The 72,089-nt window shown below is 42.8% G+C and overlaps 1 protein-coding gene across 1 annotated transcript; it reads left to right on the top strand.

The window, feature by feature from the left end:
* Positions 1–37,379: 37,379 nt before the first annotated feature.
* Positions 37,380–60,766, top strand: LOC145390345 (sulfotransferase 1C4-like; the record flags this gene model as incomplete). The annotated part of the gene is made up of 4 exons (XM_080265301.1): positions 37,380–37,448; positions 47,073–47,204; positions 60,170–60,296; positions 60,549–60,766. Coding segments are annotated over exons 1-4 (546 nt in total), but the record flags the coding sequence as incomplete, so codon positions are not given.
* Between the last annotated feature and the right edge of the window lie 11,323 nt (positions 60,767–72,089).

Raw genomic sequence — 72,089 nt, 5'->3', positions numbered from 1 at the left:
AAAGATATCAAACGATACCCTAAACTCAGAGGAATACAATATATAGAGAAGAGACAGAAATTTGGAAGAAAAGGGGGAGGAATTATAATTTTAACAAAGAAAAACCTACAAGTCAAAGAAATACACCTAGATATACCCTCAATAAGTAGAACTAATTGCAGTAGAGATTAACACATCTGAAGAGAAACTTATTGCAGCTAATTCATGCATGCCACCCAAAACAAACACTTGGGAAACAGGCGAATATGTATATATGGCAGAGACTACAATTTTGAGTTTAAGAGCATTATTACATAGAATGGAAGAGAAATATGAAAGAATTATATTGATTGGGAATTTCAGTACAAATATAAGTTGGAGTACTCTAGATGTAAGAAGCCATGAAAGCTGTTGGGAGTAAAAGCTCCTGGATCTTGTGCTGGTGTTTTTCCTAGCACAAAATGTAGAGGAAAACACCAGAAAAAGAGGACTTGATGATCCATCAGTACCAGATCTTGTATTTACTAGGCAAGAAAATGACATTGACAATGTAATCTATCACTCTCCATTCAGCAGAGTAGACTAAGAAGTATTAAACTGCAACTTCAGGATTGCATTTCACATACTTAACAGCAATGAAAGTTACAAAATGAGCCTAAACTACAAAAAAGGCAACTACCATGACCTATACAGTAGAAGTACGTCTTAGAAATTGATTGGGTAAAGGAACTTAGAGGGCAGGATTTAATGTTATATGTAGAAAATGCTGTGAATTTTATGAAATATGAGCCCAAAACCACACCTCACAGCACAAAGAAACAGAAATGAAAATGAAGAAATGGTTTAATACAAAATATAAAAAAGCAAAAGAAAAAAAGAGACTTGCTGTGGAATAGATAAAGAAGACACAAAAGTGAGAAGGCATATAACAACTATAAACAAGCAAGAAACGTGTATACAGGGATAAGGAGAGAAGCTCAAAAAGAGTTTGAGGAAGACATTATAAATAAAAGTAGTGATAACCGAAGCTATTTTACAGTTATATCCGAAGCAAAACCCAAGTCAAAGTTAAAATACAGTCCATTACGGACGAAGGGATCATCAATACACAAGAAAAAGATATTTCTAAAGCACTAAATAAAACATTCCAATCAGTAACAGAGTAAAATAATTTTGAGGGATAATATGGAGCATGCATGCCCACACATTTTACTGAATATACAAACATCAGAAAAAGAAGTACAGGAAGAGTTGAGCAAATTAGACAAAGGAAAGGCAAATTGTCCTGACGAAATTTCAATTTAAGTGCTACATGAATGTGCAAAAGAGTTAAGTAGACAAGTATATTTAATAATCACGGAATCATTAGGTCAGAGAAAACTACCTGATATTTGGAAGAAAGCAAACACTGTTCCCTTATTCCAGAAAGGGAAAGACAGAATCCACTCAACTACCGACCAGTATCACTGACCAGTGTTGTAAGATACTAGAAAAACTGATAAGAAAAGTTTGGGTAAACCATCAAGAAGAACGCAATATGATAACAGAAAGGGAGTTAGGTTTTAGGAAGGGAAAATCATTTGTTACTGATCTATTAACCCTGGATAGGCATACCCAGGTGAAATTCATCCAGTGATATTGTCATAAAATACATTGTGGTTCCTTTGTGGTTGAGTTATATATATATTAGACTTGTGGACGAGCAGTTTTTATATCTTGGAGTAGCTTGTAGTAGATAATCTTCTTTCCCATTTGTCATGTAGTGACAGGAGAGGTAAAGAATAGTATGGGACTATTTTTATTTGTCTTGGAAATATTAACAAGTCTCTCACACAGAGCGGAGTATAGAGTCCAGTCCCGCTAGCTATCTCTCTGTCTCGCTCTCTCTGTCTCTCTCTCTCAAGTTGCCAAGTCCTTCTCCCTGCGACCTGCCTCTTGTATGGCTTGTCTCCTTCTGAGCTCTCTTTCCTAAATTCTGGTGTAGCAGGGGTTGTATCACGTGTGTTCCTTGTGAGTGGAAAGTTCTAGAAGCCTGTGTGTGAGTATGTGTGTGTGTATGGTCACTAGGCACGGTCGTGTGCCTATCAAGCATTCCTTGAGTTAAGAGTGTGTAAGCATGTTTAGCATTGCTCGATTCTTGCAGACACAATACCTTCTCATCATCTGACTCCCTGCTTCTATCTGTCTCTCTATCTATCTATTTATCTATCTATCTATTATGATTTGCAATTATAATATGGAGTCCCAATATCTGCTCGGTCACGCGAAAATGGCGTACCATCGACAGTTAATAGTCCTAACATATTAATACATATTATATACACATTATAATGAACTTATAAGCTAATTAAGTGAAATACATAATATTGTAAAAGTAACATAATTGTATGAATATTGTATACATATAATATTCATGGTAAATAGTGATTATTTAGTAATATTACATTTTAAACAAGTTGTATACATATTTGAATAAATGCAATGGTTGTTGTATAACACTTTGTAAGACGTGCATGTACAACAGACGTACGCATATAATTGTGCAATGGTAATACTGCTAGGTTATACATTACATAGAGTTATCACTTTAGTAATGTCTAATATTTCACCTAACTTGTATGATGATACTGGTAATACAGAATTGTGCTATAATTGTATGACTTATAATATTGTACTAACATTGTGGTACTACATAATTGTAACATTTTATGAACTGTTACAAAATAAGCAACGTTGGGTCTGGTTAGTACTTGGATGGGTGACGGACTGGGAACACCAGATGCTGTTGGCATCCCTATGTGTAAGTGGGGTTGGTGGAGGATTAGTGCCCCTCCCTGTAAAACAATTAACTCTAAGCCGTTGGCCACCCCGTGTGGGATACATGGCGTCAGGCAATGAATGAATGAATGAAAAACAAAATATTGTGTTAATGCATAATTGTGTTGGCCTTATAATTGTAGTTACATTTTGTTAATGCAACTGTTACATAAGTATCTTGGCCTTATAATTGTAGTTAAAGTTACATAAAAGTTACAGCTTGTTAATGCAACTGTTAATTGGCAAAGTGTAACATAATGCAATCGTTTGTCGTTACATAATTGTTACATATCGTTTGTAGTTACATAATTGTAGCAAGTGTAACATAATGCAATCGTTTGTCGTTACATAATTGTTACATATTATTTGTAGTTACATAATTGTTACATATCGTTTGTAGTTACATAATTGTAGTTAAAGTTACATAAAAGTTACATCTTGTTAAAGCAACTGTTACATAATGGTACATATTGTTTGTAGTATTGTTTGTAGTTACATAATTGTAGCAAGTGTAACATAATGCAATCGTTTGTCGTTACATAATTATAATATGGAGTTACATAATTGTTACATATCGTTTGTAGTTACATAATTGTAATAAGTGTAACATAATGCAATCGTGTGTCGTTACATAATTATAATAATTGCAGTCCTAACATATGCTGCGGTCGATGATAGTGATGATGTGTCATGCCACTTGCTTGTGGAGACAACAATTTGCCTTTCTGTTTGTAGTTTATGTGGTATTTTGGCATATGTAGTAACACTTACACTTATTTTCATTTGTTTGTTATGTGATCTTACTCTATTTCTCTCTTTTTTCTTTCTTACTTTTCTTTCTTTCTTTCTTTTTTGTTTTTTTGTATGTATTGATTTTCTATAGTTTGTTTTCATTCGCTTGTGTACGCTTTTTCTATGTTGTTAATGGTTGCATAATTACTGGCTAATTTCCTTGCGATACTTTTTTAAAGTTTAGTTTATATTGCACAGAGATTTTAAAATGATATTATATAGTCCCATATTTTGTTATTTTATATAAAAAATATATATACATATATACAGTATTAACTATATACACTGACTTGTTGTTCACTTGTACCTATCGTGGGTAATATGTGTGTCAGCACTGTGTGGAAATCATTGTCTTCACGATTGTGTTGAAGATGTTCACTCTTGCTAACGTCATTTGTGTTGGCCATTTTGTTTTTTTTCTAGTTTACCTTGTAACTTAATTTATATGTTTCCAATAGGTAGCTTTAATTAATAAATGTTTAATACAGTTCTTTTAATCGCTCACTGAGTAACTGTGATGGTATATTTTCTTTATCACTTTGTAGATATAATAATGTATAGCTGTATGTATGAAACACGTATTTTATGTAGGTATAAATGGTAACACTCATTGGTAGTAAATAAATGTTATAATAAATGAATGAATATATACTGTGTAGAATATTTATTGTTGGTGATTATTTAGTGTTTGAGTTATGCAGATAACTGAAGTAAGTATGTGTATTTAAGTTGTAACTATACAGCACGTTTTATATGTTTGTGCAGAAGCATATTGTCTATCACTGTGTACTGTATAAATGAAGTAACTATGTAACTCACTAATTTTTACCGTGGTGGGAATGGTGTGACTGGTGGTGCAAGTGGTGAGTTGACTGACGTGGCGTCTTTTCAGCAAGCACGCATGATGACCTCGACTTCCCACACTGGTAGCTGTGGTGAGTGAATGAGTAGCGATGAGTAACTTGAGTGAAGATGAGTGAGTAAGATGAGTTATGAGTCGTATCTCACTCTTCGTTTGTTTGTTCCGTTTTTCTATGTCGATGTTTTCTCCGTCCTTTTCTCTAGTGATTTACTCGTTGTGGGATGAAGACTGCCGCTACTTGTAGGTGCGTGTAGAAGATTATACAGACGACGTAGAGTTGTTAATTGTAGTTGATTGTAGACGGTTGTAGTTCGCTGGTTCGTCGTAGAAATTGCAAGATCGTATCAATATTTTGTTAAACTACGTGCAAGGCGTCGTGTGATCTCTTCACCTCTGCATCAGCATGATGATCGGGGAGACGGAGGGGGCTGGTTGGAGAGAAGTGTCAGGAGCTGGTTGTAAGTTGTTGGTTGTGAGAGGTTTTCTTTTTTTGTTTTCAATCTTGATATTTTGTAGGAATTCACTGTTGATTCGTAGACGAGGTTCGTATACGTTCGCTGCTACCAAATGTCATAGAATACTTTGTGTCATAAAAGACTTTTTCCTCCCTCTCGTTCCCTTCATTTTCCTCCCTCCCCTTTCCCTCCCTCCATTCCTTCATTTTCCTCCCTCCTTCCCATTCTTTTCTTCCCTTTCCTTCCTTTCCTTTTCATCTCCTTCCTTTCCCTTTCCTCTCCTTCCTTTCCCCTTCTTCTCCCTTCTCTCTCTTTCCTCTCTTTCATTTCCTTTTCCCCTCTCCATCCCTTCCTTTCCTCCTTCCCTTTCCCCCCCTTTCCCTTTCTTCTCCTTGCATTCCCTTTCCCTCTATTCTCCTTCCTTACCTTTCCCTCCCTCCCCTTGCATTTCCTTTCCTCTCTTTCCCATCCCTTTCATTCCCTCCTTCTCCTCTATCTCTTTCCCCTCCTTCCCCCCCTTTCTCTTTTCCCTCTTTTCCTTTCACCTCCTTCCCTCGCTTTCTCTTTCCCCTCCTTCCCTCCTTTTCTGTCTTTCTGTTTCCCCGCCTTCCCTCCCTTTCTCTTTCCGCTACTTCCCACCCCTTCCCTCCTTCCTTCCCATCCCTTTCCATTCCTCTCCTCCCCTCCCTTTTCCTTTCCTCTCCTCCCCTCCCTTTTCCTTTCCTCCGTTACTCTCTCTTGCCCCTCCATCCTTCCCTTTCTCTTTCTCCTCCTTCCCTCCCTTTCCCGTCACTCCTTCCCATTCCTATCCTTTCATCACCTTCCCTCCCCTTTCCTTCCTTTCCTCCTTTCCCCCTTACCATTTCCTCTCCTTCCCCCTCCCCTTTCACTTTCTTCTCCTTCCCCCTTCCCTTCCTGTCCATTTCCTCTCCTTTCTTTCTGTCCATGCCAACACTGAAGTCAAAATTGCCAATATGAATCCCAAATACAGCATAAAGAGCTCTCACCTGCACACACACACACACACACACACACACACACACACACACACACACACACACACACACACACACTAAATTCCCTGATACTAGTTCTAAGGTGAATGACCTTGAAGAAGCTGTGTTTACATCTGGTTGTCCTAGGCCTTCCCCCTCCCTAGCTTGTCCTTCCCTCCCTCCTTCCCCCGTCTGGCCGCGCCGGGCCAGCAAAAAACTGGTTCTCTAGCATTCCCGGGTTACCCATCTGCCACGGGGGAATGCCCTCACATCTCAGCTCTTCCCTTCACCATCATCGCCGTTACTATTCAGGGTTTTCGGCTTTGCTTTGCTGTCATTTTGTATTTATAGTTTTATTGTGTATCATATCGTTAGTGGCACTGAAGGCGTAGTTACTGTGTGAGATGATCCTTAATATTCTTCGTTGCGATTATAATATCGTCAAGATAAACAAATATTCCTTGTCCTAAAATTCCGGACAATACGTAATTCATAAGACGCTGGAATGTGCCTGGGGCTGTACTCAGTCCCATTGTCATTCTTGTATATTGATAATGGCCTCTGTTTGTTGAAAAGGCAGTGTATTTACGTGACTCCTTAGATACAGGAATCTGATAGTAGCCATTTAGGAGATCGATGGTCGAGAATATATTATTCTCAGGACCAATATTCTGTAGAACATTGCTTAGCAATGGCATGGGAAATCTGTCTGGGATTGTGTGATTATTCAGTTTACGGTAATCTACTACCGCACGCATTTCTCCATTTCGTTTGGGCACGAAGAATAGGGGGGCATTCCACGGGGAGACTGAAGGCTCAATAATTCCAAGTTTTAACATTTCATCGACATACTGATTTGCAAGTGTACGTTGGGAGTGTGGTATGCGGTAAGCTGGTACGAAAATTGGTGGTGTTTCTGGGTGCACATTAATCATGTGATTAATCAAGTTAGTACACCCTAATTGTTCTCCGGGCAATGCTACGGTGTCCCTGTGTGTTTCCAGCAGGGTTAACAAATCATTTTCTTCATCAAATTCACCTGAGTGAATTAAATTCTCTTTCATTCTTTCTCTATCCGTAGATTTTATCTCACTTGTTACTCCAGCTATAACTATTTCCTTCACAGGGGCGGGACATTTTTCAATATTAACTATGCAAGTTCCCTTTTTCAACTGAACTTCCCCATTCATGTGGTTAATTATGAATATTTGAGTTTGCCCTTCGTCGTTCGTATGACATAATGCGTTTTCTACTGACAATCCCTTTACTTTACATAATTCTTCTAAGACAAGAACAGTACTATTCCGTAATTTGCTCTTTATGGTAACCTTCATGTATGAATTAGGTGGTATAACTAAATCATTAGTGAGATGAGCTGGAAAAATTGATAAATCAGTACTGTTATCTGGGTCACTAATTCTGGAGGATAGGGTTGGTGGTGAGAGTGGATCTATACACTCATCTGTTTGTGTATGTTTGTTTAAGCCTTTAATATTACCAATTCTTTTTGGCTCTCTTCTACCAATCGGTGAGGGCTCTGAAGTTATTTCCTCTATGAATTCATTATCAAAGTCTATTCCATTCATTTGTGGGAGTATAGTTATGTTCTCAGCTCTCATGGATCTTAAGCCCAGTAACATATGAGCTTTAATTGCTAAGTTTTCAACGATATAGAAAAATGCAGAGAATGGTCTTGTAGTTTCTGTGAAACTGAGATTTAATCTTATCATACCCTTCATTGTAATCTCTTATCCATCTACTGTGTATAAATCTAAATCAGCTTCATCCAGAAAAGTTACTTTCTTTTTATTTTTAAGAATTCTATTTAGTTCTTCATGTGTTATTAAGTTCACTGGAGAGCCTGTATCTAAAAATAAGGAAACGTTTTGATCCTCACATACAGCTGGTATCAAGATACACTCATTTCCCAACATGCCTCCTATGTGAAGTTTAGCCTTGTTTTTCTTTACGTTTGTTCGTTTTTTGTCATGACTTGGTCTTCCCCCGATTTGAACATAGACACAATTTTTTCTACTGTTTTGCAATCACTAGTCCAGTGCCCTTGGTATCTATGATGCCTACAGTAAGGACCAAATCCTTGTGTCTTTTGTTTGTCCTCTTTTGCCTTGATAAAGCATTCATACCTTGTGTGTCCTGGTTTTGCACAATAATGACATAGAATGGACCTATCCCTTGACTGTGACCTACGAGGTGATTTCCCATAAGAAGTGTTGTTTATGGCGCGAGACCTGCTCGGGCTGCGCGAAAACTTATGAAACTGCCTGTAGGAAGGCGTCTGGGAACGAGGTCTTGGCGCTTTTGTTTGTTTGGCCTGCCTGATTTCTGGTCGCGATCGATTTTGTTCTCTGTTTGGGGTTGGTGTAGATGTTTTCACAGCTGATACTGTCTCAGGTACCCTGATTCTACCAGAATGTGCATGTGTGTCGACCACACCTGCTTTACTGCACTGCATCTCTACCTCGTTCATTAAGTCTAGCAAGCACATTCCTGGGGTGTACGCGATCGTCTTGGCGATCTTAAGGGTCCTATCAGGTAATTTACACAAGGCAGCTACATAACCAATGATGTCCACGACGAGGTCTGGGGACATCTTTCCATCATCTGTTATCCAATTAGAATTCTCCAATGTAGCTAATAAAGTTCTCTTGATTGTGGAGACATCAGCAGTTATTTCACTGAGCACATGGTTTGTAGTGTGCTCCCTTACAAGATCTACAATTTTATGTAATTCTGGAATTATACCTGGCAAGAAGTTCATACCTCCAGAAAATTTCTTCAGAAATTCAGTTTTAAATTCATCATATGTCCTAGCATGATGGAGCTTATCTGAGCGCAATAAATTGCTTGCTGGACATCTTTCCTGGCTTATGCAAGATGAAAAAAATAGCAATTTTCTCTTGTTCATCTAGTATGTGGCGCTTGATGAACATTTGTTATCACTGACTGACTAATGAAATGACATCAATGCGATCTTTGTCTGTGCCAGAGAATTTTGGGGCAGTTTTATCCTCGTGATACACAAACACGTGAGGTGTGGTTGTTAGATCCGCGGTATTTGTTTCTTGATCCATTTTTACTGTTTGCCCTGTTAATTCAACTTGGACGTGTTTATCGTTGTGTGAGGGAATGGTGGAATATGTACGACCGGACCGGTGAACCCTGTTAAGTGTGTTGGCATACGTGTGCAAGGCAGCGGCAAAGTCCGCACTTCCTACGTCAGAGGTGGTTTCCCACTCATCATCTGAAACTGCCGTATTTGTTTCTCGATATTTAGTGTGTGGTGAGGTTTGTACAAGGGGTGGGCTGCCATGAGGCTCTCTTAATTGTGAGTCTGATGTTGTGGCAATTTGTGTGTTATCTGGTGTGTTGCCTTGGGGCTCTCTTAATTGTGAGTCTGTTGTTGTGGCAAATTGTGTGTCATCTGGTATTAACGTGGGTGGTGGCGAAAATATTCCTGTCATTAAGATATGGTGTTATGAAATACGCCTCTTGTTTATTTATGTCCTAGCAAAATAGATGAGTAAATAAGTTGAATATAGCTAATTTTAGCACTGAGAAGAAATGAGTAAGTATAATTTTACCCACTTGATACAGATCGTAGAGGTGTGTCAATACAAAAGTCGATCTCGGAAGAAAAATACAGGTCTGATTGAATATCTGTTGATAATTCTAGTGGTGTGTTGATGGACGATATTACTCAGGAAATTCCATGGCCTGGTGCTTGTGGTGGTTAACGGCTGTCCCAGGCAAACCTCAGCATAGAACGTCGAATTTCCAACTTAACTGTGAAAATAAATGAGTATGAGTAGGAGCTATGTGAATAATGAGTAATGAGTAGTGGGTGAGAAGTGCCTGGTGTCAGTCACACGTTGCTTGGCATGGCAGACTCGCGTTGTGATGTCATCTCAGCACATGGTGACGTCGGCTTCCCACACTGGTAGCTGTGGTGAGTGAATGAGTAGCGATGAGTAACTTGAGTGAAGACGGGTGAGTAAGATGAGTTGTGAATATGGACTTGGTGTTTTGCTGCGTGTCTTGACCTCTGCATCAGCGATGGCGGGAGAGAGTGGTGGGGGCTTGTGTGCTTGTTGCTTTGGTCTTTCCTCTTCTTTACTTGCTTTGTTTCATATTCTTCTTGTTGCTGCTTGAAGTTACGTGAAGATTATAGAGTTGTTTTGTAGACTTGTAGGCTATTTGCATTGTAGGCTGTATTTTGTAGGAATTCACTGTAGACTGAAGCTGATCTTGTAGAGTCTCGCCTGCTTTTGTAGAAATTTGCTTTTGATTCGGAGATGATGTCCGTAGATTCGCTGCTACCAAATGTCATAAAATACTTTGTGGTTCCTTTGTGGTTGAGTTATATATATATTAGACTTGTGGACGAGCGGTTTTTATATCTTGGAGTAGCTTGTAGTAGATAATCTTCTTTCCCATTTGTCATGTAGTGACAGGAGAGGTAAAGAATAGTATGGGACTATTTTTATTTGTCTTGGAAATATTAACAAGTCTCTCACACAGAGCGGAGTATAGAGTCCAGTCCCGCTAGCTATCTCTCTGTCTCGCTCTCTCTGTCTCTCTCTCTCAAGTTGCCAAGCCCTTCTCCCTGCGACCTGCCTCTTGTATGGCTTGTCTCCTTCTGAGCTCTCTTTCCTAAATTCTGGTGTAGCAGGGGTGTGTCACGTGTGTTCCTTGTGAGTGGAAAGTTCTAGCAGCCTGTGTGTGAGTATGTGTGTATGTGTGTGTATGGTCACTAGGCGCTTTGTTCACCGGTGGACTGCTGACAACTAACTGCATCATCTCCTTACTGGCCACTGTCGTCAGCTTTCCTCAGTGTAATTTGCAAGTTCATTTCCTATTCCCAGGCTCGCATAGAGCTGTCTATCTATCTATTTATCTATCTATCTATTATGATTTGTAATTACAATACAATATTGCAACACTGTATTATACACATGGTTCCGTTATCTTCAGAACATTGTCTCTCTCAGTAGCTGCATTGTGTGTCGAGATTCAGTGTTAGGTGGGTGGGAGACCCTCAACACCTTGGTCTTCATATAGCATTAACAGGTATCGGGTGATTATCATGCGGCTATGCCTATTGTGTGAGCAATATTTCTCATGTATTTTTCAATAGTGTTTTTTTTTTAAGTTGAACTAGCAACCTGTGTTTGGGAGGTTTTGAGGTAAGGGGTATAAAATAAGCACACAAAAAAGTTCTTACTCAGCATATTTTTCACTATCAGCTCTCGAATTCGTTGTGTTTTTTCCAAAAGTGATCTCAGGACTTTTATACTACATTGCTACCTCTCATAGAATTTTCTTTGATACTTATATCAGTTTGGACAAGAGAGGTTCTTCCACACTCATGCAAATAGAAACAACAAAAAATATTGATTAGAACATTTTATTTTTTTCCCAGGGCCAGGTGAACAATACCCAGGTATGCCTGTGGTGTTTCTAAAAAAGACCTATGCCTATCCAGGGTTAAGCTACCATGATAGAGTTGCAAAAACAGTACAGAAAAGAGAAGGATGGCTGGACAGTATCTATCTAGATTTCAGAAAGCATTTGACAGAGTACTGCACCAAAGACTTTTATGGATTGTGTACCATCAAGGAGGAATCCAAGACAACCTGTACTGTTGGATGCAAGATTTTCTTAGAAAAAGGGAAATGAGAACAGTACTAAGGGGCAATTACTCATCATGAAGGGAAGTGATTAGCGGAGCTCCACAGGGCTCAGTGCTGGCACCAGTTGTGTTTTAGTATATACAAGTGTTCGTGGGCCCTTCAGGCCCCTCGCACTTGCTTCTGTGGAGGGCTGTCGCTCTGCTCACTCGCTTTCTCTTGCTTCGCACTCGTTTCCTCCTGCTTCTCACTCGTTTCCTCGCGCTTCGCGCGCGCATTGTCATCATTTCAGGTAATCCGAGTCACGTTTATATAAAGCCATCAAAACCTCTACGGTGAAAGCAACCCTAATTTCACGCACTTACATCAGTGAGAAGGTACGGAACTTGTATATACTGCTTGCTAATATGAGAATAACATTTATACACGTAAATGAAGACATGCTGAGAAAGGTAACATCATTCATCAGACTAGCCCTGGAGTGTGCTTCAGTAGTCCGGAATCCTCATCTCGAAAAACACATAGATAAGATTGAAAAACTACAAAGGGCCACTACAAGATGGGTACCTAGCTTGAGGGATCTAAGCTACGAAGAAAGATTAGAAAAACTGAATCTACCAACACTACAGGAGAGAAGAAAAAGAGGAGCTATAGACATGCCTCTCAGGGAAAGAGAAAATAGACATAAATGAGTATATAACATATGGGGAAGCACCAGCAAGAGAACACTGCAAAAAAACTACATAAAAAGAGAGGTGATAAAGAAGGAAGGCAATTCAGTTCCTCAAATAGAGCAATTGATAAGTAGAATGCACTGCCATGTGAAACAGTGTACCAAAACAATTAATAAATTTAAGGATATTTGTGTCAAGTGATTTAATACACGGGACAGGACGAGTTTGACTCCTTCCTGTTAAGATACAATTAGGTAAGAAAAAATTAGGTAAGAACACACACGTGTAAAGAAACACACACACGTGTAACCAACACCACACATGTAAGAAACACACACACAAGTAAAGAAACACACATCTGTAACACACACACACACACACACACACACACTCACGTACGCACGCACGCACGCACGCGAGCTCGCGCTCTTAAAGAAAAACAGACCCAAGAAACACACACACACACACACACACACACACACACACACACACACACACACACACACACACACAAACAAGTAAAGAAGTACACACACACGAGTAAAGAAACACGGACACACACACAGACACAAACACACACACACACACACACACACACACACACACACACACACACACACACACACACACACACACACACACACACACACACACACACAAACAAGTAAAGAAACACGGACACACACACACACACACACACACACACACACACACACACACACACACACACACACACACACACACACACACACGAGTAAAGAAACGCAGGTAAAGAAACACACAAGTAAAGAAACACATGAGTAAAGAAACACACACGAGTATAGAAATGCACACGAGTAAAGAAGCAAACAAAGAAACACGCCCAAAGAAACTCACACGAGCAAAGAAACACAACATACAAGTAAAGAAACACAACACACGAGCAAAGAAACACAACATACAAGTAAAGAAACACAACACACAGGTAAAGAAACACAACACACAGGTAAAGAAACACAACACACAGGTAAAGAAACACAACACACGAGCAAAGAAACACAACATACAAGTAAAGAAACACAACACACAGGTAAAGAAACACAACACACAAGTAAAGAAACACAACATACAAGTAAAGAAACACAACACACAGGTAAAGAAACACAACATACAAGTAAAGAAACACAACATACAAGTAAAGAAACACAACACACGAGCAAAGAAACACAACATACAAGTAAAGAAACACAACACACGAGCAAAGAAACACAACACACAGATAAAGAAACACAACACACAGGTAAAGAAACACACACAAAGAAACATGCACAAAGAAACGCACACGAGCAAAGAAACACACAAGTAAAGAAACAACACACAAGTAAAGAAACAACACACAAGTAAAGAAACAACACATAAGTAAAGAAACAACACACAAGTAAAGAAACAACACAAAAGTAAAGAAACAACACATAAGTAAAGAAACAACACACAAGTAAAGAAACAACACACAAGTAAAGAAACAACACAAAAGTAAAGAAACAACACACAAGTAAAGAAATACAACGCACATTAAAGAAAGAAACACGAGCAAAGAAACACAACACAGAAGTAAAGAACGACACCAGTAAAGAAACACAACACACAAGTAAAGCAAGACACACAAGTAAAGAAAGACAAACACAAGTAAAGAAAGACACACACAAGTAAAGAGAGACATATAAGTAAAGAAAGACACACAAGTAAGGAAAGACACACACAAAAAAGACACACACACAACAAGAAAAAGCACAAAAAACGAAAGACATAGGTAAATAAAAAATACAAGTAAAGAAAGAAAATACAGACACGCAATTAAAAAATAGACAAATAAAGAAATACAGAAGTAAAGAAACACAGAAAGAAATACAAACAAATAAAAACACTCAAGAAAAAATACAAAACAGGTATAGAAAAACAAAGAAAAGTACACGAATAAAGAAAAACAGACGCCAAGAAAAACATTCAGTATCCCCTGCCTGTGGATGTAAGAAATTTAAATGAATATATTCGATTTTACATACAAAATATAAATCTTTAATATATTGGTAGATCTATAAGCCAAATTAGTTTGAAATACCTCTAAGTAAACTATTGTGTACCATTAGCCAGGGGTGGGAAACTATGACGATCCATTCCCTGTTTTAACATGTATATAATTTTACAGGAAAAACTTGACAAGGGAAGACTGGACACCTTTCATTGCCATAACTTTTATATCTTTTTACAGGATGAACTAGACAAGGGAAGACTGGACTCCTGTCATTGCTCTAACCGATTTCGTTTTACAGGAATAACCACACAAGGGAAGACTGGACCTCTTTCATTGCCATAACTTTCATATCTTTTTACAGGAAGAAGTACACAAGGGAAGACTTTGCAGCCGTTTCATTGATCTTCCCGCAGAAAATCATTATAATCTACTGTAGGTTTGGTATCGCAAACTTTAGATATACTCATGAAGTTAGGACAAAGAGGAAGGTTTTACATCCTCTTTTTCCATCCTGCATATCAAAACCTGATTCAAAATAGGGAATCGGTAGTAAGTCTATCTGTCTATCGTAGGTGTGTTTGCCTACTCCAATACAGGATAAATTAGCCTCCCCAAGCTGCCAAAAATTAAGACTATAGAGATAGTATAGTAAAATAACACAACGGGGGGAGGGGTCCTTCCTAAACCAATTTTCCTTTAATATATAAGGGAGGTATGAGCCAGAAATATCGAAGTGAAGGGGGAGCTAAGTAGGAACCAGAAAAATCGAACTAGAGAGGTTAAACATAAACACAACAACAACAACAACAACAACAACAACAACAACAACAACAATAATAATAATAATAATAATAATAATAATAATAATAATGAAAAATGGGAGCCAGCAGGAATAAGTTACAATAGAATCGTAGTTAAGGCATTAAGGGTCGTATAATAAATCATACAAAGCTCTTTTCTCTTATCAGTTTATTAACAGTATACACCTTAACCTTCTCCTGTGTTACGTCCTCATCACACACCGCCACAGGCTTTAACAGCAGTAGTTCCGTACAGGAAGGATGTCACCCAGTGAATCGTTCCTCGAAGGGTCAGCCTTTCAGTGTGCACAAGATCAACTCAGGTGTCAAAATAACGCAGGCTTCTCACATTCGTAGTCTTTATTTTCCAAGAAAATACACTGTTCGCATAACTAATTTCACAAGTGCCAGAGCCACACTAACTTCACGAGGCCACAAGTAAACTCACTCCTCTATTCTCTCCCCCATCCTTTTAAAACCTTTTCGGACGTTCTAGGTGCTCCTAGCGGAAACAGTTCTAAGTCAGAGACATCCAAAATATTCCAAACCTTTCGTAGGTTATGTAGCACTCTAACAAACTTAAAATAAATATGAATTTTACATAATATACCAAACATTCCAATAAAACGTTAGAGAGAAAAAAATTAACATATAACTTTACAAAATACCTCTGCTCACAAAAGCAAGCTACCTGGCAACTGTGACGAGGAACTGAAAATGCGCGAACTTTCTGGATTTTTACACCACCATCTAGCTAGCACACCTGCTTCTCAACACTACCCTTTCCTAGTCCTTTTGTCGTCCCAACGAAACTACACAATATTTACAAGCATAACACTTAATCCTAAAAAAAAAAAAAAATCATCATGTACAAAATAGTCCTTCTGCTTATCAATTCTTCCCCTATCCTGCTTTCAAAGAATTCCCTGCTCCTCCAACCAGTCCACTCTTCCTGGAATGACTTGATCCTCTTTCTGATTCACTTCTTCCCTAGGGAAATTGTCACCATCCTTTTGTACTTCGGCTCCTTGGTCCTCCTCAACATCATCGGCTGCGGGTGTGCACGATTCCTCGAAGACGTCCCAGCCGTACTGTCCTGGCCCATGGTGCAGTCACAGTCAATTCAGGTGAACCACCTTTTGGCGCGACTTCCTGCCTCCCCGAATCTGGTATGTTACGTCTGACAGGCGGTCCATCATAGTGCAGGGTCCATCCTATGGGCTCTGCAACTTTGGTGACTGTCCCTCCTTTTGCTGAGGATTCTATAACCAAACTTTGTCACCATCATTGAAGCTCACCTCACTTGCCTTGGCATCATGCTCGTGCATCATCACTTCACCTGAAACCTTCAGAGCTCCTCGAACTGGATGATGTACCTCACCCAGTCTTTCCTGAAGATGCTTCGCGTAGCTGGAGGTGTCTGTAAATAGCTCTTTGCCAGGTAGTCTTCCCATTAACAGTTCAACTGGTAATTGTAACTCCTGGCCCAGCATCAGTTTGGCAGGAGTGTAGCCAGTCGACTCATGAGATGCAGACCGATATGCCATCACCAATGCAGGTAATTTCTGATCCCATTCCATCTGTCCCAATACACAGTACCTAATCAGTTCTTGTCCCAGGGTCCAGTTGAATTTCTCCATCATCCCATCTGACTGGGGCCTTAATGAAGTCGTCCTGGACTTCTTGATTCCTAGTAACTTGCAGCACTCACAATACAGAGCAAACTCGAAATTTCTACCCTGGTCTGAATGTAGCTCTTGTGGCATCCCAGAACGACAGAAGAATTGGTCAACCACACTTGAGCAGTTGCAGATTCCTTATCTGGGATATCATAGGCTCCTGGCCACTTTCTGAAGTACTTCATGGTGAAATATATTGACCAGTTTCCTTTTTCAATGTGTGGCAGAGGTCCAGTAATGTCCACTGCAACTCTTTCCATTAGCACACCCACATGGTACAGCTGAACAGGGGCGCAACCACGTTTCTTGGATCCCTTCTTGTCACAGCATACATCACAGGCCCAACGCCACTCTTCAACATCCTGATGCATGTCAGTCCAGTACAACCTCTGTTGCAGCCGAGTTTTCTTCTCTCCCTGGTTCCCGCTAATGATCCTGTTGAGAGACTCTTTTAAGACATCAAATCTCATTTTCTTAGCAACCACCAGTTGCCAGTACTTACTGAGGTCGCTGGGTGTCTTCCATTGATGTTCCAGTAGTCTGTTGTTCAAACGAAGGTCCCACCGACTCTAGTAGCTCTTAGTAACGGGGCTAACCCTGGACACCTCTTCCCAAGATCATCGTACTGTACTCTGCTGCAGCTGCTCGGGCACTGGTTGCAAATGTGTATCCTCCATCTGCATCCTCTCCAGATCTTCTTCAGCTGACACTGGCCCTTTTACTGCAGTATGTTTTCATTTCATGCTAAGATTTTCTTTCCTACTACATTGCCTACAAACTGGGTCACAAGGCCGATGACTCAGGCCGTCAGCATTGCCATGTACCCGCCCAGAATGGTGCTGCACCTCATAGTTGTGCTGGTCCAGCTTCCCGAGCTAGCACGCCAGTTGTCCGTCTGGATTGTTTAATATCATCAGCGACTTTTGCACGGTCCATCCTGATGATGAAGTGGAACCCATACAAGTAGGGATGCAAGAAGTCAAGGCTTTTCATCACTGCCAAGAACTTCTCATGGATCACAAAGTAGTTCCATTCCAGTGGGCTGAGCTTTATGCAATAATATGCCACCACATACTCTTTCTGACCCTTCTTGTGTGACAGTACACCACCAATGCCAGAGTCACTAGCATCACAGTCCAGGATAAAGGGTTGACCCTGATCTGGGTACAGCAACACAGGAGAGCTTGCCAACACATGCTTGAGCTCATCAATGGCCTTCTGAGTCATTGCAGTCCACATAAACTTCTACCTCTTTCCTAACAACTTGTGTAGACATGCAGCCATCATTGCAAAGTCCTTGACATTACGCCAATAGTAGGTACACAAACCAAGGAAACTCCATAGGTTCTTCACGCAAGTCGGAACCCGCCAGTTTCTCACAGCTGCCACCTTCTCCAGATCAGTATGGACGCTGCCCTCAAATAATTTGTCCCAGGTGCTTCATTTCCTTCTGGAACAAGTAGCACTTCTTAGGGTTCAGCTTGAGATGCGCTGCTCAGATCCTGTTGACACCTCTAACAGGCCCTGCAATTCCTGGTCAAAAGTCCGTCCAAACACAGTCACATCATTAAAATTGATGAGAGCTGTCTGTCACAGCAGACCTTCCAGTCCTCTATCCATGAGGCTCTCAAAAGTAGCTGGGGCAATACACAGGCCAAATGGGATCATTCTGAGCTGCCATAAACCCCATCCATATGAAATGGCTGTTTTCTCCTTGTCATTTTCTACGACCTGGACCTGGTGATATCCTGCTTTCATGTTTGGGTGGACAACCACTTGGCATCTGACAGAGTATCCAGTGTGTCATCAGTTCTTGGCAAGAGGTATGCATCATTCACTGTCACTTCATTTAGGGCTCAATAATCAACACAGCATCTCACTGAGCCATCCTTTTTCCTTACCAAAACAACTACTGATGCCCAAGGACTGCTGGACTTTTCTATCACTCCTTTACTGAAGATTCTCCATCACCCTCTACATTTCTTGCCATTAAGCTGTTGCCATCCTCCACGCAGGCTGTTTAATCAGGCGGTGATCCCCGGTTTTGGTACAAAGCTACACCAGATCCGTGCATCCCAGGTTTAAGTCTCAGGTGGAAAAAACATCAACAAACTTCACTAACAGAGCCCTTAGTTGCAGCACTTGTGAGTGTTCCGGACACTGGCAACTTCTTGAAAACAGGTCTTGTAAGTGGTCTCGCAGATTTCCCACTTCTTTGACAACACTCCTTTTACAGACCTTCCACTGATGCCACTCAGGGTCCACTGCCTGGCACAGTCCCACTATTTCTCCCTCGTTGATCTCTGTCTCACGGGAGATATTGGCCACCACAGCTGGCACTTCACCTGCATTTGTTTCCGCCAAATCCTCCCCACCATCACTCCATCCTTTGCCTTGCACCAACCGTCAGGCTGCACTACTCCCAGACAGCTGACAAAAGAGCCACTCACCTTACACTGGAGCAACAGTTCTGATATTGGGATATCATCGTGCTGTGTAGTGCCCTCACCTCGCCACCAGAACTAATGTGTTTCACTGCCATGATGGGAACCAACTTTCCTCGGACATTGAGCTTCTTGGAGCAGAAGTCCAGTTCACATCCCATGGACATCAGATAGCCCAGACCAGGAGGACAAGGATCCTCCATGTTGGCATAGTCTCTTGTCTTGCCACTTCAGTCTAGTCATTCAAGGGTCCCCTCAGTTTAGTGTGGTGCCCAGATCACCACACAGTTGTTTGGATGACTCAGGCAGATGCCTATGACATAACACATCAGGCCTCACAAAAGCCTGTTCTGAGGCTGAATCAATCACCAGGAAACACCTCTCGCTGTATATTCTTCCGGCTGTTTGCACACTGTCAATTGAAGTTTTCTTCCATTTTATCAGTGGTGGGGCTACTTGGGAAAATCTGACTGGTTGTTGCCCCTTAACACAAGCCTGTACTAATTTGTTGCTTTCTGCAGCCTACTTCTTATACTTTTTTTCTTGTTTGAAAGATCAAAACTGAAGTGCCCCACTTCACCACATGTCCAACGCTCTTGTTGCAATCGTAGGTTTACCTGGACTTTTCTGTACTTGCTCCTTCTTCCATTTGTAACAATCCTTCTTGTGTCCTGGCTTCTCGCAGAACCAACAACCTCCTCTAATCTCCTGTTCCCTCTGCCGCTTGTAGCGGTCTGCTTACCTATGTCGTGGCTTCTCACAATTATATCAAATTCTCCACTTCATGCACCTGCCCCTTTCTTGCCTTGAACCCTGCACTACATGCTGCCTGCAAACTGGATGTTCTGGACCTGACATAGGATTCAAATTCCAGAGGCCTGGATAGTGCTTCTTGCATGCCTTTCTATTGTGCCTGCTTCACTTGCACTTTCAACTCCACACTATTAAAGGCAACAATGACCTAATCCCTCAGATGAATAGCCACACTTTAGGCGCAGTTTCAGGGTATGCCTTTTGTGCCATACTCTCCAGGTCATGAGCAAGCTGCTATCGAGCCCGTACATGGTTCCGGAATCTCCCTCTATAAACCTCAGTCTGGCACATCGTCCTGTATCTGCTCTAGCACTTCTACTAAGGGCTGATATGTGTTCCTTTCCTCCAGTGACAGCTGGCCAAGAATCTCCATTGCAGCACCCTTGAGGCTAACAGCAAGCTGCATTGCCCGCTGCCTATCATGCCAACCGTTCTGATCTTAAAGTAACTCAGATTGCACATGGTAGCTTTCCATGATACTTTACCATCAGATTCCTAAGGTTTCTTTTTAACAGGACCTTCATTATAGCCATGCACTTCACTGGTTTAAGGACTAAAAACTGGGACATTATAATCAAGTGTTGGACTCAAAACTTCTACATTGTAATCTTTCAGCCCCGTAATGCTACCTTCAGATGCTTGGGATTCATCAAGATTCACCACACACTGTCCATTTTTAACTTATGCTCCCTATACACTAACTTAAGGTTCAGCAGTGCAAGATTTCTCTACAGTCTCAGTAATTCTCCCACTAATTATCTTCAAGTGGTCATCTGTATGCTGTCTGCACTCCATCACGTTATTGCCCACCTCACACTTCTGTTGCTGTAGCAATAGGTATACTTCTTCCTTCAACTGTTGCTGTTCTTCCTTCAGTTCCCCCTTGAATATTTCTAGTTGTTCCTGCATCTCCAGTTGTAACTCCTCATGTTCCTGTAATGCCTCTTGAAGCCGTTCATGTCGTTCTTTCTGTTCTTCACTTTGTGCTCGTAGTTGTTCACTTTGTGCTTGCAATAACTTCGTAACTGCAGCCAGAGACGCCACCTCCTGTCTAGCTTGGATTCTTGTCTGTACACCGTCTGGCTCTGTGTCGAAGATTTGACTCACTACAGCACTTTTCTATCCCAATTCCTGACACAAGTTGTTACGTCCTCTTCCCACACTGCCACAGGCTCCAACAGCAGTACTTCAGTATAGGAAGGACGTTGCCCAGTGAATTATTCCTCGAAGGGTCAGCCTTTCAATGTACAGAAAAACAACTCAGGCTTCGTATTAACATAGGCTTCTTACGTTCGTAGTCTTTGTTTCCCAGGTAATTACGTTGCTTAACTATTTTCAAAAGTGCCAGAGCCACACTAACTTCACTAGGCCACAAGTAAACTCACTCCTCTAGTCTCTCCCCTATTCTTTTATATCCTTCTCGGACGTTCTAGGTACCCCTAGCAGCATCAGTTCCAAGTCAGAGCCATCCAAAATATTCCAGAGTTTTCGCACAATATGTGCCACGAAATGCTTTATCATGCAAACTGGAAAATATGAGTGGTTCATAATTTAACAAACATCCAAATAAAACATTATTGGGAGACAAAAATCTAAAATGTATATTCATGCATACCTCCACTCACAACAGCAGGGTACTTGGCACCTCTGACTAACAACTGAAAATGCACAATCTATCCTGAATTTTTCACTACCACGCAACTATCACTCGTGCTTCTCAACACCTGTGTATTATATACATATTTTTTTTTTTTATGCAAGGAAGAAGGAACCAAGGGCCAAAAGCCTGTAAGACTGTTCCCTCCATAAGAAAAAAAAAAAAAAAGCAATGATAAGATGGTCTGCACCAGTTGCCTACAAGATTATACTAAGAAGTGCAGGATAAGTTGCAAAGGAAGAGGCGTCACGGATCACCGAAGCCACTAAAAATAAATACAATATCCCCTCTGCAATCACTCACGTACTACCATAGTGTCATGGGAAGAGGAGGTAGCTGCGTAGAACTAATGTGTTTCACTGCCATGATGGGAACCAACTTTCCTCGGACATTGAGCTTCTTGGAGCAGAAGTCCAGTTCACATCCCATGGACATCAGATAGCCCAGACCAGGAGGACAAGGATCCTCCATGTTGGCATAGTCTCTTGTCTTGCCACTTTCTGTCTAGTCTGAAGATGATGTTCCGGCACGCATTCGAACATTTATCAATACTCGCCAGATTGGCCTTACATTCTCACTACCTACATTCCCTAGAGCTTATTTACATTCGTTCATCAAGTGTAACTCCACCCTTTGGGCCGGAACCATTCTCACGAAGGCCTTGAGAACAGTTGAGAATTTATGATAGCAAAGAATTTTTATTCAGTTTTAAAATTTGGTGGAGGTGTTGAGGGGTAGCCCACGACGAAGCTGACTAAATTTCAGAACAATAGGTTAAAGATCAAGGTCAAAAGGCTAGGTCATATTGAGTTTGTCCTGTAACCTTGATCATTGACCTATTCTGCTCAAACATAGTAGGCTGGGTTATGAGCTGAGATATAACGTGTAATCCTGGTCTAATAATGTTAACTTTCACCTGTTTAATAAGACACCTACTTTGCAATATGTTTTGGTACAAAATTGAAAGTGTGTGTGTGTGTGTGTGTGTGTGTGTGTGTGTGTGTGTGTGTGTGTGATGCATGGATATACAAAATTTTTAATACTGAGATAAATATGATCAAAAAGGTAAATTCTCTTGCCCTAGGTAATACATATGCAACGTCGATGCAAGAAAATGTGGTTACTTAACATAGAGAGAGAGAGAGAGAGAGAGAGAGAGAGTCTGATAGAAACACACACACACACACACACACACACACACACACACACACACACACACACACAGAACAAGCCTGCATGCTACCAACAATTATAAGTAATGACCGGTATTTCGAGTGCTGCACATCTGTCAAATTTCTATTATTGCACACGCTGTATACACGTGACACGGAGGGTGGCACATTTGTTGCGCTCGTCTTCCACTCCGCCGGGTGATTTCTCGTGTGTTGCGGGGACGCCTTAGTCAACGTTATCAGTGTCCATCCTGCAAATCCTCCTGACAGTCTCACATTTACTTCCACACCACAGGCAGCGTTATCAGTGTCCATCCTGCATCACCTTTTCATTCCCTAATCACACTCTCACACTCACGTTCAAACCAAAAACAGCGGTATCAATGTCCGTCCTGCATCATTTGTTCATTCCCTACTCACACTCACACCCACACCACAGACAGCACTATCAGTGTCAATCCTGCATCGTCTATTCCTATCTTACAACCTTACACTTACTCCCACACCACAGGCAGCATTACTAGTGTCCATCCTGCATCATCTATTCATTCCCTCCACACACACACACACCCTCACCAATAACAGAGTTATCAGCATCCATCCTGCATCATCTATTCATTCCCTACTCACACTGTCTTATTTCTACGATGGAATACATCCTCTCCGTTTCTCATTTCTCTGAAATCTCCATTCTAGGAGATTTCAATGTTCATCACCACCTTTGGCTCTCCTCTCCTTTTACTGATCCACCTGGTGAACAAGCCTAAAACTTTTCTATCCTTAACCCTCCTCAGGTCTGACAGACCCGGGCAATTTTTTCGATAATATAGTTCAGTAACTTATAGATGCCTGGGATTCTTGTCCTTCTCAATAGCTTCCTAACGCTTTGTGCCAATGCAGGCTGTAGGGGTGTTACCTTCGTGTCTCTCTACGTTTTTGCAATATATCACTCACAATTGCATGTCGGGTCTGTGAGACCCAGATGTACGGTAAATGAGGAGGGGGGAGAATTTTTCACTATGAGTTTGCAAATTGATTTTGTTGTGTGGGATCCACTATTACCATAATGAAGACCCTCCATCCCTCAAGTTGTACACAGATGCTAGGCTCATAGTGTTCATTGTGTTCGTGTATAGTGACTTAAAAAAAAAAAAAATTTAGTTTGGCATTTTTTTTACAACTTTTAAAAAATATGTGGAGTTCAATGAATTAAAACTTATTCACAAAGTTTTGTAACTGAAAAGACCTAATACACTGTAGGATTATTTAGGAATTCATTCTATAAAATATGTGTGACACTACAGCATTTTTTAAAAGTTGGGTCTGACCGATCCAGGTGTACCTAAGTTGTAAGCAAAACTTTAGGTCTACGAGGAGGGTTAATGACCTAGTGCAGCTTGTAGCACCCTACTCGTATCCCTGGTTGCCTTGGCGAGAGTTCCAACATACTTGACCTCTTCCTTGTAGCTAATCCTTCTGCTTACACTATTTATCTTTTCTCTCTATTGGCCTCCTACAATCACAAACTTATTGCCTTATAATGTCTTATCGTTCCAGTACGGCCTGTGGAACATCCTACCATCCTAAAAAAACGTTGGTTGTGGCACTTTGGAGCTGCTGATTGGTAGGCCTCAGGCAGTACTTCTTTGATTTTCCCTGGAGTGACTGTTGCTTCCATAGGCAGGAGCCATCTGAGAATGCCTTGCGCATTATGGAGGTTATTCTCTCGGGCATGGAGGCATACATTCCTTTCTCATATCGTTTTCCTGATGCAAAAAAGCTGTCGTTTAATCACGCTTGTTCTAATGCTGTCCGCAACAAGGAGAGGGCCTATAAAAGGTACCAGTGCCAACCCACCCTTGAATCACATCTTTTTTTAATGTTTCTGCCCGGAATCATACTAAGACTGTTCTTCGCCCTGCTGAAAATACTTTCATCCGTACTAAATGCTCTCAACTCTTCAATTCGAATTCCTCCCACTCCTTCGGGCACCTTGCCAAAAACCTTTCTAACAACTTTACCTCATCATCCTTCCCTCCTCTTTGTACTCTGATGGCTCTGTAGCTATTTCTTCTACTAATAAAACAGATCTCTTCGCTCTAACTTTCTCCTCCAATTCCACCTTAGACGGTTCTGGTGCTGCTCTTCCATCACTTACCCCCCTCTGACTTCCTCATGGCTGACATTAAACTTTCTTCACCTGATATATTTTCTGCTATCACTGGCCTCAACACTAACGAGGCATATGGGCCTAATGGGGTCCCTTCTGTTGTCCTCTAGAACTGCGATTCTGTGCTTACACCCTGTCTAGGTAAACGCTTTCGCCTTTGTATATCAACTTGTACCTTTCCTTCTTGCCAGAAATTTGCTTTCATTCAGCCTGTCCCAAAGAAGGGTGACCATTCCCATCCCTCTATCGCCCAATTGCTTTAACATCCTGTGTCTCAAAAGTTTTCGAGTTTATTCTTAACATGAAAAATCTGAAGCATCTTTCCTATCACAAACTTCTTTCAGATCGTCAGTATGGGTTCCGCCAGGGACGCTCCACTGGTGATCTCACTTACCATTGAGACTCCTGGTCATCCTCCTTTTGGGACTTTGGCGAAAGCTTTGCCATTGCACATGACATCTCAAAAGCTTTCGATCGAGTCTGGCATAGATCTTTTATTTCCAAGCCGCCCTCTTACGGTTTCTATCCTTCTTACTTTGCCTTCATCTCTAACTTCCTTTCTGGTCGTTCTGTAACTGCTGTTGTAGATAGACACATTCTTCTCCTAGGTATATCAACAGCGGTGTTCCTCAGGGCTTTGTCCTATCACCGACTCTCTTCCTGTTATTCATCAATAACCTTCAAAGCTGTACATGTAACCTTATCCACTCATATGCTGATGATTCCACCCGTCATCTTTCCATTCAGTTCCGCAATGTCCATCTCAATAGTTACTTCAATAAACAAGGGATGAGGCTATGGCACATCTAATATCTGACTTGGCTGGTATCTCTGACTAGGGTAAAAGTAATCTTGTTGTTTTTAATGCATCAAAGACTCAGTTCTTACATCTATCAACCTGACAAAATCTTTCACAGGAGTACTCACAAATGTTTAATAATGTTCAGCTCAGTCCCGCATCATCCTTAAACATATTTGGGGTTTCATTTTCTCGGGATTTATCTTGGAATGATCATATTACATCTCTTGTAAAATCTGCTTCCAAGAGATTAGGTATGCTAAGCCGACTCCTTACCTTCTTTACCCCTGCGCAGTTTTTGACTTTATATAAAGTTTTATTTATTTGCCCCTGTGTAGAGTGGGGAGGCTTCCCACATACAGCTCTTCTCAATAAAGTGGAGTCAAAGGCTTTTTGTCTCATTAACTCTTCTCCTCTTACTGGCTCCTTTCAACCTCTATCTCTCTGACGCACTGTTGCATCTTTATCTCTTTTCTAAGGCTACTTCATTGGTCACTGCTTCCCTGAACTGTCCACTTGCATCCCTCCACCTCTACGACGGGCGTGTACCACTTATCTAGCAACAAACTCTCGTCCCTTTTCTGTCCAACTCCCTAATGGAAGAGTTAACCGTTGCTCCCAGTCTTTCATTTATGCAACAATCAACTCTGGAACTGTCTCCCAATGTCTGTATTTCCTATGGCCACAAGATACCACCAGATATATTTCAAATGCAGTGCTACTCTCTGTAATATATCCCACATAGTTAAGCTCTGTTTACATTTACAGTGCTTAAAAATGGCTGAGAAAGGAAACTCCTGCCCCTTGATGGCCTTCCCCTTGGCCCCGGAGATCCAGCAGGAAATACGGACGAAATTCGGATCTTTTGATAAGGGACTGGTGGAGGTTGGACCAGGGCGGTACCTCCTGCCACCGCACTGCAGATTGTACCTTGATAAATATGCCCAGTTCAGGTGAGTAGATTTGAGAGAGAGAGAGAGAGAGAGAGAGAGAGAGAGAGAGAGAGAGAGAGAGAGAGAGAGAGAGAGAGAGAGAGAGAGAGAGAGAGAGAGAGAGAGAACTGCAGGAAGGGAGAAAAGTGAGTCAATGATCTTTACACACACAAGGAGAGAGAGAGAGAGAGAGAGAGAGAGAGAGGGGGGGGGGACAGGGAACGGTGTAAGGCTATGAATTTCGTTAAAGCAGACTTACTGGTCAACCATAAGACCCGCCGATATGTCATAAAAACACCCCTGCTAAAACCAATACACCAAGTCCTGTATGATACAGCATTACAATGTATTCAGTATAGACGGTGGGTCTACCATGTATTCAGTATAGACGGTGGCTCTACCATGTATTCAGTATAGACGGTGGCTCTACCATGTATTCAGTATAGACGGTGGCTCTACCATGTATTCAGTATAGACGGTGGCTTTAAAATGTATTCAGTATAGACGGTGGCTCTACCATGTATTCAGTATAGACGGTGGCTCTACCATGTATTCAGTATAGACGGTGGCTCTACCATGTATTCAGTATAGACGGTGGCTCTACCATGTATTCAGTATAGACGGTGGCTCTACCATGTATTCAGTATAGACGGTGGCTCTACCATGTATTCAGTATAGACGGTGGCTCTACCATGTATTCAGTATAGACGGTGGCTCTACCATGTATTCAGTATAGACGGTGGCTCTACCATGTATTCAGTATAGACGGTGGCTCTACCATGTATTCAGTATAGACGGTGGCTGTACCATGTATTCAGTATAGACGGTGGCTGTACCATGTATTCAGTATAGACGGTGGCTCTTCCATGTATTCAGTATAGACGGTGGCTCTACCATGTATTCAGTATAGACGGTGGCTCTACCATGTATTCAGTATAGACGGTGGCTCTTCCATGTATGCAGTATAGACGGTGGGAGTTAGCGCAGAAGTTGTGACATGTGGAGGTTTATGATATGTAGGAAGACTGCTGGACCTCACGGAGTGGGCATTAAAAAAAAAAAAAAAAATCAGACCTACTTCATATACCCCACCCGAAGCAGGATTATCCAGACTGAATCTTCCTAATCATTGATCCTGCCATCTTCCCCACTCCACCTTCAGTTCATCCCCAGTCCACATCCACCATCCGTTCCGCCCTCCCCTACCCTCATTCACCGTGACGTGTAGGTTGTTGAGTAGACCCATTAACCGCAGGCAAGCAATCACTCTCCACCCAGTTAACACAGGCATCATAGAAGGCAGCACATCACCTCATTATTTGATTATGTGGTTGTCACCCAAAAGTGTAAATGGTTTCCTGGGTTAAAGGAAATCATTAGTTTTGTCACTCAGCTTAGAGTCACCTGAAGTTGAAAGAGTAACAATAAAAGTGACAGGAGGGATGGGAGAAACAGGAGGAGAGGAATGCAGACACAGAAAACTGTGGTGGTAATAAGGCTGGGTTCACCACTGTGTCATTTTTGGTTATCGGGATATATATTTTACTAGGGGAGCTACACCAAGGCAAATGGTTAGGATAAATAAACGCCAATGTGTTGGGAAGAAATAGACAGGGCAGTGATTATTGACTTGGAACTATACAGAGTTATTGCATGATTTTATAATAGTACAAGGCCATTACGTTACAGCATGTGTAGATAAATTACATGAATGAACAGTTACAGATTAAAAATATGAGTAATGAATTTAATGAGAAGTGGGAGTGCCGGGCGCTTGTGTTGATGCGTATCATATATGTGAAGTTGTACCACGTGGCCAGATTTTACAAGGAAAGACAGAGAGCAAGGCAGGTAGTAGCCAGGTGAAGGTCTGAGTGGAAAAAAGGGCGAGCGAGGTCGCCCACTCGGTTTTAAGCCCCTAAATGAGGTAGGTGGAGCACTGGTAGGCCTAGGTCACCTGAATAGGCAAAATTGATTGGTTTAGGCACCACTACATGTGAGGAGGGAAGAGAAATTGAATATTATTGGAAGCGGCACTGGTACAGATGAGGACGAATGAGAAATCGAATACTATTGGTAGTAGCATGAGTAGCCATGCTAATTCCAAGAACAAGGTGGGGAAAAGCCCTGAGGGAAGGAAACCACGTGTGTAGGTGAAATGTGGAAAAGCTACGAGGGAAGGAAACCATGTGTGTAGGTGAAATGCGGAAAAGCTACGAGGGAAGGAAACACGTGTGTAGGTGAAATGTGGAAAAGCTACGAGGGAAGGAAACCATGTGTGTAGGTGAAATGCGGAAAAGCCAGGAGGGAAGGAAACCACATGTGTAAGTTAAATGCGAGGTACAACTCTTTGTGGTGTAATATACGCCACAGCACTCCCCCTTCCCCCCTTCTGTTTATGGCTACAAAACAGGAAGAAAAGAGAGAAGAAAATGATTAGGGTACAAGGTAAAAATATATATATATATATATATATATATATATATATATATATATATATATATATATATATATATATATATATATATATATACAATTTTCAAAGTGAGCGAACATTGGAAAATGATTTGAATGTGTTAATTACAAAAAGCACTTGTTATATATAAAGAAATAGTAGCCAGGCATAGCACGAGAATTTGACTAGTGCTTAGTTATTATGAGAAAATGAATGAGAAAGTTATGCCCATCTATAAAACTGAACTATTATATGGGGTAGCACACACACAGTGGGTGCAAGGATTGTATGGGTGAGGATGAAAGTAGGTATACAAGCATGGGCGATTGTATGTGTGTATGCTCCAACAGAGGATCGAGTGGCAAGAGTGAAAGATGAGTTTTGGGCGAGAGTAGAAGCATGTATGGACAAGTTTGAGAGGAGCGAGAGAGTGCTGTTGATTGGAGACGTGAATGGCAAAGTTGGGAATGTACGAGTGGATGGAGTGGTTGGTCAGTGGGGTGTGCCAGCTGAAGTAGATGGGAATGGTAGTGCTTTGGTGGACATCTGTGCTGGTAAGGGGTTGGCAATAGCCAACACCTACTTTCGTCATAAGATGATCCACCGGTATACATAGAGAGTAATGAGGAGGATGGATGGTGAACTTGTTGAACGAAAGGCAATGATAGACTACGTGTGTGTGGATGAGCGAATGAGAAGACAAGTGTTGGATGCAAGGGTGTGGAGAGGGTGGGGGAATGGAGTCTCGGACCATCACTTAGTGATGGCCAAGGTAGAGCTGCAAAGAAAGTGGTTGAGGAGGCGAAGGGGAAGACAGGAGGAAGCAGCTCCTGTGAGAAGAGTGGAGAAATTGCAAGATAATGAGAAGAGGACAGAGTATAAGAGCATAGTGGAAGAAAGATTGGGAAGGTATGAGCTAGAGCAGATGGAAGGGGTGGAAGACGTATGTAAGATATTCACGGAAGAGATAAGCGCAGAGTGTGAGGCGGTTTGTGGAGTGAGGAGGAGATGCAAGGGTGTGCAAAGGACAGCATGGTGGAATGATGAGGTGAAACGAGCTGTGGAAAAAAAGAAGAAGGCATATGGTGAATGGTTGGCGAGTAGAGGTAGGGGAGAAGATGAGAGAGAGAAGAGAGAGGTATATGTGAGCAGGAGAAGGGAGGTTAAGAGACTGGTGAAGGAGAGTAAGAAGAAAGTGGATGAAGAGTTTGGGAGGAATCTGAGTGTGAAATGGAGGGAGAGTAAGAAATTGTTTTGGAAGGAGGTAAAGAAAGTAAGGCAGTGTGAAAGGGGAAATAGTAGGGGAGTGAAAGATAGGAATAATAGATTGTTGGTGGAGAAGAGAGAGAAATTGAGGAGATGGAAGGAGCACTTTGAGGATTTGTTGAATGTAGAGAGTGAGAGCAGTGTGAGTATAAGTGGTTGGGGAATGGCTGGGAGAAGAAGAGATGAGAGGAGGGAGGAAGAGATCAGTAGGTCGGAAGTAGTGGAAGCGATGAAGAAGATTAAGCTGGGAAAGGCCCCAGGAATTGATGGAGTGTGTGGTGAAATGCTTAGGTATGGGGGTGAGATTGTTGTGGAGTGGATATGGAAGTTGTGTAGATTGGCTTGGGAAGAGGGAAGGGTTCCAGAGGACTGGAAATCAGGTATAATTGTTCCTCTGTACAAAGGAAAAGGGGAGAGAGAAGTATGTGGTAACCATAGGGGTATTTGCCTTCTTAGTGTGACTGGTAAAATATATGGTAGAATACTCATTGATAGGGTTAGGCATATGACAGAGGAGCTAGTTGGAGAAGAACAAGGGGGATTTAGGAAGGGAAAAGGGTGTGTAGATCAGATATTTGTCCTAAGATGTTTAGTGGAGAAGTATCTAGAGAAGGGAAGGAAAGTGTACGCTGCCTTCATGGACTTGGAGAAAGCTTATGACAGAATAGATAGGAAAGGTATGTGGAAGGTATTGAGAATATATGGAGTGGAGGGGAAATTGTTGAGTGCTGTGAAGAGTATGTACGAGGGAGCTAGGGCTACGGTGCGAGTGGATGGTGAGCTGAGAGAGTTCTTTGATCTCAATGTGGGACTGAAACAGGGGTGTGTAATGTCTCCATGGCTGTTTAATATATATATGGATGGGGTTGTAAAGGAGGTACAAGGTAGGGCAGTGGATGTTGGGGTGGCCCTAATGAATGAGGGTGAGATTTGGAAGCTTCCGGTGTTGCTGTTTGCTGATGATACAGTATTGTTGAGTGAGGATGAATGGGAGTTGCAAGGTTTGGTGAATGAATTTGGGACAGTGTGTAGGAGGAGGAAGCTGAAAGTTAATGTAAACAAAAGTAAAGTTATGGTGTTTGAGAGGAATGAAGTCACAGAGTGTGCAGTGAGGTTGGATGGTGAGGATATGGAGAATGTGAGTGCATTCAAGTACTTGGGTAGTGTGATGAGTAAGGATGGAACTTTGGGGGATGAAGTACGTGAAAGGGTACAGCAGGGAAGGAAGGTTGTTGGCACACTGAAAGCAGTGATGAGAAATAGGGAAGTGAGTATGGAAGTTAAGAAGTCACTGCATGATGGTATTGTGATCCCTACCCTGACGTATGGAAGCGAGGCGTGGACCTTGCAAGAGGGGAACAAGTCAAGAGTGAGAGCAGTGGAAATGAGTTACTTGAGAGGAGCATGTGGAGTGACGTGGAGGGACAGGTTGACGAATGAAGAAGTGAAGGAACGTTGTGGGGTAGATGTGGATGTGGTTGAAAAGATTAGGAGAAATACACTGAGGTGGTTTGGACATGTGGAGACGATGGAGAATGAAAGACTGACTAAGAGGGTGTATGTAGGTGAGGTGGAGGGAGGGAGAGGGAGGGGTAGACCGAGGATGAGGTGGAGAGATGGAGTTGAGAGGTATATGAGGGAGGGGGGGGTGAGTTGGGGGGAGGGGAGTCAAATGGTGGGTGACAGAGTGACTTGGAGGCGTTTTGTCTGCGGCCACCCTTTGCGGGATTAGGGCGTCGGGCTATAGATAGATAGATAGACACACACAAAAACAATTCTGTACCATATGAATGCAACGTAGGTGTGATGACCTGGAGTGTCTGTGGTTTTTTATATCAGATTATGCTGAATGTGTAATATTGTGCTGCTTTGCTGAGACGGCCTGATTGTGTGTAGGTAAATGTGGTAGATGTTGATGTAGTTTGTAGGGTTGTGGTTAGTGATGGAGGAATTACGGGAACGACAGGTGTTGATGGATGAGGGGTATTGACTGGGGAAGGGTGGTGACTGGTGGGAAAGAGTGTGGGGTAGGATCGCCTGAGGTTGACGGAGAGGTTGGGTTAAGGTTAAGGACTAGGTAAGGGGTGGGAGCTGGGGTTGACAAAGAGGGTGGATGAGGTATAGGGATGGGTTGAGGGGTGGTGGGTGGGGGAGTAAGGTAAGAGGTAGGATCGTGTGAGGTTGACGAAGTGGGTGGTTTAGTGGTAGTAGGGTTAGTGCTGGAGGTAGGGTTTGTGGACGGTGGTGTGGGTGGTAGTGAGAGAGTAGAGGTTTGCTGTACTGCATGACGCCTGAGTCGGTGTGTGGTGATGACAGGTAGTGGAGGGTACGAATTGACAAAGGGGATAGTGTGTGTGTGTGTGTGGGTGGGGGGTGCATGTAGGTGTTGGTGTTGGGATTTGAGGTGTTGGTTGTGTGCATGTTGTTGGTGGACTGGCAAGGTTGGGGGATGACACGTGGGGTGTTGTCTGTGACTGGGTTTGTGTTGTGGCCAGTTTGACTCTCTGCAGAGATTGTGGATGGTTTCCCCTGCTTGTATATTATGACTGTTTTGTCTGAGCTTGTGATCACAGGGTATGGGCCTTCGTATGGGGTTTGGAATGGTGAAGTGTGTTGACCCCTCCTCACGAAGACCTGTTCAACGTCTGGTAGGGAGTGCGGGATGAATGTCGTCTGGTGCTGGCAAGAACGAGAAGGGACTGGTCATAGTGCCTGCATTGCCTGCTGGAGCTCTGGGAGGAAAACCAGGGCTGGCCTGCGTGGTTGCAGGGTGAATTGTTCCGGCAGCCTCAAGTCTTCCCCATACGTTAGCTTCACCGAGGAATTCCCAATGTCCTCCTTCTCCGTAACCCTCAAGTTTAGGAGGATGATTGGCAGTGCGGCCACCCAATTCACTGGGTTGGGAAGTGCCCTCAGTGCTTCCTTCAGGCGATGATGGTAGCGCTCAATCATCCCGTTTGCCTGAGGGTGATATGCAGAGGTTCTGTGGCATTTAGCACCCAGGAAGTCCATTAGGTCCTGCCAGCCCTGAGATTCAAATTGGGAGCCTTGGTCTGTGATGATGACTTGTGGGGCACCAAAACGAGCATCCCAGGATGTCAGGAAATGATATGCCATATGGTCAGTCGTAGCGTCCAGCATGGGTGTGGCATCGACCCACCTTGTCGCTCTATCTATACACGTTAAGATATAGCGGTTACCCCTAGATTCAGGGAGGGGGCCGAGGATGTCAATGTGTACTGTGTGGAAACATTGAGTTGGTGTGGGCAGCGGTTGAAGTGGTGCCTTGGTGTGGCGATGCACTTTTGCTGACTGACATGCCACGCATGCTTGGACCCAGTTGGTGGTGTCACACCTCGTCCCTAGCCATACCACTCACCGGCTAAGTGAGCTGTGCGTGCCACGAATGCCTGGGTGTGCCATCTCGTGGTAATGACTAAAGACTTGTCTTCAGAATCGTTTGGGAATATAGGGCCGTGCTGTCCTGCAGGATATGTCACACCAGAGTTTCCGGGGTGTGCTGGTGACATCAAACTGTTGCAGTTGCAGTGAGGTCATTGCCTGCAACAATTCTTGGAGTTCCTGATCGTCCTCCTGCTCCTGGGTCAAGGCTGCATGGTCAAGCAGGGGTAGTGTAGGGCCAACAGCTGAAACTCCAAGGGACAGGGCATCCGCAGCCTTGTTCAGGTCCCCACTGATATGCTGGATGTTAGTGGAAAACTCTGAAATGAAGGCTAGCTGTCTTGCCACCCGAGGAGACCAATTTTCATCTTTATGAGACATGGCATAAATAAGGGGTTTATGGTCAGTGAGGATGGTGAATTCTCAGCCTTCCAGAAAATGCCTGTAATGTCTGACTGCCTCATATATAGCCAGCAACTCCCTGTCAAAGGCACTGTATTTGCGCTAGGCAGGGTTAAGGCGCTGGTTGAAGAATGTGACAGGCATATTTGCACTATTGACTTGTTGTTGTAGGACTGCATCCACAGCTTTGGCAGAGGCGTCTGTGGTGAGTGTGATGGGGGCATCTGGTGATGGGTATGCTAGGTGGGGTGCAGTGGCGATGTGGTTTTTGAGGTTGGTGAAGGCATGGTCTGACTGTGCTGTCCATTGAAGAGGTTTGGGGGATGTCTTTTTTGTCCCCTTCAGGAGATCGTTAAGGGGGGTTACTGTGGCTGCAGCATTTCTCAGGAACCTGTGATAATAATTGACCATCCCCAAGAACTCCCTGAGCCTGCGAGGTGTAGCCAGGCATGGAAAGTCCTTAATGGCATCGACCTTCCTCAGGAGGGACGTGATACTTGTGGCGGATACCCTGTGACCCAAGAAATCCAATTCATCTGCACCGAGGATACACTTCGCCGGGTGTACACGCAGCCTATAGTCCTGCAGGTGTTGGAACAGCATTTGGAGGTGTGTTTTGTGCTGCTCATGGGAATCAGAAACGATAAGGATGGCATTGATGTACACTATGACGAAACTTAGCCCAGTGACAACCTGGTCCATAAATCTCTTAAACATTTGTGCACGTTTCTGAGGCCGAAATTCATTTTTGTGTATTCAAGCAGGACAAAGCAGGTGGTTACCACCATCTTGGGGATGTCCTACTCTGCCACAGGGATTTGGTGGAACGCCCTGACTAAATCGATCTTGGAAAATACATGACGGCTGTGTAGCTCGTGGTGGTAATCCTGGGTGTGGGGAATGGAGTATCTATTGCGAACTGTCATCGCATTCAGTGCCCTGTAGTCCCCACATGCTCCCCACTCACCCTGCTGTGCGTTCGGTACCATGTGTAGAGGGGATGCCCAGCAGCTTGATGGCGGCAGAATGATGCCCTTGTCAAGCATAGTCTGAAACTCCTTTTCCGCTGCCTGACGACGTTCTGGGGGAAGGCGTCGGAGACAGCCGAAACAGGGGGGTCTGGAAGTGATGATGCAGTGCTCTACACCATGGTCTGTACGACCGTTGTTGGACGAGTGAGAGGTCAAGAGGGAAACTGGCGTAGTATGGAATCATATGAGGATTTCTGGTGAAGGTGTGTAATGAGTGGAGGATTACCAGCACACCCAGTTACTTTGATGGACGAGTTTGAGGGTCTGTGATATAGATTCCGTCCCCTGGTATCCACGAGCAAGTCATGTGCCCCCAGGAAGTCGACACCAATAATAGGTCTGTCACGAGGAACAGCCAAGTAAATGACACTGATTAAGCGAGGGCCATGTGACAGGGTCCGTGCCGTATGTGGCTATGGGGGTGCTGTTTGCTGCTATCAGGTCAAATGTAGGTTGCTGAGCCGTTTTGTGGTCAGAAGTAGGAGGGACTATATTGAATGCAGCTCAAGTGTCAGTGAGGTATTTTGTGCCAGAGATGGTGTCTTTAACCCATAGTAGTTCCCTGGAGCCAGTGGAACGTGTCGTGACTTTGGGTGTGCTGATCGTGAGGGGGCATTTGGTGTGTGTGGCAGGAGACATTACTGGGACTGTCTCCCACCATATGCGTTTCCCGTGAATATGCAGGATGGTGCGTATAGTCTGGCTTCCAAGCCAAAGCGCTTGTGATATGTACACAACATGAAATTGTCCCTTGCTGTTTGGGGATTAGCATAATGAGCATGGTTCACTGGGGGAACACTGTTGGAACACGAGGGGGCTAAGGGATGACTTACAACACTGAGGGTCTGAGTGGTGAAGTCACTTATTTTACGGTACTTTCCAGCTCGTCTATTAATGTTAACTTTGCTAATAAGGTACACAGCTCGGACATGGAACCGTTTTTGTTCGCAACACTGTTCACTGACACCGCTGTTTCACTAGGGGTAGCACTGGGGGCTATGACAGGGGAAAGAGAGGAGTGTGCACTTATTGGGTGGTTGGCATAATGCTGTTGAGTTTCGTGTAGAGTGTCCACCCTCTTGATGAACTCAGTTAGGGACGTGCCAGGTCCCAGGGATCCTAGATGGAGTCGAAAGTCTGGTGGCATGAGTTGGAGGAGTCAGTGCCGGAGGAGGTCATCTGATAGTGTGGCCCCAGCTGCCATAAGAGTGGCTTGAATATGGGCAAGGAGGGCCGAGGGGCGCTGCTGTTGAGAGTGAAGGGCATCTAGCTCCATTAAAAGTGGCTGCTTTGATTTGCCCAGGGTCTGCAGCGGACTTTCCTTCAGGATTTTATATTTGTGATCTGTACATGGTTTGAAGAGTACGTCCTGAACAACGGCAGCTACTTGAGTTAGGAGAGTGCAGACAACTGCTCTGAATTTGTCATCATCACTGGTCTCTTCAGGCCACGCAGCATCAACTTGTGTAAACCACTTGTTAATATCGTACGTGAATGTACGAAGGGATAGTAGGATGTGTGGTAAGGTATCCATGTTGTTTAAACACTCCGGGAAGTCACCAATGTGGTGGTATTAATGTCAGGTTCACCACTGTCATTTTTGGTTATGGGGATATATATTTTACTAGGGGGGCTACACCAAGGCAAATGGTTAGAATAAATATACACCAATGTGTTGGGAAGAAGTAGACAGGGCAGTCATTTTTGACTTGGAACAATACGGAGTTATTGCATGATCTCAAAACAGTACAAGGCCATTACGTTACAGCATGTGTAGATCAATTACATGAATTAATAGTTACAGATTAAGAATATGAGTAATGAATTTAGTGAGAAGCAGGAGTGCCAGACTGTTGTGTTTATGTGTATCGTATATGTAAAGTAGTATCACGTGGCCAGTTATTACCAGGAGAGATGGAGAGCAAGGCAGGTAGTAGCTGGGTGAAGTTCTGATTGGAAAGAAGGGCGAGTGAGGTCACCCGCTCGGTTTTAAGCCCCTTAATGAAGTAGGAGGAGCACCGGTAGGCCTAGGTCGCCTGAATAGGCAAATTTGATTGGTTTAGGCACCACTAAGGGTGAGGAGGGAAGAGGAATTGAATATTATGGGAAGCAGCACTGGTACAGATGAGGACGGATGAGAAATTGAATACTTTTGGCAGCGGCACGAGTAGTCATGCTAATTCCAAGAACAAGGTGGGGAAAAGCCATGAGGGAAGGAAACCTCGTGTGTAAGTGAAATGCAAGGTACTGTACAATACTTTGTGGTGTAATATACGCCACAAAATGAATGACAAAGGTGAAGGAGGATGTAAGCAGCACTACATTAGGTGAGTGGATCATGGTCGCCACCACCTAGCTAACACTGTGATGTGTAAGTGAATAAGACATACAGTATTTCTGACGATTGAGAAGAATCAGGGATCTAAAGAGTATATGACTAATGATGACTAACTTACTCGTTACAGGAAATATGTAGTTCAGTTTTAACGTGGTTCTTCAAATGTCCGAGCTTTTGTCTCCTTCTCTCTCTCTCTCTCTCTCTCTCTCTCTCTCTCTCTCTCTCTCCTTCTTCTTCTTCTTTATTCTTTACGTGCCATATCTGGAAGGTCCAAAACAGAAAAAAAAAAAATCCTCAAATAAGACGTAAGTCTAAAGATATTCCACCAAGATTTTAAGTAATATAAAAGTCCCCCACAATGACTGGGTACTTTACTGGAAGAAGGCTGTGCTACACTCTCGGAGTCTAGTTGTGCTCTGTCTCTCCGAATTTCGTGGGGAGAGAGGTAAGTGAGTTTCAGTTTACCATTACGTTATGCTGGGTTAAGGAATTCTCGGATTTGTACGGTAAAACAGTCTTCTCATCATTCTCAATCTTAGTTGCAAATTTGTCGACAGGAAACTCTCAGCGCCAGTCACCTCATTCTTTTTTTTCTTATCTTTTTTTAATGGGACAATTTTTTCCCTACGATTTTCAATTTTCACGGCCAGATTTCGGCTAGATGACGTGGTGGTGATGACGTTTCCCCGCAGCGGCACGACGTGGACGCAGGAGATGGTGTGGTGTATGACGCACGACCTTGACTTCACCACAGCCATTAACATGCCAGTCAGAGAGAGATCCCCCTACCTTGAGTACGCACCAACATCAATTGATTCTGCTTCACTGGTAATAGGAGTAGTAGCAGTGATGGTGGTGGTGGTAGTAGTAGTAGTAGCAATAGTGGTAGTAGCAGTAGTAGGAATAGTGGTAGTAGTAGTAGTAGTAGTAGTGGTGGTGGTGATGGTGGTGGTGGTGGTGGTGGTGGTAGTAGAAGTAGCAGTAGTAGTAGTAGTTGTGGTGGTACTGTGTAGCAGCAGCAGTACTTGTATTAGTATTAGTGGTAATAGTAGTAATTGTTGTGGTAGTGGTGGTGGTGTGTAGTAGTAGCAGTAGTAGTAGTAGTAGTATAAGTAGCAGTAGCAGTAGCGGTGGCAGTGGTGGTGTGTAGTAGTAGTTGTGGTAATTCAGGTTCATTTGAATGTAAACTACTTTGATGGGTATTGTTTTCACTCGGCTTGTCTGCCTGTTTGTTTGTCTGTTTGTTTGTTAACAACTTTACACGAGAACTACTGGTGTAATTTTCACTAAAATTTCAGGGATGTTGGGCTATGACCTTCTGATGACCTGATTGAATTTTGCGCCAAATTGGGCCAAGGCCCAGGCTGTTGGCCCCCAAAATGTAAAACAAAAATAAATAGTTTTTGTTCATAACTCTTTTCAAATTCGTCATATCGACATGAAACCAAACCCTATAGGTGCATCTTTCAAGTCTTGATCCTATAACATGCCTCATTACATCAGGGGGGTCACCCCTTACTTAGCGGTATGAGGGTCGATGTCCTGTTGCGTTTATACGTCAGCAGTAAAATGACTGCCCGGGATGGGTTTGCTGTACCTTGACACCGCTTCTTGTTTGTCTGTACTCTTACGTCTTTTGATTTTTCATTGATTCAAGCCATATTGTCATTGATCAGGACTACGTAACACCTCTCCCTTAGCGATTTGTTTTGACTATCAACCAAGACGTCAACATCATAGTAAAGGAAAAAGTGTTGCTTAGTCTCCTATGTCCTCCACTGAGTATGTATAGTGAGCGACGCCATCTCGCGGTGGCACTGAAATGGACAGGCCACTCCTCTGCCTAGTTATACAAATGTCCCTCAGATCCCTCTCTATCTCCGAAAGGAGAATGGTGAACGGAAAGAGGACGACTACTACTACCACCGCTGCTAAATGCCACCACCACCACCACCATCACTACTACTACTACTTCTACTACTACTACTACTACTACTAACATTACTACTACTACCATCACCACCATTACCACTACTACTACACGGTTTGGCATAGACGTTAGGAACTGGAGTGGTCAGATACAGCCTTCATTAACTCTTTTACTGGAAAATAAGACAATACTACGGCTCTACATCCTTTTCCACAACCTGGCCTAAAATTGCCGTCTTTCCATCGTGAATGCTGTGTTGTAACAGTGGGTTAATACTAGACTAGGATGCTGATCACGAAGAAGTGCCGTGTAAAAGTAGTAGAGACGTAGAATTGCCCTTTTCTGTCCCTGAACTACGAAAAGTAAGCTGCGAATGGACAGAAATTTGTGCCAAGTTAAAGTGAAGGGAATCTAGGTGGATATTTTGATCCATTTTCAGTTTATATTCCATAATTCATCAGCCCTCAGGACTAGTTCCTGACCATCCCCCTTTGCTGAACTTTTTCAGTGTCTCAGTTATACAGAGTAGGCCAGCATGCTCTCCAATACAAATTTCTCTATCTACACCAAACTACATGCACAGTACACACTACACTTCCTTTTCCAAAATTCCAAAAACTCATGGCGTCTCAACACTCAGCCTCGGAGTCCCCAAGTGGGGGATCATAAATGCCCCCACCTTCCGCCCCTCTCCCGGTGACGACTTGAGCTGCTTGGAACCACTGTCTAACTCACTTCTTCTTCATTTCTGCAACATTCGCGGCCTTTCCTCTAACTTTCGCTCTGTTGAGCACCACCTCTCCTCCTCTAAACCTCATCGTCTCTTTCTAACTGAGACTCAGCTGTCTGAGGCAACTGACAGCAAACCCTTTTCTGTATCCTCCTACTTTCCTTATACTCATTTCAAAGCCAAAGGTGGATTATTGTTATATACGCAACGACTTATCTTGCTCTCGTGTTCCTGAACTCGATTCTTCTGAATTCGGCTTTCCAGCCATTCTCTGACTAAATATATCTACGCTGTTTACTTCTCCCTTAATTCTACTGACTATCAAAAATTCTTCGACTATCTTACTTGTACGATGGAACACATTCTATCCATTTCTCCTTTCTCTGAAATGTCCATTTTAGGAGATTTCAATGTTCACTTCACCACTAACTTTGGCTCTCCTCTCCTATCGCTGATCCACCTGGTGAACAAGCCTACTTCTTTTCTATCCTTAATGACCTAGAGCAGCTTGTACATCACCCTACCCGTATCCCAGACCGCCTTGGAGAGAGCTCCAACATACTTGACCTCTTCCTTACAACTAATCCTTCTGCTTACACTGTTAATCTTTTTTCTCATTTGGGCTCCTCCGATCACAACCTCATCACCTTAACCTATCCAATCACTCCGGTACGGCCTGTGGGCCCTCCAGGGAAACGTTATCCGTGGCATTTTGGAGCCGCAGATTGGGAGGCCCTCAGGCAGTACTTCTTTAATATTCCCTGGAATGATTATTGCTTCCACGGCCGGGAGCCATCTGAATTTGCCTTGCTCATTACGGAGGTTATTCTCTTGGGCATGGAAGCATACATTCCTTTTTCGTATCCTTTGTCTAACGCAAGAAAGCCTTGGTTTTATCATGCTTTTTCTAATGCTGTCCGCAACAAAGAAAGGGCCTATAAAAGGTACCGGAGCCAACCCATCCCTGAATCACATCATCTTTACGTTTCTGCCCGGAATCGTGCTAAGTCTGTTCTTCACTCTGCTAAAAATAATTTCATCCGTACTAAATGTTCTCAGCTCTCAAACTCGAATTCTTCCCACTCCTTCGGGCACCTTGCCAAAAACCTTTCTAACAACTTTACCTCATCATCCTTACCTCCTCTTTTCTACTCTGATGGTTCTGTAGCTATTTCTTCTACTGATAAAGCAGATCTCTTCGCACAGACTTTCTCCTCCAATTCCACCGTACATATAGACGATTCCAGTGTTGTTCCTCCATCACTTCCCCCCTCTGACTTCCTCATGGCTGACATTAAAATTTCTTCAGCTGATGTATTTTCTGCCATCACTGGCCTCAATACTAACAAGGCATATGGGCCTGATGGATTCCCTCCTGTTATTCTCAAGAACTGTGCTTCTGTGCATACAGCCTGCCTAGGCAAACTTTTTCGCCTTTGTCTGTCAACTTGTATCTTTTTTTTTTTTTTATGCGAGGAAGAAGGAACCAAAGGCCATGAGCCCACAGTTACAGTTCCCTCCAAGAGAAAAACAAAATACAATAGAGAGCCAAATTCAAGAACCGATCATTTTGAGATGCCTGGACACACTGCGTTTGAAAGACTGGAGATCATAGGCAGCAGGAAATACAGACAGAGGGAGACAGTTCCAGAGCTGACCTGTTGCATAAATGAAAGACTGGGAGTAACGGTTAACTCTTGCATTAGAGAGCTGGACAGAAAAGGGATGAGAATTTGCTGCCAGACGGGTGCTACGCGCCCATCGTAGAGGTGGAGGAATGCAAGCAGACAGTTCAAAGGAGCAGTGACCATTAAAGTAGCGATAGAAAAGAGATAAAGATGCAACAGTGTGGCAAAGAGACAGAGGTTGAAGGGAGTCAGTAAGAGGAGGAGAGTTAATGAGACAAAAAGCCTTTGACTCCACCCTATTGAGAAGAGCTGTATGTGGGGAGCCTCTCCACACATGACAGTTGTACTCCACACAGGGGCGGATAAAACCCCTGTATAGAGTCAACAATTGTGCAGGGGTAAAGAAAGAGCGGAGTCTGCTTAGCACACCCAATCTCTTGGAAGCAGATTTTACAAGAGATGTAATATGATCTTTCCAAGATAAGTCCCGAGTAAATGAAACCCCAAGCATGTTCAAGGATGATGCAGGATTAAGTTAAATATTATTAAACATTAGTGGGTATACCTGTAGAAGATTTTGTTGGGTTGATAGGTGTAAGAACTGAGTCTTAGATGCATTAAAAACAACCATATTATTTTTATCCCAGTCAGAGATACGAGCCAAGTCAGACATTAGGTGTGCCATAACCTCATCCCTTGTTTGTTGAAGTAACTGTTGAGGTGGGCGTTGCGGGAACCGAATGGAAAGGTGAAGGGTGGAGTCATCAGCGTATGAGTGGATAGGGTTAGATGTACAGCTTAGAAGACCATTGATGAATAAAAGGAAGAGAGTAGGTGATAGGACGGAGCCCTGAGGAACACCACTGTTGACAGATCTAGGAGAAGAACAATGGCCGTCTACAAGAGTGGCTATAGAACGACCAGAAAGGAAGCTAGCGATGAAGGCACAGATAGAAGGATAGAAACCGTAGAAGGGCAGTTTGGAAATTAAAGATTTATGTCAGACTCGATCGAAAGCCTTTGAGATGTCAAGTGCAATGGCAAAGCTTTCGCCAAAGTCCCAAAAGGAGGATGACCAGGAGTCTGAAAGGTAGGTGAGAAGATCGCCAGTGGAGCGTCCCTGACGGAACCCGTACTGACGATCGGAAAGAAGGTTGTGATAGGAATGATGCCTTAAAATTTTTCTATTGAGAATTGACTTGAAAACTTTTGAAATACAGGACGTTAAAGCAATTGGACGATAGTTGGAGGGTTGGGAGTGGTCACCCTTCTTTGGTCCTGGGTGAATGAGAGCAAACTTCGAGCAAGAAGGAAAGGTACAAGTTGACAGACAAAGGCGAAAGAGTTTGCCTAGGCAGGGTGTAAGCACAGAAGCACAGTTCTTGAGAACAACAGGAGGGACCCCATCAGGCCCATATGCCTTGTTAGTACTGAGGCCAGTAATGGCAGAAAATACATCAACTGAAGAAATTTTAATGTCAGCCATGAGGAAGTCAGAGGGGGGAAGAGATGGAGGAACAGCACCGGAATCGTCTAAGGTGGAATTGGAGGAGAAAGTCTGTGTGAAGAGATCTGCTTTATCAGTAGAAGAAATAGCTACAGAACCATCAGAGTAGAAAAGAGGAGGGAAGGATGATGAGGTAAAGTTGTTAGAAAGATTTTTGGCAAGGTGTCAGAAGGAGTGGGAAGAATTCGAGTTGGAGAGTTGAGAGCATTTAGTATGGATGAAATTATTTTTAGTAGAGCGAAGAACAGACTTAGCACGATTCCGGGCAGAAACGTAAAGATGATGTGATTCAGGGGTGGGTTGGCTCCGGTACCTTTTATAGGCCCTTTCTTTGTTGCGGACAGCATTAGAAAAAGCATGATAAAACCAAGGCTTTCTTGCGTTAGTCAAAGGACATGAGAAAGGAATGTATGCTTCCATGCCCGAGATAATAACCTCCGTAATGCGCAAGGCCCACTCAGATGGCTCCCGGCCATGGAAGCAATAATCATTCCAGGGAAAATCAAAGAAGTACTGCCTGAGGGCCTCCCAGTCCGCGGCTCCAAAATGCCACAAATGACGTTTCCCTGGAGGGTCCACAGGCCGTACCGGAGTGATAGGACAGGTTAAGGTAATAAGGTTGTGATCGGAGGAGCCCAACGAAGAGAAAAGATTAAGAGAGCAAGCAGAAGGATTAGTTGTGAGGAAGAGGTCAAGTATGTTGGGGCTCTCTCCAAGGCAGTCAGGGATACGGGTAGGGTGCTGTAGAAGCTGCTCTAGGTCATTAAGGATAGAAAAGATGTAGGCTTGTTCACCAGGTGGATCCGTGAAAGGAGAGGAGAGCTGGAAGTACGCTCTCATTCAGCCAGTCCCAAAGAAGAGTGACCATTCCCAACCCTCCAACTACCGTCCAATTGCTTTAACGTCCTGTATTTCAAAAGTTTTTGAGTCAATTCTCAATAAAAAATTTTAAGGCATCTTTCCTATCACAACTCTCTTTCTGATCGTCAGTACGGGTTCCGTCAAGGACACTCCACTGGCGATCTTCTCACCTACCTTTCAGACTTCTGGTCATCCTCCTTTCGGAACTTTGGCGAAAGCTTTGCCATTGCACTTGACATCTCAAAGGCTTTCAATCGAATCTGGCATAAATCTTTAATTTCCAAACTGCTGTCTTACGGTTTCTATCGTTCTATCTCTGCCTTCATCGCTAGCTTCCTTTCTGGTCGTTCTATAGCTGCTGTTGTAGACAGCCATGGTTCTTCTCCTAGATCTATCAACAGTGGTGTTCCTCAGGGCTCTGTCCTATCACCAACTCTCTTCCTTACATTCATCAATGACCTTCTAAGCTGTACATCTAACCCTGTCCACTCATCCGCTGATGACTCCACCCTTCACCTTTCCATCCGGTTCCAGCAATGCCCATCTCAGCAGTTACTTTAACAAACAAGGGATGAGGCTATGGCACACCTAATGTCTGACTTAAATCTTTAATTTCCAAACTGCTGTCTTACGGTTTCTATCGTTCTATCTCTGCCTTCATAGCTAGCTTCCTTTCTGGTCGTTCTGTAGCTGCTGTTGTAGACAGCCATGGTTCTTCTCCTAGATCTATCAACGGTGGTGTTCCTCAGGGCTCTGTCCTATCACCAACTCTCTTCCTTACATTCATCAATGACCTTCTAAGCTGTACATCTAACCCTATCCACTCATCCGCTGATGACTCCACCCTTCACCTTTCCATCCGGTTCCAGCAATGCCCATCTCAGCAGTTACTTTAACAAACAAGGGATGAGGCTATGGCACACCTAATGTCTGACTTGGCTCGTATCTCTGACTGGGGTAAAAATAATCTGGTTGTTTTTAATGCATCTAAGACTCAGTTCTTACACCTGTCAACCCGACAAAATCTTCCACAGGTATACCCACTAATGTTTAGTAATATTCAGCTTAATCCTGCATCATCCTTGAACATGCTAGGGGTTTCATTTACTTGGGACTTATCTTGGAAAGATCATATTACATCTCTTGTAAAATCTGCTTCCAAGAGATTAGGTGTGCTAAGCCGACTCCATTCTTTCTTTACCCGTACACAATTGTTGACTCTATACAGGGGTTTTATTCTCCCCTGTGTGGAGTACAACTGTCATGTGTGGGGAGGCTCCCCACATACAGCTCTTCTCAATAGGGTGGAGTCAAAGGCTTTTTGTCTCATTAACTCTCCTCCTCTTACTGACTCCCTTCAACCTCTGTCTCTTTGCCGCACTGTTGCATCTTTATCTCTTTTCTATCGTTACTTCAATGGTCACTGTTCCTCTGAACAGTCTGCATGCATTCCTCCACCTCTACGACGGGCTCGTGGCACCCGTCTAGCAGCAAACTCTCATCCCTTTTCTGTCCAACTCTCTAATGCAAGAGTTAACCGTTACTCTCAGTCCTTCATTTATGCAACAGGTCAACTCTGGAACTGTCTCCCTCTGTCTGTATTTCCTGCTGCCTATGATCTCCAGTCTTTCAAACGCAGTGTGTCCAGGCATCTCGAAATGATCGGATCGTGAATTTGGCTCTCTATTGTATTTTGTTTTTCTCTTGGATGGAATTGTTATTGCGGGCTCATGGCCTTTGGTTCCTTCTTCCTCGCATAAAAAAAATATTCACTGGTAGAATAATATAATGCCACGGTGCGGATTCCTTTCCACGGCACTTCTTCGTGACTAGCACCATATTCTAGTGTTCATCTCCTGTTACAACTCTACATTCTAGTTAGATGGGGGAATTTTATGCCAAGTTAGAGTAAACAGAGTATAGTTAGTATGATCTAACTATGTAGTTTCGCCTACATTTGCCATCTCCCCATCTTGACTGCTGGGGTATAATAGATTAACATTACGATATGGTGCTTGTCACGAAGAAGTGCTGTGTAAAGGATGTACAGCCACAGCATTGTCTTTGTCTGCCACTGAGCTATTATTATCACTAGAATATGGCGCTAGTCATGAAGAAGTGGTGCGTAAAGGATGGAGAGAGAGAGAGAGAGAGAGAGAGAGAGAGAGAGAGAGAGAGAGAGAGAGAGTGAGAGAGAGAGAGAGAGAGACAGAGAGAGAGAGAGAGAGAGAGAGAGAGAGAGAGAGAGAGAGAGAGAGAGAGAGAGAGAGAGAGAGAGAGAGAGAGAGAGAGAGAGAGACCTATAATTATTTTGTCCAGTGCTACCCCTGTTCAGTACTCTTACAGGCGATAGATGGACAGGCAGACAGATTGATAGATTAACAGGGGATAGATAGACAGACATATAGATCGATAGATAGAAGATAGACTGATGGATAGAGACTTATGGGCAGGTAGAAAGATGACTAGTTAAAGAGAGAGGGACAAGCAGACAGACAGGTAGATAGATAGACAGATTGATAGACAGGTGGACAGATAGACAGATAGATGATTGAATAAGTGGAGAGGGACAGACAGACAGATAGATAGACAGGTAAATTATTAGACAGAGAGGGACAAGCAGACAGAGATTCAGGTAGACAGATAGACATATGAATAGATAATGAGAGTGGAACAAACAACAGAGAGAGAGAGAGAGAGAGAGAGAGAGAGAGAGAGAGAGAGAGAGAGAGAGAGACTGACAACCATCTTTTTTTCAGAGGTGACTCATTTTACCATCCAGATGTTCCCCTGCCCAGTTTTCTGGTTGACAGTTTTTTAAAGCAACATCCAGACGTGGACCCGCGAACCACTGGGGTATATTTGGCCCGTGCTGAGTCCGTTCCTTCTCCTAGAATAATTAAAACTCATCTGCCCTTCTCACTTCTCCCACCATCCATTCTTGAAAGCTGTAAGGTGGGTGAAGTTCTCTCTCTCTCTCTCTCTCTCTCTCTCTCTCTCTCTCTCTCTCTGGCGGCATAAACTTTATTAAGCTTCGCCATATAAATGGTGACGCTTCATGTTTTCGTCAGTATTATTTTTCTTTGCAGTTTTTCTTCGACCTTGATGATATTGCACATGAAGGTACCCTAGGTTAACTAAAGTCCTTATGCCAAATGTAAATGACCATGACCTATTTTTGAAGGTGATATACTCAGTTTTATTCAAAAATTGCACATTTTAAATTGAAATATCGCGGAAAGTACTTGAGATACGGATATTTGGTTGAGAATCTCATGAAAAAAATGCTTGCCGTATAACTTTGGCTTAATATTTTGCCATTTAGCCTAGTAGAAAGTACAGAATTCAAATCTGCTCAGTTTGCCCATTGCAACACGTTTTTAGAGAAAACCACAGAAGTTTTAAAGATATACATTGTAGGTGGTGGCGACCATCATCCACTCACTTGACGTAGTGCAGCCTACTTCTTCCTTAGCCTTTATCATTCTTTTTCTGTGCCTGCCCTCCTCTCTTCCTATTGCTCCCATCTTTCATGTCACTTTTTATTGCTTTTCCTTCCTTTACAGGTGGCTTTACATTGAGTGACAAGCCAAATGGTTTCCTGTAAGCCAAGAAACCATTTACAACGCTGGGTGGTAACCATATAACCAAACCATACGTGCTCCCTACGTGTCAACAAGTGGGTTGGTGGAGGGTTAGTGCCCTTCCCCATAAAACAAATAACTCAAAGTCAAAATGGCCACCCTTTACGGGATTATGGCGTCTGGCAGAAGATAGAAGATAGAAAGACATTTCTGGATATATAGTCTGCTCCCCCGTATGATCTGAATGGAATATAGTTACAGTTTTGCATACGGTTAGCCAGTTATTAAGACAAACGCAAAATTTACTGTAGATCTGAGTTTTTTGACACCTTTGTCTTCAGGTCCCTTGTTGATGTTACACAAGAAGATACATTATGGTCTTCAGATCTTGTTTATAATAGACATACTCCTATACTATTGACAGTTGAGGAAGGACTTTTATGCATGGTTGCGGGGAGTAAAGACGTATTCAATCTGAGCTCTCCTCTAGCTATAGGGCTGCTCCACCGGCATTAGTTATTTGTTTTCTGCCACTAGGGCGTTTTTCACAGTTAGGCTAGCTAGTACTTATTTTCCTCCCTTCCCTACTTAGAGATACAATAGGAGTTTGTATCTATTCCTGAGTTTACCTTTGCTTACTCGCCCATGGAGGGTCCCCCCCACTGATCGCTCTGAGGCGTGAATGAACACGGTCGGGCCTCCCTGGAGTGGTTTGAGAGGGCAACCTCAGACTTAGGTGTTCTGCCCTGGGTTATTTGTCCTTTGCTTGTTTTCTCTCCTCCTTCCCACTTCCTCCATTATGGGGGAATGGCCTCTATGGCGAACAATCTTTCCGCCTCCCCCCCGACCCCCGACTGTCTCACTGACTGACGTCATGACTGACCGCCTCCGGACTAGAACCCCACTTGACATCCCTGTAGATAATGCTATGTATGTAATCCTACATGCGACTGGTTCTACCTCATTGGCTAGTCTCAAACCTTTTCTCATTAATAAAGTAATTGACGGCTGTGCTGGTGAAGTTGAACAGGTTAAAAAACTTGCTTCTGGAGACCTCCTTGTCAAAACACTAAAGCCAAGCCAAGTTAAAGATTTGCTTAAGCTAAGTAAGTTTCATTGCTACGATGTCGAGCCAAGGATCCCTCACTCCATGAAATCCTGCAAGGGAGTTATCACTTGCAGGGACCTCATGGTAATGGATGAGGACGATATTGTACGGGAACTTACTGGCCAAGATGTTATTGATGCACATTTTATCACAAGATTTACGGAAGGCATCAGGAATAAGACTGCAATTATAGTTTTAACTTTTGGCAGGACCTCACTTCCCTCAAATGTCAAAGTGGGATATGAAATTCTAAATGTTAGACCCTACATCCCCAATCCCCTTAGATGCTCTAAATGCCAGATTTTAGGTCATGCAGAAAAGGTTTGTCGGGCTTCTCAGTCAGTGTGTGGTAGGTGTGCAGTTCAGGGTCATGATGCTGAACACTGCATGTCAGAGTCTGTGAGTTGCTTTCATTGTCAGGGTGCTCACTCCACTTCCTCGAGGGATTGCCCAATATGGAAGGAGGAGAAAGAGATCTGCGCAGTGAAAGATACAGAGGGTATATCCTCTTATGATGCCAAGAAGGTAAGGGAGTTGCATGCAACTCCCAGGCCTAATGTCTCCGATGCATCAGCGGTTATTTCCCAGCCTGTGATGTGCACGGCGGAGACTCAGACTGACCAGGACCCCAGCACTCCTGTCACTCACATTGCACCATTGTCTGCTCCTACTGTACATTCCGACTCTTCTTCTGATGCCCCTGCTCCATATTCATACTCTCAGGCCGCTGCTACTTCTCTGGCACAATGGCCTAAACAGAAGTCGACAACCCTGAAAAACTAACTTGACAACCCTTACCAAGTCACGACCTCATGTCTTACCTGCTCCTGGTCCAGCAAGGGAGAGAAAGGGTAGCTCTTCCTCGGGGGGCTCTGGGAGCCTCATTATTGGTGAGCAAATGGAGGTTTCCATCAGCAAGCACCGGGATAGGTCCCCCGGTAGTCACTTGCCTGTTGGCGGGCAACATAAAAAGACTAACAGCACTGGCCACCCTCATTAATCTTAAACCACCACATTCACTATTTAACAGTGGATTTGTGGAGGTTCTGGGAATAAATTACAAAATATAGAAATCCTGCTTTCAGTACACAGACCAGACGTTATTTGCTTACAGGAGACACGCCTGGAGGATCATCCTGATCCTCAAACACTACCACCAACTTGTCACACTACCACTCGTATAGATGATATGAAGGTACGGAATTGCCATATACACCCACAAATCACACCCACAAATGGAAATGGTTCTAAATTCTACTCTGGAAGCTGTCATGTGCAGAGTAAATTTTAATAACACATATCTGTCTACTTGCCCTCTGTACTGTCCTCCACATGGCCTCATTGATAGTGATGCTTTAAATTCACTATTTGAACATCTTCCTAGGAATAAGTTAGTGTTGGGCGACTTTAATGCCCATCACTATCAGTGGGGTAGCTTGAGGATCGATGGTCATGGGGAGCAGGTAGCCAACCTAATACTACAGTCCAACCTCTGTCTTCTGAACGATGGTAGAGTGACTCGTGTAGATGATTGTACTGGTAACTTTTCGGCCATGGACTTATCTCTGGCCTCCCCTGGTATACTGTACATAAAGATTTCTTGTGGGACCCTTACGACGATTCCTTGGGAAGTGATCATTTACCCATCTGTTTTTCCTATACACGCAACATTGTTTCGGACCCTCCACCTCCAAAATTTAACTATAAGAAAGCAGATTGGGGATCCTTCTCAAGGATCGCCAATTTAGAGATGTCTGGGGAGACCATAGATGTTAAGGTCGAAAATGTAACTAATTCCATAATACATGCAGCTGAGGCTGCTATTCCCAAGACTTCTACAGTTTATGCGAAGCATAGAGCAAATTCGTGGACGCCGGATTGCCAACAAGCATTAAGGAAATGCAATAGGAGATACATGATTTTTGTTAGTCAGCCTACTGAGGAAAATCTTATTGCATACAGACAGGCACGGGCTGAGGCAAGGAGAATAATAAGAAGGGCCAAACGTTACTCCTGGCGGTCCTTTGTGTCCATGGTGACTCGTACTACACCATTAAGTAAAGTCTGGTCCTCTATAAGAATATTAAATAAAAAAGGCCCATACTTCCCTGTGACCACCCTGCAGGTGAACAACATCATCCATGACGATCCTGTGGACGTTGCTAACATCCTCACCAGGAGTTTTTCTCATGTAAGTAGATCAGCCAATTATGACTAGCGTTTCCAACATCATAAGCACACGGCTGAGCTACAGATAATAGACTTTGCCACAGAAGACATAGACTCCCTGTACAACCACGAGTTTACGCTAGATGAACTGCTCCTTGCCCTTAAATCCTGTAAAGACACCAGCCCTGGACCAAACACAGTCACGTACGGTATAATCCAGCATCTTAATCAAGACAACCTGATTAAGATGTTGCATTGTACAATGAGATTTGGGCGTCTCGAACATTCCCAAACTCATGGCACTTTGCGCACGTTGTACCGATACCCAAAGAGCTGGTCATCTTATGAATCCTACATCATTTTGTCCTATTGTGTTGACTTCTTATCTATGTAAGGTCATGGAACGCATGGTAAACAATAGGCTTCTTTTTGTTTTAGAGTCGAAGAATTTGTTAAATGATCAATAATGTGGCTTCTGTAAATACAGAAGTTCACTAGATCATTTAATGAATTTGGAGCATTGTATTTCAGAGGCATTTGCCAATAAAGAATTCATGACGGGGATGTTCTTGGACATTCATAAAGCCTATGACATAACATGGTGACACGGTATACTAATGAAGCTCTATGCTTATGGTTTAAGAGGAAATTTGTCTATTTTTATTTAAAATTTCTTCAGAGACAGGACTTTCTGTGTCAAATTGCCCCGTAACGTAACATCAGATATATTTATCCAGGAAAACGGGGTGCTGCAGGGAAGTGTGCTTAGTCCCACTTTATTTAGCATTGTGATCAATGATATTCTGTCATCAGCAACCATCCTGAGGAATCGTAAATACTCGCTCTACGTTGATGTTTGTGCAATATGGCACTCTTCCCATATTGCACAATTTTCGGCTGGGCGGATTCAAGCAGCCCTTGACTCCGTTCACCAACGGGCCTTGCAGTGGGGATTTAATTTTTCCATCCCTAAGTGTGCCGCTCTAGTTTTTACGACTCGTAACGTACCTAATTTGTGGTTAACTTTGGATAATCAGGCGGTACCTTTTGAAAATTGTGTAAAGTTTTTGGGAATATATTTTTATCGTTGATTGAACTTCAAAATTCATGTTAATAATTTGCTTGCTCATTGTGATAAACCATTAAATGTCCTCAAGTATCTAGTGGGTACTACGTGGAATGCCGACAGAAAATCTTTATTAATGGTGTATAAGTCCCTTATTCGATCGAAGCTAGAATGTGGCACACAGGTGTACGGCTCAGCATCCGATGCCACGCTGAAAGGATTGGATGTGTTGCAGAATAAATGTTTGTGAATGTTTCTTAGAGCCATCTGGTATACCCGTGTAACTCGTATGGATGTGGAGGCGAATGTGCCTCCCCTCCATCTTCACCGTGACCACCTGGGAATATTGTATGGGTTCAGAACATCTAGGAAAATTAATATCAGCAATGTGGCCTGTACCCCCCCTGCGTCAATACCACCATCTTATGCGGAGGGTGCATCGGCCACTTGCCATTCGCCTCCACTTACTAACTCAGGAGCTTGGTGTGGACCTCAGTGACCTTGACAAGTTGGTGTTTAAAAATATAGCGCCTTGGGAGCCACCCGGCTTTACTGTTGATGTATCATGGCTCCCAGCACCAAAGACCAAGGTGCCAGAAGTGGAGGTCCACCACTTGTTTTGTAATATCATCGTTCGTCACTTGGGGTCCCATCAATTGTACTCCTATGGCTCCAAGTCGAGTGAATGTGTGGGTGCTAGTGTGTGGTCGACTGAATATGCTATCAGGTATCAGTTGCCGACTCATACATCTGTGTTTACCTCCGAACTTTTTGCTATTGACAAAGCCATAGACTATGCATTCACTTCTCGGCATGACTCATTTGTCATATTTTCGGATCTCAAATCAGCCCTTCAGGCAATTGCTTCTTTTACTACTGACTCTAATGAGATCCAGGGCCGCATTATTAATAAACTGCATTTGTGCAACAAGTCATTCACGCTGATCTGGGTGCCTGGTCATTGTCGTAATTATGGCAATGAGCAGGCTGATTTACTTGCAAAGTCGACTGTAGAGCTTGAGGAGACTTGGGACGTTCCTTGTGATCTGCGATCGAATCTCTCTCTCGGAAAGAAATCAATAAATCTTCTGTGGCAAGGTCAGTGGCCTAGACTTAATATTCCAACCTGTAAGCCGTACCTAGGCGATTGGGATACTGCCAACCTTTCCAGTCGTCTTGAGGAAAAAGTATTGTCGGGATTACGGCTCAGTGCCACCATGGTAACGCACATGAAACCGTACATGGAAAGACGCTTTCCACCGCACTGTGACATCTGTGATGGGGTGTTATCTATCAGTCATATCATCCTGCGCTGTCGGCGATTTATTCATGAACACGCTTCACTTATAAATTATTGTGGCACAGCAGACGTCCCCTTCACCCTTTCCACCATCCTGGGTGATAGGGATATTGTTATGACTGATAAATTGATGGCTTTCTTGAGAGAAACCGGACTGATCAGAGTGATGTGACTTTTTTACTGTGTGGTTATGGTTTTTATCAACTGTATATATGTATATATTGTACTATTAATTAGGGTTGACAGTTGACATATTTGAAATAGTTCCTCCTCCCACTGATCTATTTCTAATATTGATGTACCCTACATTAAACCCTGTTCCTCGCCTGACAGTCACCAGCTGATGAGTGCAAGTGTGCAATATAGAAAGGTATTGGGCAGTTGCAGTCGATGGTGGTCTGTTGGGAGAGGTCCTTCACTTTTTGTACATATTATGTAAATACATTATACCATCTTGCTTAACCCGTCACGTCCCGAGGTTTTCCGCACCTCCGACATCCCCCAGTCCCAAGCCTTTTTGGAAAAAAATTTTTTTGGCTAAAACTTCCGCGTAGGTCGAGAAACGAAGGAAAATCACATAGAAAGTGGTTCCTGCGGTCTAGAAGTGGTCCATTCAGGTGAGGTCCCCCGAGCCAGGTGTGGTGTTCTGTAATGGACGTGATATGCGCTCACGTTTTCTATGGTAAGGAATACTGGGAGAAACAACACACAACACGTCTATATTTATTGAATTTGAACTAATAAACAATAACAGTAACAATATAATGGATTTCAGACACATATATATGAGAAATAAGCATTGTACCATCGCGCGAGCATAGCGAGATTGGTCCGAGTCGTAACATGCTATATGCTAAGTGTCTTGTATCAGTCAACCTATCATTTTTTCTACTTGTATACTTCTGCTTCAATGACATTTTACCAATTTCAACTGTTTGTAAGTGTTTTCAGATGTTTTCATTCATTATAATGACATGCAGCGTAAGTCTAGCGCACATCAGCTTAGTAAGCGCACTCGCTATGACTCGTATTTCAACATACGAAATTGTTTTATCACTTTCCAATTATTTTTCCCTTTACATAGAACCTTTCCTCCACCACTGTAAATATTTTCAATTATTTTCATTCATTACGAGGGCATTTAGCGATATGCTAGCTCATATTCACGTAGCAACCACGATCTCAAACACTCGTGTTTCATCATCTACTTTATTTATTCACTCCAATTATAATTTCCCACTTACATTACACACGTTTACACCCCTATACTGCACTGTACATACTTACTGTCATTATTTATTCTAGTGAGTGTGAGAATATCGCATGAAAATACCCTCGCAATGAATGTTTCGACCAACATAATACTCACACACTTATATACTAATTCTTCACATATATTACACACTTTACCACTTGCTGACTTTTATTTTCACTAATACGTGCCTTATTCATTCAACTGAGCGTCAGGATATCGCATCTCTATACACACGCTATGAATATTTGACTTAGAATATATTTCAGCACTTACAATAATTTGAACTTATATTATACCCGTAAGCATTTGCAATAATAATAATTATATAATTACGGGCCGTATTTATTGCACTGAGCGACAGAATATCGCATCATAAAACCCTCGCTATGTAAGTTTCCACTTAGGGCATATTTATATACTTACATACAATTTTTGCACTTATGTTATACCCGTATGCACTTTATACTAATATTTGGAGATCAACATGACTGATAATTTCACTGAGCGTCTGTCTGTCGCATTTATCTCATAATTTCTGCGTCCTTTTGCATTCACACCATATTAGAATTGCATCAACGTGTGATATTCACTGAAACATGAGTGAATAGAGACCCACGTCACACTGCACGCACTCATAGCGGGTGTCCTTCCTCTGTGTCGTGAGTCTCACCTGGGAATTACTGCACACGTGACACCTGCGTTGGGGCCTAGGTCTGTTTGGCTGGGGAGGGATAGGAGTGGTGAAATGGCGGCTGGATATTTTCAGGGGAGTTTGTGCAATAGGGGCAGTGCGGGTGCGATGTTGGGGCCTTTCAACAGCATACCGTGCAAAGATTTCTCTTGTGAGCTCCCTCACAAACCCTTCAAATGTTTCCTGAACTCCTGTTGTCATGGCGTGAAGGTGGTGGCAATTCAGAGCAGTGATATCTAGCAAGTGAAAGAACAGTTTCTTATACCACTTCATCGTGGTCCTGGCACACTCTACCGTCGATATCATGGAGTTTGACTGGTCCACGAGGCGCATGTTTATATTATAATCCATGACACACTCAGGTTTCCAAACACGACGCCTGTTCTCGCTACGGTAATCTACAGAATCAGTACGGTGCATCAAGGGGCGGTGAACCGTGGACAAGAGGCTTACTTCTCTGTTGTGGTTCCACACAGTTGCAAGGATGTTGTTGGCTTTGAAGAAGACAACCTCATTCCTTGCAAGTTTCCGCCCTACCTTGGCCATGTGACGCCGGTTCACCTTTACGGTTCCACAGACTCCTGTTTCATGCGTGTGAAGATAACGAGTGAGAAGAGGGCTAGTGTATCAATTGTCCAGGTAGAGAACGTGACCACGATGAAGGTAGTCTTCTATCATCGTCTTTACCACTGCTCCCGACAGTCCAATACTTCGATCTTCAATTATGTCTGTCTGTGCACCGGTGTACAAGACTATGTCTTGCACGTATCCAGTCCTACAGTCGCACATAACAAAGATCTTGAACCCAAAACGGTGCCTTTTGCTGGGTATATACTGCCTAAATGAAATATTGCCTCTCCACAACACGAGACTCTCGTCTATGACGAGGTCTCTATAGGGATAGAATGAGGAACGAAAGGTTTGCCTGAGGTGATCAAAGATCAACCTAATTCGCCTCATTTTATCAGTGTTGTTTGCATTTGCAGGATCATGAGCATCATAGAAATGGAGGCGACTTAGAATTTGTTGAAACCGATTACGGCTCATCACTTGACCAAATATTGGGGTAAACATAACAGGGTCCCTAGTCCAGTAAGCAGGAATTCTATTCTTTCGTATAATACCCATCAAAAGGACCAGGGCAAAAAATAAGAACATTTCTGGAAGGGAGACAGGGTAATCATAGATGATAGAATGCCTACTCCTTGTTCCCAATCTTTCACTCTCTAGGGGCTGGGTGCTTGCAAACAGGTTGGTTTGGTATACAATCTGCTCCACAAATGCCTCACTGAAAAACAGGTGGAAAAAATCCAACCTGGTGGAATTACGGTGATTCCTGGAGCAATGCAGCCAGATCGCCCCTGCTCAGTGAAGGGGTGAATTAGGGGAGAAAAATCACTCCCATCCTCCCAATTTCACGACACAAATCCCTCGTCCCCATCATCCCCATCACCGCCTTCGTCTGGGTGGGGAGGAGATCCTGGTTGGGGAGGTGGGGGAGAAGGAGTGCGGAGGGCTTCCCCACTGTCACTCCTCTTCCTTCTGCCTTTACCCTTTCCCTTTCCCTTACCCTTACGGCCTTGAGGAACATTAGGGGGCTGTGGGGATGAAATAGGGGAATATTGGGGAGCAGAAGACGTGCTGGGGAGTGGTTCCTCCCCACCTTCCCCCTCCATGACAACACCACGTGCTTTCTCACGCACCCTAGCTCGACCAAGTGTTAGGGGATATTGGGGAGCATAAGACGTGCTTGGGAGTGGTTCCTCCCCACCTTCCCCCTCCCTCACAACCCCACGTGATAAGGAACGCACCCGCACTGGCCCACGTGACCCATTACGCCGCCTCACACTATGTAGGGAGAGCAATGACTCACTCACGTCACTCTCACTTTCCCTAATCCTCCCTGGACTTTCCCTTTCACTCCCCACTCCCTCCACTTGACTTCCTAACTCCCCAAACAAAATGCCAGGCCCATACCTGCTCATACGACGTGGTGTGCGCTCTGGGCCACGATGAGTTATCACCTCACGTCCATACCACGTGGCAGCACGTCCCACGGCTCCGTCCTCGTCCTCATCCTCGTCCTCGAATTCTGGTTCCAAATCACGCTGGGGATAGGGATAGGATGTTGCACGTGCCTTCTTTGCCTGCTGCCCCTCTCTAGCAGCACGGTAAGTCACGTACTGCCGCTTCCTGGGAGACGGAACTTCCTCGTCACTGCTGGTGGTTTCTTCCTCCTCTGGCTGCACATAATCCTTGTCCATATCCTCGTCGTCCAGTGGGGAATCACTGTCGCCTGTAAAGGTGTCCAGGGCGACTTGAATTTCGCTGTCTGAGAGACCTCTCTTAGCCATGTCTGAGCAGGACCTTTGCTACCAGGTGAGTGGACGAGTGGTGGGCTAGCGCGGGTCGCGCGGGGTCGCCAAGTGTCCCCGCCTGGTGGCAGGTAGGGGAAGGTCATGCGAGGGTACGTACCGCAAATCAAGCGCGAATTTTGAAAATTGTCGAAATTATGCACATTGCAATTGCACGACGTACCGGTACGTCGTCGGGACTGGCAAATGCAAATCGTTGCAACGTTCCCATACGTCGACGGGACGGGGCGGGTTAAGTTATTCTAATTAGGGCGACAGCTGACGCATATGGAAATGTTCCTGACTCGTCTGGTTCCCTTTCATATATTGATGTCCCCTATATTAGGTTGTGCCTCGAGTGACAGTCAACAGGTGATGAGTGCAGGTATGTAATGTAGAAAGGCATTACATATCTGCAGTCAATGGAGTTCTCTTGGTTGAGGTATTTTTTTTTTTATCATTACTGTAGGTTTAGTTATTTGCCTTTTAGGATTTAGTATAGGTTAGCGATTTGTCTGTTAGGTTATTAGTTTTAGGGACTTTAGGTTCATTAGTTTTTTTCTTTCTGTTACATAACGTAAGGTTAAAAAAAAACATTAAATAATAAAAATACAAATACAAATAAAAAAACTAAATACAATAAAAAATTATATATATATATATATGCCTCTGTGGTACAGTGGTACAGTGTGCGTTTCGCACGCTGGTGAGCGCGGGTTTGCCTCTCGCCAGAGTTGTAAAAACTTTGGGAAGCATTCACCAAGCCACTTGCTACTTTGGCGGACACAAGGGGTGCTGTGGTTGAACCAGTGTCGCATACTAGTATGCTTGTACCCAATCGGCTTAAGGCGGGCCGATTACACTTGGTTCACAGACTACACACACATACAAAGCCACTACAATCACACTCACAAGCACTTCTCACCCTACATACAGTCTCTACCAGACAGCCTAAGCCACTGGGTAGAGTTACATTGGCTCTATCGTCCCTGCTTCAGTACAATAAGCCGGTCCTGCAGTGGACCTCATGATTATATATATATATATATATATATATATATATATATATATATATATGTATATATATGAGCCTCTGTGGTACAGTGGTAGAGTGTGCGTTTCGTACACGGGTGAGCCAGGGTTCGCGCCCCGCCAGGGTATTAAACTTTGGGAGTGTTCACCCGGCCACGTACTGCATTGGCGGAACCAGGAGTGCTGTGGTTGAACCAGTGTCGCTTGCTATAAAGTATGCTTGCACCCAGTCGGCTTGCGCGGGCCGATTACACTTGGTTCACAGACTACACACACATCCAAAGCCACTCCAACACTACAATTACACTTACAAGCACTTCTCACCCTACATACAATCTCTACTAGACAGCCTAAGCCACTTGGTAGAGATACATTGGCTGTATCGTCCCGACTTCGGTCGGGATAGGCCGGTCCTGCAGTGGATACTCAAACGGCTGATGATGATGATTATATATATATATATATATATATATATATATATATATATATATATATATATATATATATATATATATTTGCCTTAATAACCAGGGGCTTCGGCCCCCCTGGTCGATAGGCAAAAAAGGAAAAAATATTGAGAGTTAGAGCGAAGCTTCCTTATTGTGGCTACACAATAAGGTTAGCTAATTAGTTTTAATCTAATTTGGTCTCTCTCTCTCTCTCTCTCTCTCTCTCTTTGAAAGTGTTAGTTACCAGACCCCACACAGGAGGGGGTTGGGGACGGGTATTGCTTTAACTCGGTCTGTCTGTTTATCTGTTAACTTTTTGCGAAAACTACTGGTGCGATTATAACTAAAACTAAAAATGATGAAGGGCTATGACCTGATCACCTGATTAAATTTTGAGCTAAGACCCAGGCTCCGGGCCCCTAAAGTGTAAAAAAAAAAAAAAAAAAAAAAATGGAGGGGAAAAATCTTTTTTTCGCCATAGCTCTTTCAAAATCGTCATATCGATATGAAGCAAAAACCTATAGGTGCGTCTTTCAAATCTGCATCGTATAACATGCCTCATTACATCAGGGGGGTCAGCCCTCAGCTAGTGGTAAAGAGGTCAGTGTCAGGTGGATTTGGCCTAAAATTCCATATGGGCATAAAATCGTAAATTTTCACCTGATTTACTTCAAACTTGATGTGACATACTTGACTAGATATTCAGTTGTGTTTATACGTCAGCACTAAAATGACTCACAGGGACGGGTTTGCTGTTCCTTGGCACCGCTTCTTGTTTTGATCTGTTTTGGTTTCTACCGTAGTACACAAATACGAACTTAAGCCATTTGAATCAACTTTTGAAATATGAATGGTGGAGATGATAATGAAGATGAAGATGTTGGTGGTGATTGTTTACATTTTCATTCGTAGGTGATATATGTGGCTAGACATCCGGGTGACGTGTGTGTGTCTTACTACCATCATCAAAGACTCCTCAAGTCAGTGAATTTCAAGGGCGACCTGGAAGAGTTCCTGGATTTGTGGTGCCGAGATTTAGGTAAGAAGAGAGAGAGAGAGAGAGAGAGAGAGAGAGAGAGAGAGAGAGACAGAGAAAACGAAGAATGGGACTTTGCAGAAATTTAATAAACTGTTGATTTTAGTGCCGTTGATAGGAATAATGTGCATTAATCCTTCTTTTTCCTCTCCTTCTCCTGCATCTCTTTCTTCTTCTTCGACGCCTTCACCTTCTTTTCCCTCTCTTCTCCTTTTCTCTCTCTTTCTTTTTCTTTTTCTTTCTTTTTCTTCACAGTTATGCGAGGGCCATACTGGAGTCACTTAAGCGAGGCATGGGCAAAACGCACCCACCCAAACCTCCTCTGGCTGTACTACGAAGACATGAACAAGGATCCGCTGAGGGAACTTCAGCGCCTGGACCAGTTCCTCGCCACAGGCCTGACGGAAGACGAGCTGCTGCAGGTGGCCCAGCATTCCAGCTTTGCCAACATGAAGGCCAGACCTGCCACTAACCTCAGTCTCATCCCGGAATCGCCTGGACTGATGCCGGGAGAGGCTGAGTTTGTGAGGAAGGGTGAGTTTAATTAGCGTCGTCCTTGTTGTCATCATAATCTTAATCATCCTCGTCTTATTTATTATCGTCATTGTCATCATCATTGTCATCATAATAATTATTATTACTTATTGTCTTCAGTACCATCATCATCATGATCCATCATCATCCATTGTCAATGTCACCTTTGGCATCAATATCATTATTATTGCCTTCATTACCATCATCATCATCGTCTGTTGTCGTCGTCATCCGTCATCATCTTCATTGTCATCATCATCATCAACGTCATCATCATTATCCCTGTCTTCGTCTTGGTGTTCAGCATCATTGTCGCTACATCATCATCAGCATCATCACATCATCATCATCCCTGTCATCGTCTTTGTGTTCATCATCATCGTCGTTACACCATCATCATCATCATCGTCATCATCATCATCATCCCTGTCTTCGTCACCATTGTCTTTACATCATCATCATCATCATCATCATCATCATCGTCATCATCATCATCATCCCTGTCTTCGTCTTAGTGTTCGTCACCATTGTCTTTACATCATCATCATCATCATCATCATCATCTTCCCTGTCTTCGTCTTAGTGTTCATCATCATCGTCGTTACATCATCATCATCATCATCATCATCGTCATCATCAACATCCCTGTCTTCGTCTTAGTGTTCATCATCATTGTTGGTAATATCATCATCATCCCTGTCTTCGTCTTAGTGTTCATCATCTTTGTCGTTACATCATCATCATCATCATCATCATCATCATCATTATCATCATCATCATCATCATCATCATCATCATCGTCATCATCATCATCCCTGTCTTCGTCGTAGTGATCATCATCATCATTGTCGTTATATCATCGTCATCATCATCATCCCTGTCTTCGTCGTAGTGATCATCATCATCATTGTCTCTACATCACCATCATCATCATCATCATCTCTGTCTTCATCTTAGTGTTCATCATCATTGTCGTCACATCATCATCATCTTCACTCACCTCATTAATGGATGCAAGCCAGTGAGACAAAGTAGGTTAAGCATGTCAGGTTTGAATGACCAGGTTACAGTATGCTAAGCTGGGCATACAACGATACACAAGATGGATGGTATATTGCACCCTTGTATCGTGTGGTCCTGGCTCAGTCTGCTGGTATGGGGAAAGCAGAGATTTTGGCTTCATCATGAAACTACTAATCCGCCATGCAGTCAGTGAAAGCAAAAAAGTGGAGAGTATTAAGTATGTAAAGATTTATGAGAAGTAGTAAAAATGTAGAAAAGGGAGAGGGAGTGGGAGACCGAGGATGAGAGGGAGGGATGGAGTGGACAGGTATATGAGACAGCCGTGCATGAGCTAGGGGGTAGGGCAGAATAATGGCAGAGGACAGGGTGACATGGACACCACTTACGGGATAAAGGCGTCTGGCTATGGACAGATTTATTGGAAGAAGATACTGTTTACACTGACTGAGCCGTCCCTGCAACACATGGGCCTATATTCTTACTGGGTAAGGAAGCTCCCTAACACCTCTTTCTTAGTGATTTATTATGGGATATGGGTGGTTAATATCCTTTTGTACTTTATTTTTGCGGAGTATGGTGACGTTAGAAGAATTTATGTAACACTGAAGAGTACAGTAAGTTGTAATAAACAAACCACTTAGGAAAAGGTGTTAGGGACCTTCCTTAACTAACAAGAATACGGGCCATGGTGTAATATATGGACCATCCTTTACTAGAAATAGGTAGATATAAGCTGGGTGAGATTCAGGTGAGCCCACAGATAAAGGTGAAATAGCATGTTTTACCTGACAAAGATCCATAACCCTTTGCAGCTCAGTTGATGGCCAAGTGAAGTCAGATTGGAAGGTCAATTTAACTATTAATGAAAGAGACTCATGTCCACCTCATTACTAAATTTCATCTAAATTCACGCAACTGCGACTTAGTTTTCAAGTTGTAGGAGTGGCCCAGTTCCATCAGGTGAATTAACACTGAGTATTGTATGTTCTCAGTGGCAGTGTTCTCAGTGTTCATCCTGTGTTCTTCTCTCCCTACAGGTGCCACTGGGGACTGGGTCAATCGCTTCACTCCCCAAATGAAGGCCAAGTTCCAGGTACCATACTCACAAATTTTCTTGAGCATGATTTGAGTATGAGATTGTTACTTTATACTTTTATTTCCTCTCCTGACACTTCATGGCCGATCTTGAGTTGGTATTAGGATGAAAAATTTATATAAAAGACAATGATCTGTGATATTACTGAACCACTGCAATAGAGATTTGTTTATTGCAAAAATTGATCAGGATCTTTTATTCTTCTCCAGGCTTGGGTGGAGACGGGGAGTAAGGCAGTCGGGGAGGTGCCACCTAGATACACCCAAGGATAAAAGTTCACTTAACATTACACCTGTTCTACTTCCCACTCTCCTCTGTTGGCTGATGTTCAAATGCTGAGAAGCCTGGTGTGTTTCTCTGCCCATTAATAATGCCCTTTAATCTAAACTATTAGTTGTGGAGGGCTGGGTATGTCCTGCTCTGAGTGAAGCTAAGTGAATAATTCAGCTCAGTTTAAGGACATATCCGATGCATGGATGTCCGGAGGGGGGGGGAGGGTGTAATATGGTGTTGTGATCGAGATGTTGTAGTGCCCTGCATATGAATGCAGTAGGTAGGTGTTGTTTCATTGTTAGTGTTGGAATATCTGAAGGAGAGATATTGTTGTAGAGGGTTTGATAATGTTTGTGTGGTGAGTGTTTTATGTGCCTAGGTGTGTTGTGTGTTTCTTTCATATAAGGGCAGGGGTATTATGTTCTGGAGACGGCTGTTGCAGAGAATTGTGTGCCCCTCATATCGAGGTAGTTCTGACAGGGAGGGGTTTTGTTTCAGATTGCAAGTAAGGTGTTGGTGTGATTTTGGTGGAGCCAGTGGTGATGCATTGTTCTGTATGATGTGCAGTATGTTGTAGCGAACATTAGATAGGATGGGAGCCCATGCCGGGGAGGCATATGACATTACTCATCTAATGTTTATTGAGTAAGGAAAGTGTTTCTTTTTGTTCCCCAAAGTGTGGCCTTATAGTTGCCCTTAGTGCATTGAGTCTGCGGATGCACCGCCTCTTGATGTACATGGCCCTTGAAGGTGAGTCCAGTGTTATATGTCACTCCAAGGATCTTAGAGGGTGTGTTTGGCACATGTACATTGTTATGTGTGATGTGGGAGGAGTACATGTGGTCATGTTTACTGCTGATGATGAGTGTGGTGCTGGATTTGACTGGGGCAATCATCAGCCTGTTGTCCACACAAGTCTGCAGTGTGCTGAGGAAGTCCTGTTGCAGTGTGCAGTCTGTGTTTGCAACGAAGTGTGTGGTTATTTTGGTGATGCCATCTGCATAATGAGGCAATTTTTGTAAGTGGTTGGGGTGTAGGAATATGTGTGTATAGGTCAATGAGTATGGGTGAGACAAGAAAGCCCTGTGGACCCACGTTAGGGAAATTTCTTGTTCATGATGACTCTCCGTGGAATATAACATTTGCTTATCTATCAGAGAAATAGCTGGCAAGCCAACAGTTAGTGTTGTTCTCCATATTCATTTTCATTATTTTGGTGATTACTTTGCATCGCGGGATGGCATCTACGGCTTTACTTATCTGCTGTGAGAAGTGTACTCTGACCTGGTGTCGTGGAGTTCATGCCATTCGATGCTCGTTGCGTGAGATTAGCCAGTCAGGTGCTTGTAGAATACATTGCTTTGAATCCGTGCAAGGGGGACATGGGGAATGACTTTAATGAGAATGAGACATTCACCTATTTTGGATGGTGTGCTAAGTAGTGTTACGAGTCTGTACAAAGAAGGGAGTGTCGGGTCATTGTTTGGTTTAGGTATATTGGTGACTGTTCCAGGTTTCCAAATACTCGGAATGCTGCAGTGTGAATATGAGTAGTTGCTGATGTTTGTCAGGGTCTGGATGCCTTGTGGTCCTTCATGTTTTAGGTGCAAGTTGCTGATAGTATCTGCCCCTGTGCTTGTAGGGTTCTTTTTGTTGATGTTGTCTCTTCTGGAGCGAAGGGGGTTGCACTGTGATCGAGAGAAAAGGATGGCCTATGTTAAAAGGTTTGTTTTTCAGACCCTGTGCGTGTTGTGACTTATGTTTTGTAGTGATTTATAAGAATATTTGCTTGTTCTTTGTAGGATGTGATGCGTTTGGTGTTGGAGGTGATGGTACTGTGGGTCTTGGAAGTGCATGTTTGTGATTTAGTGATACTGTTAAATATTTTGTAGAGTCTAGAGGTGCCTGTGAAGTGACAACGTGTTTTTACAAAGGCCTTCCAGTTTTCCATTTTCTTTGTACTAATTTTGTTGCTGATCTCATTGTTTAGTTCTTGGAGCCTTGTGATGGTGTGTTGTGTGTGTGGGAGAGGTGAGGTGCTTTTAAATCTGTTGCATTGCCTTATGAGGCAGACAATCTTTGGTGAAAAGTTTGGGTTTTAATGTATTCTGTTGCCTCGTGGGTTGTGGTGTTCGTGTGTGTTGAGTATGATGTTGTGGACTAGTAAACAGGCAACTGGAGCTGCATGTTTCTAAGCCCTTACGAGTAGATGATTTTCCCTGATAGTGTGTACTAGGGAGCAATATGATGGACATTCCCTAATTGTGAAGTAGATGCAGTGGAATAGCTGAGAGAGGTATGGTATGTTTCTCTGCTCATAGACAATCTGTGGTCCTGTACTGTACATCAGGGAGGAAAGTGATGTACTGTACATGCTGTAAGTGTGAAGTAGATGCACTGGAATAGCTGAGAGAGGCTTGGTATGTTTCTCTGTCAATAGATGATCCTCTTTGGTGTGAAATGTCAAGAAGAAAGTGACACTTGCTTGATCATGAACTAGACGCAGTGGAACAGTAGGCTAACTTGATGGTGGAGCTGTTGTTTCATGAGTTCAAAGCTTCCTATATAAAGGATATATTAACTCTTGCTATACTATATATCTGTGGCAATATTTTCTTAACACTTTGAAGACTAATTATGTATTTCTGTATATTTGTAGTTTATTCTGCTACTACCACTTTTTTTGTTAATATTACTTTGATCAAAATTTTTATGAATTTTACAAAATAAAGTTTTTGTTAGAGTTTATGAATATTCTGCATTATCTGACCCTTAACTCTTCTACAAAATTTTGTTCAAATAAGACCAAAACTCTGAGCTGACCCTGTCTTGTAAATATGGCCTTTGACCTTTCCCTGTGACCTTGACCTTTGAATGTGCTCATAATCACACCTTGTTATTCATGTCTTATCCACAACCTTTCACAAGTGGTGTAAATTAGATGAAAATTTTAAGTTGACCATGCCCCATGATCTAGAAATTTGACATATAGATCTAAAAAAAAAAAAAAAATTCTTTTTTTCCGTGCCCCACCTTCAACCATTCAGCCAAGCTTTATTAAAAGCATTTTTATTTTGTTAGCTATCACACATCCGATTCGAAAATTTGACCTTGACCTGTGACCTTGATCTTTCAATGAGCGTTCTCAAAACTGAATCACCCAATTCCTGCCATACCCTCAGCTCTTCCTCCAAGTTTTGTCATAACTGGATAAAAACTGTTGACGTTGATTTTGCTGAATCAACGTTTGACCCAGCCCCGTGACCTACATCTTTGACCTATTGTTCCTGAAAGACAAGAACATTCCTCTTGTTCTGTCCTTCAACCGTTCCCCCAATTCTGATTGAAAGCAGATTACAACTTCTTAAACTTTTCTTTGCAACAAAACACCCGTTCTCATTTCGGGAGTCGTGGGTATAAACACATGAAATGGCTTGAGATGGGTAGGGGAGAAGGATTTTTTTTTTTTTTTTTTTTTTTTTGAGCAAGGAGGAAATAATACTTACCTGTGAACACAGGTGGTGCAGGTTGCCTTCTGTGGATCTGGCAATGGATTACTTCAAAACATTCTAAAACCAGTTGATTAGTATGTAGAAACTAAGGACGCTCCTTTCTTATACTCCTGTCATCTTCCTATGCAGGTAAAAATAAACTAATACACAGAAAACTTTGTAGTTTCTACTACGTGAGTAGTGTGCATAGTGTTGAGTTTTTAGTAACATTAGTGATTATATGATCAAAATATTACTGCTCCAATATTTTCATTCCCATTTTTAATGTCCCTCTCTTCAGGTGAATTAAAGTATCGGTGGATATTAGAGCATCGAGGTACAACCATGAAATATATTAATTCATATTCCAGCAAGTAATATAACCAGTGGGTACCCGACAAAATCGTGACGCGCCACTTTCCGCACGTAAGTCTCAGATATGGTATATGGACCATCCTGTCATATTGCTGTGATATTAGAAATGAAAATTACTACAGCGCCATACACGATGCATTTAAAGCCTGAAATGCCGTTTTAATGATTTCTACCTAAGAACGGCTTATTTATTTCATCCTCATATCCAGATAAATTTATTTCGCCATGGATATCCATTCTGAAATGTAGGGGTGAGATACAGCCTTGATTGAACACTTTTTTTTTTTTTTTTTTTTTTAATAACAGAACGGAGGAAGGAAAAACAAATGGAGAAAAAAAATTATCCATACACCAGATTACTGGTGTCCTCTGTTCACAAAATATCTGTAACAGTTAGACTTGAACAGTTGTAGGTTGAAATTTGGAGGAAAAGAACTCTGGGGAAGCGAGTTCCAGAGAGATGCAGTTCGGGGAATGAAAGAATTCTGATAGGCAGAAGTTCTGCAATATGGTTGAGTGACATTCCAGTCATGAGCGCTACCAGATGCCCGTGTAGCACGAGGGAAGGCATGGAGAGGTGGCACCATGGACGCAACTTCGTCTGAGCATTTGCCAAAAAAATATCTGTAAAATAATGCAAGGGAGGCAACATTCCTTCTTACTTGCAGGGGAGGTGGTTTATATGTAATGGCAGGGTTGTTAATGATTCTAACAGCTTTATTCTGAATTTTGTCCAGTTGTCTTAATGCAACCTCTCCACAACCATTCCACAAGGGTGAGCAATATTCAAGCTGAGAGCGCACATGACTCTTATAAATTATAGCCAACTGCTCATCGGGGAAGAAGTTACGGACTCTGTACAATAATCCAAGTTTCTTTGAGGCGGTTTTAGCAAGTGATCTGACATGAGAGGTCCAGCTGAGGGCACTGTTAAGTGAGACACCAAGAATTTCAATACTTTTGGAGATGGGAATATTAGTAGCACTGAAGGTAATGTACGAATCTGGCAATATCTGTCTATTAGTAAACTGTATATATTTAGTTTTACTAGCATTAAAAAAGACAAGGTTGTTTTGTCCCCATTCACTGATTGTAGATAGATCTTGATTTATGGAGATGGCTGTACTGAGTTGAGAGGCAGAGATATTAGACTTTGTAAATGGATGTCTGAGTGTGAATGAACTATGTAGTGTTGAGTCATCTGCATATGAGTGAATGGGATTGTGAGTGACAGATAAGATATCATTAATATGAACCAGAAATAGGGTTGGTGCCAGAACTGATCCCTGCGGCACGCCGGCGTTGAGTGGAAATTCGAATATACATCATCTACTTTTACTCTTATTTTCCTGTCACTAAGATAAGAAGAAATCAAAGGAACAAAAGACGTTAGTCCATAGCAAGGGAGTTTGGACGGCAGGGAACGGTGCCATACTCTGTTGAAAGCTTTAGAGATATCAAGAGCTACTGCATGAGTTTCTCCATGTAGATCAATTGATTGATGGATGGTATGGGTTAGGAGATTGAGTATGTCAATGGTGGATCTTTCGTGGCGAAAACCGTATTCTCTATCATTAATTAAGTTGTTGGATTCAAGATGTTTAACAATGTGCTTATTAATTAAAGTTTCAAATACCTTACCAAGAGAAGATGTGATAGCTATTGGTCTGTAATTGGAGGGGTCAGACGAACTTCCTTTCTTCGGAACTGGGTGGATATTGGCTTCTTTCCATGAATTTGGGAATAAAGAAGTACGTATGCATAGTCTGAATAACTTAGCTAGGACAGAGGCAAGTTCAGGGGAACACTTTTTCAAAACAATTGGCGGAATTCCATCTGGACCTGGAGCTTTGTTGGTAGGTAAATTGTCTAGGATGGATTTTACAAATCTTGTCTGTATTTTAAGTGGGGCAATTTCGGGAGAATCAAGTTCCAGTACTGAGACATTCTGGCTGGTATCATTTATGGTAGAGTTTCTTGCAAAGGTACTAGCAAAGATATCTGCTTTCCCACGTGGGTCACTTGTAATATTGCCATCTGAAGATTTTAGTGGGGGAATGGAAGATGACTTGTTAAAGTTATCATTGAAAGAATTAAGAGTTGACCAGAATATTCTATTGTCATTAGGGTTGTTAAGTAGTTTTGATGCTTGCTTTTGAAGAAAGTGTGATTTAGATAGATTTAATACAGCTTTTGCGTGATTTCTAGCAATTTTAAATTGGGAGAGTGATTCAGGTGTTTTTGATTTTAAGTAAGAGTTATATGCTAATGACTTTTGGGCTGTTGCTCTGGCACAATTGCCATCAAACCATTTTGGAGAGTTTGATCTTTTAGTGAATTGTTGACTTGGTATGAATAAATCCATACCAGCTAGTATTAAGTCGCAAATGTGGGACTGGGTAGAATTGGGATCACTAGAGAAGAAAGACTGCCATGGAACATCAGCAAGATAATTTCTAAATCCATCCCAGTCTGCCCTGTCAAAGTGCCATCGGGTCACCCTGACAGGTTCGGAATGGGGAGGTGTAGGAGGGTTAACTAATGAGGCTTTGATGAGATTGTGGTCAGAGGATCCAAGTGGTGACAGTACCTCTATCCTGTATTGATCTGGATTATTTGTCAAGAATAAATCCAAGAGATGGGCATTATGGTCAGGATTATCAGGTATTCTGGTTGGTTGCTTTACCAACTGGGTGAGATTAAACGATTCCGCAAACAGCTCGCCTTCTAGACCAGCCTCGTCAGTCCGGGCAAAATGCAATAACCATTCAACATTGTGTATGTTAAAATCACCCAAAATGGTAATTTCATTGCCAAGGGCAAGGTCAAGGTTACTCAACTGAGTGGATATGGAATCAAATACACTGGGTTCCGAAGAAGCATTGGGGGAACGATAAACTACACAGATATATTTGGTAATGTTTTGGCAATTTAATTTATATAATGAGTAATCAAAACTGGATGAAGTGAAGTTTAAAATAGTATCAACTGCATATTGGGATTTGATATAACAACAGGTGCCGCCCTTGTTTCGAAAGTTTGTAAGATGGTAACCGGGAAAACAAAATGGAGATATATCGGTAGAGGGTGAGATTTGTGGTTCTGTGGGCTTTTCTAAACTTAATAAAATCGTCTGGTAAAAGTAAGAAGGAAGTATCAAAAGACGCCACCGTGCTGAAGGGCATAATAGACCCATCTCTGTGGAACTTGTTCATTTTTATATCCATTGAACCCCAGGAATAAAACCATATTTTGATGCATCAGTCACATGTAGTATTTGAGTCGCTTTATTCCTTTGTATTCCTAGTTTATGGGATTAAAGACGGGTGATATTTGATATGCAGTACAAAATACTAAGTATGCTAAACCCTTTGTGCTGTAAATAACGCCACAGGACAGCTCACCCGGTGATGCCTGCATGACTCGGGAATTTTATTGGAAATACCTTCAACATAAGTTTGTGGGTCAATTACTTCCGTGTGTGTGTGTGTGTGTGTGTGTGTGTGTGTGTGTGTGTCATGTATTCGTTGTTTATATTGTAGCTAGGTATGTATCAATGTATGTATGCATGTATGTATTAGTACAACGATTTTACATTTGTATGCATGTATGTATGACGCATGTTTTCACGCATGTATGTATGTATGTATGTATGTATGTATGTATGTGCATGTATGTCCTGTATGTATGTATGAAAGTATGCTTCTATGAATCTGTGTCCATATGTCTAAAGTCCAACCTTTGATAATAAAATCGTATAGTAGTATTAAGAACATGATTTAGAAATGTGTCATCGTAGTGAAAAGAGTAATAGATTGCAGGCCATATCCCCGAATCTATCCGAAACAAGAAAATTATGAATGGAGAATACTGTAAGAGATTATACAAATATATTTACTTTGTTACTGTGATGATCTCAAATAATCACTATTCCTGCCACCGCCGCAACGCTATGTTCAAACTGTGGCAACCGCTGGTTCTGCAGAAAGTCTGTACAAACTTCAGTCACTCTCTCACTAAGGGGCTAACATATGGCCCGGCCCCTTCCACTTCAACGAAGGGGAAATCTTAAACAAACAACAAACAATCACTAAGAGGATGTCCCTTAATAATTCATCACTACTTCCAGACATTTATTCAATTAACAGTGAAACCTCGTGTCATGAACTTAGAAGCATGTAAAAGCCAATAATAATGTACAACTCTACAACGAGCTCGTTCATCAGCTTCGTATCTAGGTTCTGCATAGCCTTCAGCTGGCATAACCCTTATAACACTGCAAAATCATGCAGTGTTAGTTAATTTAGGACAAATTATGTCGTACCCTACTCTAGCTCAGTAATCATTTATATGTTTCACACTCATCTTTAATGAGCACGATATATGACTGCTATTTATCTAGCTAGGCAGCGCGAGAACAGTAGCACCAGGGAGTGTGGAGAAAAGTCCAGAGAGGATCTGTAGCATTAGAGCTAAGACAGTGTGACACTGTGTCACTTTCTCTCCCAGTTCCCTCCCAGACTTCGATGAAAACTGTTCCACACACTGAGGTTCCAAAACACAGATACGTTTTCTACTTTACCATTAATGGCTTAGAACAAGACAGTTACATTAGCAACACAATTATAAACTGGCCACGCAATGCATGGAGATTTAACTCAATTTTCATATAATTACAAATATTCTTCCGTCCATCCATCCATCATCCAATCCTAAGTTGTCCCTTGAGAAGCGTAGAAGCCTGGGACTAGGCAAGTTGGTCCTGACATTTAAGAAGAGAGTGACCAGTCTCACTCATGTCTGAGTGGCATTACGTGAGCAATAAACCCCAGCCACCTCTTGTATACAAACCTACACAGGCTCAGTCCGATCAGTGTGCTTCAATCGTCCACTAAACCACAAGGCGCCATAATTTTGTTATATGTTACCACTTAGTGTAGTAAATGGTTTCCTGGTGGACAGGAAACCATTTGACTGTCACTCAGTGTAGTCACCCATAGGCAG

The sequence above is a fragment of the Coenobita brevimanus genome, chromosome 14, assembly GCF_032717465.1.
Source record: "Coenobita brevimanus isolate Jiangsu-jjx chromosome 14, ASM3271746v2, whole genome shotgun sequence".
Lineage (NCBI taxonomy): Eukaryota > Metazoa > Arthropoda > Malacostraca > Decapoda > Coenobitidae > Coenobita > Coenobita brevimanus.
The sequence above is the reverse complement of the archived record's forward strand: the minus strand, read 5'-3'. Positions and strand labels throughout refer to the sequence as shown.